Source organism: Typha latifolia, chromosome 15 (genome assembly GCF_019914945.1).
Source record: "Typha latifolia isolate L0001 chromosome 15, TyphaL0001v2, whole genome shotgun sequence".
Classification (NCBI taxonomy): Eukaryota; Viridiplantae; Streptophyta; class Magnoliopsida; order Poales; family Typhaceae; genus Typha; species Typha latifolia.
In genome coordinates, this window is record NC_133100.1 from 5,778,116 (window position 1) to 5,833,508 (window position 55,393).

General features: G+C 35.1%; 5 protein-coding genes across 7 annotated transcripts; 3 read left to right on the forward strand and 2 right to left on the reverse strand.

The window, feature by feature from the left end:
- The first annotated feature begins 2,605 nt into the window (after positions 1 to 2,605).
- LOC140801909 (uncharacterized) lies at positions 2,606 to 9,086 on the forward strand. The gene is made up of 5 exons (XM_073157277.1): positions 2,606 to 3,164; positions 6,051 to 6,087; positions 6,195 to 6,431; positions 6,526 to 6,573; positions 8,404 to 9,086. The coding sequence occupies exons 1-5, from the start codon at positions 2,863 to 2,865 to the stop codon at positions 8,881 to 8,883; spliced, it is 1,104 nt and encodes a 367-aa protein (XP_073013378.1). The 5' UTR covers positions 2,606 to 2,862; the 3' UTR covers positions 8,884 to 9,086.
- Positions 9,087 to 18,897: 9,811 nt separating this feature from the next.
- On the reverse strand, positions 18,898 to 29,623 carry LOC140802165 (pre-mRNA-splicing factor ATP-dependent RNA helicase DEAH10). Of its 3 annotated transcripts, XM_073157608.1 has the most exons (15): positions 29,465 to 29,549; positions 29,308 to 29,347; positions 29,122 to 29,207; positions 27,998 to 28,100; positions 27,876 to 27,922; positions 27,686 to 27,766; positions 26,691 to 26,907; positions 26,087 to 26,498; positions 25,451 to 25,654; positions 24,423 to 24,583; positions 22,964 to 23,149; positions 22,203 to 22,434; positions 20,689 to 20,891; positions 19,857 to 19,991; positions 18,898 to 19,358 (listed from the first exon to the last, which is right to left on the reverse strand). In XM_073157608.1, the coding sequence occupies exons 4-15, from the start codon at positions 28,096 to 28,098 to the stop codon at positions 19,175 to 19,177; spliced, it is 2,163 nt and encodes a 720-aa protein (XP_073013709.1). In that variant the 5' UTR covers positions 28,099 to 28,100; positions 29,122 to 29,207; positions 29,308 to 29,347; positions 29,465 to 29,549; the 3' UTR covers positions 18,898 to 19,174. The 3 variants fall into 3 exon arrangements, with proteins under 3 accessions (XP_073013709.1, XP_073013710.1, XP_073013708.1); XM_073157609.1 differs by lacking the exon at positions 29,308 to 29,347 and having other exon boundaries at positions 29,122 to 29,183; positions 29,465 to 29,579; XM_073157607.1 differs by lacking the exons at positions 29,122 to 29,207; positions 29,308 to 29,347 and having other exon boundaries at positions 29,465 to 29,623.
- A 595-nt stretch (positions 29,624 to 30,218) lies between these two features.
- LOC140802120 (autophagy-related protein 16) lies at positions 30,219 to 34,146 on the forward strand. Its single transcript, XM_073157556.1, has 5 exons — positions 30,219 to 30,340; positions 30,428 to 30,560; positions 31,709 to 31,890; positions 31,990 to 32,185; positions 32,867 to 34,146. Coding segments are annotated over exons 1-5 (1,539 nt in total). The 5' UTR covers positions 30,219 to 30,338; the 3' UTR covers positions 33,893 to 34,146.
- Positions 34,147 to 36,097: 1,951 nt separating this feature from the next.
- LOC140801993 (vacuolar protein sorting-associated protein 20 homolog 1-like) lies at positions 36,098 to 44,958 on the reverse strand. The gene is made up of 6 exons (XM_073157396.1): positions 44,607 to 44,958; positions 43,089 to 43,241; positions 42,814 to 42,966; positions 37,169 to 37,252; positions 36,450 to 36,615; positions 36,098 to 36,378 (listed from the first exon to the last, which is right to left on the reverse strand). The coding sequence occupies exons 1-6, from the start codon at positions 44,706 to 44,708 to the stop codon at positions 36,353 to 36,355; spliced, it is 684 nt and encodes a 227-aa protein (XP_073013497.1). The 5' UTR covers positions 44,709 to 44,958; the 3' UTR covers positions 36,098 to 36,352.
- On the forward strand, positions 44,784 to 53,924 carry LOC140802183 (thiol protease SEN102-like). Its single transcript, XM_073157623.1, has 5 exons — positions 44,784 to 44,874; positions 51,768 to 52,157; positions 52,278 to 52,519; positions 53,436 to 53,576; positions 53,673 to 53,924. Exons 1-5 carry the CDS (start codon positions 44,784 to 44,786, stop codon positions 53,922 to 53,924), a joined length of 1,116 nt encoding a protein of 371 aa, XP_073013724.1.
- The last annotated feature ends 1,469 nt before the right edge of the window (positions 53,925 to 55,393 follow it).

The window sequence follows — 55,393 nt, forward strand, 5'->3', positions numbered from 1 at the left end:
CCCTATATTTTATATATTTTATAATTCACACTCCGTCTTTAAAGATCTTGTAACTCGACTCCTTCTTTTCTCCTATAATTCTTATTTAATACTCTGAATTAACTTAGACAGTACAAAAAAATAAATATTCTATTATAATATACAAAATAATTTATAAATATCTAAATTATTCCTATCTTCTTCATCATATTTTTCTCTTCCCAAGGAAAAAGAAGAAAATAAGGAGGAGAAGAAAGGGGAGGGGAGAAGATAAGGAAATGTGGTGGCGACGACAACGACGATGACAGTGATGGTGGCGAAGGTAGGTAGGAAAGATAAGTGTAGGGATATTGAAAATAAAAAAAATGATGAGGATATTTTAGTAATTTATTTGATATTAGTTAGCTAAAATAATATCAGGTGTTAAATGAGAATTATAGAGGAAAACGAATAGTCGAATTATAAAATATTTAAAGATGGAATGTGAATCATAAAATAAATAAAATACAAGGTGCTATTCGTAAAAAGAATTTGGATTTTGGATAGAAGCTATCTAAGCATTATCTGTACATCTACTAAATCAGGTACCAACCAATCCACTTAGAAATTGACAATAAACGCGATTTCCGATATTTGCTAGCTTGCGAAGACAAACCTTAGCCACATAAAAATTCGTTCCTCTCCTCCCCACTTTTAATATAATCCAAAGAGGAGGTCAAGGCTCGAGGTCACCTCAAAATAAGTAAAATAAAAAGAAATTGGGGGGTTTTTTTGTTTAATCCTATAAAAGTCCTATAAAAGCAAGAAAAAAAAAGAAAAAAAAAAAGCTCCCATGGTGGGCCACCACAGCCCACATGCTGCGCTAGTGGTCCCAGATCCCGAGGCATCTCTCTCCCCCCACGTGGGGCCGTACACGTGTCCCTCCGCTCCTCGTCTCCTCCCCCTCTTGGCTCAGAAAGAAATAAAGCAGGAGCAGTGCACGTGCCATGGAAAGTGCTCAGAGGACAGAGAGCAATTGAGTACCGATGGTGTAATAATCCCCACAGGAAACACAAACACGCACACGCTAATCTTTAATCAGATGGTCATGATTAGATCAGATCATGACACCTTACCCTACACCTTTCAAATGGGTTTTTTTTTAATAATTTAATTATATATGAATATTTTGTTATTAGAAAGTAAAATACACAATTTATAAGTCTATTATGATAAATAATAAATTTAAATATAACTAAATTACAGAAAAAAAATCCATTTTAAATTATTTTTTATACGCTTAGCAAAATAGTTTGGATTAGATATTTGTGACCGACTATTTAATTTAATAAATAATTATCAATTCTAAATTTTATTTTTAAAACATCATACTCATTAATTTGTATTTAGGACACTACAAATAACAAAAGACTCATGCAATACTTAGAGTCGGGCCCCACTTGTTAAATGCTGGATTTCTTGACACGTGGCGAGCATCTTATTACACGTTTTCAATTTTTTTTTTCTCGAGGGTGTTAAGATGTTACAGCTGTAACGCAATGTAAAACTAAGTAAATTAATCTCTCATAAAACTAGTTCTCCGGTGGCTTGTGAGCTAAAAAATTAATGAATTTAATGGTGGAGTAGGTTAGAGTTGTTGGAAATTTGTTAAAAAATTCTCTTTTGAAGAATAGATTTGGCAATTAGAAAGGTTAGCTTTGAACTTTCAAATGTTGGGCCTGATCCTTTTTATATTAATGGTCATCACCTTTTTACTAAAATTATAGAGATTTTGATTGATTCCCAAGCAAAGTCTAACAATCACTTTGCACTTTTATGAAATTGACGTTATTTGATGGAGTCTCCCGAACTATTTCAATGTGGACAGATCTATCCGACTCCATCGAAATACATTTGTTTGCAGATCATATGCATACGATGATTATGATCACGTTAAATATGAAATGTATATGACCATAATCGTCAAATGTGTGTAAGATAGGAGCTCCGCTCACATTGAATCCCTAATTTCTTCTCACCGTTGCTTGTGAACTAAGATGTAGATATACTAGCATTCGATACAAAGAATAATTATATATTAATCTATGTCATGTCAAATATCTTATGACAAAAAATCTTACAAGAGTAGTTGCTTTCATATAGCAATTTGGTGCTAGCCTTGCGCGCCGTTCCAATTCGAAGACCTAGTTGTAGCAATAAAATTGTCCTTTTTGTAGACAGCTAACTTATTTGGGGGAGTCTGAATTTATAAGATGTTCGTTAATACATCGATTGCATATATCCGACAACTCTAATCAAGCTTAGAAAAGAGAATATAAAAAAACTATAATTGTATAAAAATTTAATGAATTGGCTTCTTCTTCTTAGGGCTTAGGGGCACATGAAAGCATACACCAGTTTAGGGCATCGAAGAGCTGAATCCCAAGTTCCCAAACTCAATTATTAACTTCTTTCTATTTGTATTTTTTAACTTCTAATCACCCAAGCACTCAACTCCCTTTTTCCTTTCCAAAGCTAAAGAAGAAAAAGAAAAAGAACAAACAAAATCTCCTAATAGAATATAAAGATGAGGGCATAATAGACAATTCCTTCTTTTCCTCCATCTCTCTATCTCCTCTTTTCCTTCGGAAAAATAAAAGTTCTGCATCAAAATTAAAGTACTCTACAGCAACAAGAGAGAGAGAGAGAGAGAGAGAGAGAGAGAAGAAGACGAAGAAGAAGCCACGAATCGATCCTCCATATCCATCTTCCCATTTCTAGTATCTGTCCGCCGTACTCTATCTCCCTCGCTCTCTCAAGCACTAAGAGAGTAGAGAGAGAAACTGGAGAGAGAGAGAGAGAGGGAGAGGAAGAGTTGAGGTGGGGAGGGAGGAGGAGGGGGAGATGGGAGGGGTGACGTCATCAATGGCGGCGAAGATGGCCTTCTTCCCGCCGAATCCCCCGTCGTACGAGCTCGTCACGGAGGAGGCGACGGGCCTCGTGACGCTCAGCCGCTTCCCGCACCGCGAGAACGTCGAGATTCTGCGGCTGCCGACGCGGCGGGGGACGGAGATCGTCGCCATGTACGTCCGAAACCCCATGGCGGCGTCGACCCTGCTTTACTCCCACGGCAACGCCGCCGATCTCGGCCAGATGTACGAGCTCTTCCTCGAGCTCAGCGTCCACCTCCGGGTCAACCTCTTGGGGTACTTGCTTCCTCTCCTTTCCCTCTCTTGTCTTTTTGGCTGTTCTTTCGGCGTTTTGAGTAGGAATTTGAGAATATTATAGTAGGAGAATCTTTTAGTTGGTAGAATTTGGTTGTTAAGCTGTCTGGTTTCTTCTATTTTGGGCGAATTTGGAGGTTTTGATGAAGTTTGATGTAATTCTTTGTTTCGACATTTGAATTTTGTTCAAAGTTGTTTCTTGCTGTACCTTGTCGTTTAATCTGTCGAGTTTCTCTGTTTTGGGCGAATTTGGAGCTCTGGGTGAAATTTGAGGTAATTCTTTGCTTTGACAATTGGGTTTTGCTGAAAAGGGTTGGTTTGGGAGAAGCTTCTGATTGCTCTAGTTCGTTGTTTTAGTTGTTTAATTTTCAGTTTTCCTGTCTTAGGGAATTTGGAGTTTTTGGGTGGAATCTCATGTTGGTCTTTATTTGAGCATTTAGGTGTTGTTAAAAAGCGTTTCTTGATCAGACAGTGGACTTACTTGCTGTGGATCTGCAGTCGGATTTCAGTGCTATGGAGTTCATATGCACATTTTGCTTTCTTTTTCATATCTCTACCTAAATGTGGATTATAGTATTCTAAGTGGGTAGTTGATGTTCGAATAATATCTCTGTATGTTTTGGATCTATAGCTGAAATGTTCTTAGAGTTTGCTTTTGCTGGAATTGGTTGGATAAAAAGTGGAGCTTTGGAGCTCATCAATGTAGATTTGTTATCCGTTAAGTCGTAATCTATTTGCTTCCATCTTTATCCCCTATGTGATTGCTTTCTTGTTCCTGTAAGGAGGAGTTGAATGCCTGCTGCATTTGGCTGTTCGCAATTGGTGTCTGCGGCTGTTAAACTGATTTGCAAGTTGGTTCTCTTAATTTCATTTGGTTGATTTCTTCATTACCGCCAGCTCTTGATGGTAATTAGTTATTTCTGTGAAGGTACTCTTAACTGTCAAATTGTTAGCTGTTTGTCAGTTTTGGGTTTTTTCTAGATCTTGGTGGATTTAGCAATGATCTTCCAATCATGAAAATACTGATTTAGAAGTACTCAAAAGTTGGCAATCATGAAGAAACTTACCGATGCTTAAGTTGCGTGTATATTAAGTTGCTTGAGAGTATTTGCATTGTTATGCACATGATGAGCTTTGTGCCAACTGGAACTAATGAGCCATTCAGAAATATAAAAAAATATCCTTTACAGTTATTTGATTTCAATTTTGTCATCCTCTTCTTGCAGCATTTGGTGCAGTTAGGTTCTAAGAAGGATTTGGAGGATCCAAAACATGTAGACTGTTTCACACTAACTTGCTTTGCATTTTTGTCATTTGAATTCACCAAAAACAATAAGCAGCAATAGGCTAGCTAGAATGCCATGAGTACCTAAGCTCTGGCAGGTATGTCTAAGTTTGGTCAATGAACAAATAGTCTCATAAAGCATTGTATTAATAATGAAAAGGCAGTAATAAACAAAATGGTAAGTCAGTTAATTATTTAAATCCAAAAAGTGGAGATTCATATTGAACCAGGGATTAGAAAAGCTGATATAAACTATAAAACTGGAAGCATGTAATACATATTTATGATGATACAGAAGTAGATGTACTTTGGTGGTTGCCATGGACATCTTTTGACTCGACTCGACTCAACTAACTAACTAAATTGACTTGACTCAACTTAACTCGACTTAACCCATATGGTTGAACCGTAACAAGCTTTGATTGAATAAAGACTCGGAAATTAATGACATCATGGAAAATCTATAATTAGTATGTTACTTATGATGTGTTTTGACAATTGGAAAGAAATGTTAAATTGATGGAGTCAATCTTATGCAAGACATGTCCTTTTGATAAGATGACAAACAATATAACTGACGAGGTTTTGTTCTTCAGGGCGAGGATAGAAAATCATATTGTGAGGGTGCAAGAGATAATCTTATACTTTGTTATAAGTAACGAACTGCAGTTGTTCTGGCATAAAATGTCATAGAAGGACTAAATTGCCTTGGACTCCTTGAGAAGGCCAATTAAGAGAACTACTTAACTTGGATGGATGTTTTGATAAATGAAAACCTTTGTCTGACAAGATGCATACTTGTTAATTGAATCTAAACTTTGTGGGTAGTATACTTAAGTTTAATCAATGCAAATCGATACGTCTTTAATGAATTAATTTGGATCACAAAGGAGAGCTTGAACTGTGAATAGTCTAAATTGAAGTCACATTATCCATGGTTCCATGCAAACTATAACTCTGTAAGTGATCTTGTCAGTTTACTAAAGATGATGATGCATGTAAGAATTAGAGTGCAATATGATTGTTTCATGGTGATGCTAATGGAGTGTTTGATCGTATATGCATCTTTGTAAGTGCTTGATCGTATATGCATCTTTGTAAGTGCTTGATCGTATAATGCTAATGTAGATCTGGGCGGTTGGTTGATGTTCACAATGTCATATGTTTTATTCTTGAGTGGCAAAGATCTTTGCTTTCAATTTTATCATATTTTCCATGTTTGATATTTGTTCATTTAACTGAAAAATCTCGCCTTGTTTTCTGTAAGGCACTGTGACATAGAGGATCTTATACAAAAAGCCATTTCTCTAGAGTCACATTTACTTGTGTAAACTTTATAGATGTTTTAACTGCGACATACCAGACTCTAATGCATCCAAGTATATATATATATATATATATATATATATATATTTATGAGGCATAATAAAAAATGAGTACTCTTCCTGCAAGAAATGTGGTGTGGACTAGATAAATTCTGCAATATGTGTTGCTTATCCTCTGTGGAGACACCATAATTTACATATTAAGGGTTAACTTTTGTTGTATGCTTGCAATTTGATGAACTCTTCATCCCCATGCAGGTATGACTATTCTGGATATGGCCAATCATCTGGAAAGGTTTGTTGAAGTTCTATCTGATCTATTTCTGGTGCCACTCTACAGTCATGTACTGGTTGAGCGTTACTTATATTGTAATAAACCAAATCTTCTCTTTCTACTTTCAGCCAACTGAACAGAACACATATTCTGATATTGAGGCTGCTTACAAGTGCCTCATAGAGAACTATGGTGCTAAGGAAGAAGAGATTATCCTATATGGTCAATCTGTTGGAAGTGGGCCAACTGTGGATCTGGCCACACGCTTGCCTCGCTTACGAGCAGTTGTTTTGCATAGTCCTATATTGTCAGGCTTAAGAGTCATGTATCCTGTGAAACGCACATACTGGTTTGACATCTACAAGGTTAAGACTTCTCTTTAACTTTGAGTCATATGTCTTCTACTTGTTGCATGTCCCATAGGGTTTTATTAAATTCTTGTTTCTATCCTTTTTCCAGAATATCGACAAAATCCCGCTAGTCAATTGTCCTGTTCTGATAATCCATGTAAGTATCTCCATCCTAGCATTCTATGTTCCTCTTGGTATAATACTAAGAAAAATAATAGAAGAGCGATATTACTTGAATATGTTATAACTATTAATGAGTGATAATTAAGCATTTTTTATAAGTTACTTATTGATGTTAGATTGTATTTGCTTGTTATGATCTCATGCTATAAGGCAAGCTTCTAGTTACTAAATAAAGTAGCATGATTTTGTGCCAATGTTCACGTTTTTGGTAAAGCAAAGTTGTTTTATAAGATCAATTTGTTGATAAATATGTATTCTTAATGATTTTCCTCCTTGTTTGACAAAATCTAGTGGCTTTGAAGTCTCAAACCCAATTTGTGTTTATGTTCAATAGTCTCCTCTCAAAATGTATTTGATTAAATCGGAGCTTCTTTGTTAATCTTTGCTGCTTTTAGATTCATGAAATGACCTTCATTTTCATTCCAATGTTCCAGATTGTCTAACTAAAAGTGTTTATGTAAGCTGCTGACTTTGCAACTTTATTTGTAGTCTCATTCATTTGCCTTATTGCCTAATATCTTTAAATTCCAAGTTTCCCTCCTGAAACCTGTGTGACCTCTTTGTCATAGAATTCACGTTTTCATTTCCAATGACCCAAATGTTATTTTTCTCTCTGAAAAAAGAGACTGTTATTTTCAGTATTATTACATAATCATTAGCTCTTGACTCTCTGTTGGAATAGTAACACCCCTTGCCTTTCAACTTGAAACATATAGCTTCAATCAGATGAAGCTCATTAAATATTTTGATATTATTCTGTTGCAGTTTCCTAAGAGAAAAATGGGTCTCTATAAGTCACAATTTGGTTGCTATAATCTGACACTTGAAAACAATTACCAGTAACCATCTTGATGGTTCTTAGCAGCATCAAGTTGTTAGGAACAGTTTGAGTTGTAAATCATGGGATGCATTGAATTTTACAAGATTGTGATTTGCATTTTCAATAGTACAAATTTTGCTAATTTCACTAAGATTAAAAGAATAGAATGTTGTAGAACGCAGTGTACATAACTAGTGATGTAAGAAACTATTGCATTTGGGAATAATCTACTAGCATCATTGATTATGTAGCAAGATTTAATGAAATATAAGATCTTAGTTTAATGATAATAGAATTTGCAGGAAAGATCATATGATAAACTAGAAGAAAGAGAGGACGGGAGATAAGTATGACTTAAGAATTGGCAAACATAAAATATTTATGGAACTTTTAGTTTATGCTTTATATGATTTTCTCCAATTGATGACCCATACCTTTCATTATCTTCTAAAGACACTTCCATACAAAAATCAAGTAACTTCGACAATCTGCAAACTGAATTGCAAAACAAGTACTGTACTACTGTTGTGTTATTTATCAATTTAGCACTTGACTGTTCAATGCATACATTTCTTGAGATTTGAGAGAATTTGTATACTTATGTAGTTGCAGAGTTGATAATTAGATCAGAGCGTATTATGTTCAGAATGCCTTTTTCATGTCCTACAATTAGTTTACCTTTACAAACATGTCGCTATTGCTTAGGGAACATTAAATTCATCTCCCATATATTTATAATGCATTTATCATGGTATCAACTTCAAAATTAAGGATTTCCAAATAGGTATATGATAAGACAATGCAATCTTAGATATTTTATTGGATTTAATTAGTAAATGTTAATGGAAAGTTGGAAACTCTTTGTGTCTGCACTTAAGGTTGATGCATTCTGGGTTCATATAGGCCATCTTCAGATTTCCTTGACACAAAAATGTTTTATGACTTGATACACTACTAATCATCCTTTTCTGTTTTTATCGACAGGGAACCTCAGATGAAGTTGTGAGTTGGTCGCATGGTAAGCAGCTTTGGGAACTTTGCAAGGAGAAATACGAACCACTGTGGCTTAAAGGAGGAAAGCATTGCGACTTGGAACTCTTTCCAGAATATATTAGACATCTTAAGAAGTTCATATCTACAGTCGAAAGATCACCATCCCACAGGAATGCTTGGAGGAAAAGCACAGACCGGTTTGAACCTTCTAGGAGGAGCACTGACTGTTTTGAACCATCGAGGAAGAGCACAGATCGGAGAGACAAATCAAGGCCTAGCATAGAGAAGTTCAGAAGTAATGATTACAGATACAGCAATGTGGAGAAGTTGGACAAACTAAAGTTCTCATTTGACCATATTGAGAAGTCTAGGAGGAGTGTAGATTGCATTGAGAAGTCCAGGAAGAACATGGATCAGCTAGACCGAGGTCGAAAGAGTGTTGACAGGTTGGAAAGACTATGGGCTGGGTAACTTTTGACCTTATACGTAGCTTGGTCATGTTTGGGTAATTGGTTTGTGCATTAATTTATCTTTGCTAATCATGTACTTTGTTTGTGGATGTTACATAAAAGTCTGTTGGCATCGCAAAAGGGGGGAAAGCTAATCGGCAACCAAATGTATTTCTTTGTTACAGTTCAATGGCATCTTTCATGAAAAATCGTTTGCATACTGAATTTTCTTTTATTCTTGAAGTCCAATTCTATTATCCTTAACAAATCTGCATTTTGTTTCTGGATGATATATTTTAGATTGATATCTTTCGACTACAGTGATGTTATGTTGTAATAATTTCTAAGACCTAGGGACTTGAATTTTAAATAGCTAACTCAGAACTTCAGAAATGTGAGATTTGTATACAATGAGAAATAAGGTCAGTGAGCAATATTGTGATAAGCTTTTCTTATTATCTAAAAATTTTTTCCTCTCTTTCCTTTTCAGCAGCAGCAGGAAGCTTTTTTAATTAAATTTTTTTTTTTGGGTGCTCTATTCTTTTGCTTTATAAGTGGCTATTCTTTTGTTGCAAATTAAGAGCTTGATGGATTTATAGGAAGTCTGAAATGGTTGATCAGGTGCTATTCCTAATCTACGTAACTGTAATCTCCATTTGCTATAAAAGAGTGGCATCTCTGTAGTGCTTAAGAACTAGCTAGAATATGAAAATTGTTGATCATTTTGTTGATTATAAATGAAAACATGGCTGAGCTCCACATCCTACAAATTGGACAAAGGGGCTTAAAGATAATTTTCATTTTGTATAGGTAGATAGATCATGGTAGGAAATCTTTCCCATGGCCTAACTTTCGTAAGAGTTTTCAATGGAGGGCTCTATATTTATTATTTAATTAGTATAATATATATATATATATATATATATATATATATATATATATATATATATATATATATATATATATATATATATATATATATATATTTTTAAATCACTTAATAAGTCATCTTAATGTTATTATTTTTTAATAAAAAATATATTATTAGAAAACTCTCATCGATATCTTTATAATAATTCTAATATTTAATAATCTCAGAAATAATTTTAAATTACTATTTTTTTAATTAAAAACATCAAAATTATATTACACAAAATTAAAATAAAATATTTAAAATAACTTAAATAATTTAATATTAGACTTATTTTAAAAATCTTGATGAGAGCATTCTAATAGTGCTATTTTTATTAAAAATTGATTAGCAAAACTAATTATATATTCAATTTAATTATATTATTTAATAAAGGATACAAATGAAATTTAAATTTTTGGATTTAAGCAAAATTGATATTTCTAAGAGTTAAATAGTATTAAAGCTGGGCTCTAAAATTTTAGATGGGGCTCCAAATTTGGAGCTCCACGGTAGCCGACTCCAAATTTGGAGCCCCACCAAGCTCCAAATTTAGAGTTTTGGAGCCCGATTAGAGATGTTTTAAGAACTTCTTGGACTTAGGAGGACAAGCAACTTACCAAATCCTTTTTCACCCACTCCAAGCTTGCCTTCTTGGGCCTTTGAGAAAGGCATAAAGGTTTTTCGTGTTTAAGCCATCGCTGACATGGACACCAGGCAACCTAAAAAGAGTCTTACAAATAAGTTACATAATGATTCTTTCAAGATCTGAATTTATCACATGAAGCAATCCGCACAACCGAGGAAAAATATTCTCCCGTAGTTAGAAAATTACGAAACCAAGTGGGATCGATCCGTAACTTCCTGATCTACGTTTCATATTTACGCCCTTTGCAGATTCGAACTACAACTATGACGAAAATACGATATAGTGCGAATTATAATGGTGGTGATGGGTGGAGTGGATGATAGGATTATGAATGATAATGAAGATGAGGATGAATTGTTGATATTGTTTAAGAGATAATGACAAAGGGGAAAAAGTGGTCAAGATCCCAAGAGGGAAGACTCGACAGACGAGGGAGATTAAAAGTTAGATGAGACATTGCCAACGAAAGAGTTGGCTAGTTGGTGAAGTGGGAGGAGGGAGATTAGGGTAGAGAGACTAGAGAGATGATAGAGGAGAAAAAAAACCAATACTCATTCAGCATAATAATTTTGGCTGCCATCCACACCTTTATAGAAGCTAGCCAACAAGCCAAAATAATAATTATTAACCCTAATTCTAGTGGACTTCCGCCGTTTGCGTTCGAATGCACCCGACCATATTCGAATGCACAAAAATCGTTCTCAATCGATGCAAACCTGATACAAACGTTCCAATCCAATACAAGAGGCAGAGAAGATCTCAACTCCCATTGGAAATGAAGGTGATAACCTCATAGTTAATAGAGATGCAGTCAAAGAAAAGACAAAAGGTAAATGATGATATAACTCATCCAAAGGATAGATAGAACCTTAATAAAGCGAAGCTCCAAATGAAGGTCATGGGCTGACATATTTACTACGCACCCCTCTAGCATCATGATCATTTAAGAATTTGTACACATTTTTAACAAAGTGTCCCATCTAACAAGGTGAAGGTTTAACTTGTCCACACTCTTCTCGCAAAGGAACGTATTAGGAGTCCTAAGATAGGATGAATGTTTCTAGCATGCAGTATTCTTATTGGCAGAGAAATAAATCAAAATGTCATCAGCATAGAGAGATGATTAAGGGACTCCTCTTGACTGTTAGAAAGAGGAAAACTCACAATTAACCTAGATCTAGACACAACATTAAGGAGGCAATATAGAACTTGAGAACAAAGAAAGAATAAATAAGGAGATAATGTGTCTCCTCAGCGAATCCAACAACTTGGGAATAATCCACTCGGTTTGTCATAAATTAAGACGAGTAACTGGGAGAAGAGATGCAGGTAAAAATCCACTCACACCGTTTGCTACGAAAACTCATATAGTTAAGAGTCTAAATGATAGCCTTCTAGCTAAGTCGGTCATAGACTTTTTCTCATTTTAGTTTTACTATTAGCATGAGGAGCTAAATCTACCAATACTAACCGAGTGAGCCAACTCTTGGTGACTAGAATATTATCACCAATATTTTTACCGTGTAATAACCCAAGTAAAGTAAAAAAAAAAATTATGGGCACGACGAGATCAGCCACACTGTGGCCGGCCTCATGCCCATGCAAGCTGCTCACGAGCTTGCATGGTGGGGCGCCACGCGCCCGCGGCCGTTGGCCCCAGCGGGCCCCGACACCGCCGCTACCCCTCCTCCACCGCTTTCTCTCTCTCTCTCTCTCACTCTCGACCACCCTCTCACTCTACTCTCTCTCTATACCGACATCTTCCTTAGAGCCGCCGCCGCCGGTGAGATCTCTCTCTCTCTCTCTCTCTCTCTCTCTCTCTCTTTGCCCGAGGTCGGGTTCGTCGGAGCCGAGCCGCCGGAGAGAGGCCAGCCGCTGGCTAGCTAGCAGCGGCCGGTGCCCTCCCCGCCAGCCCGGGTCTGTACCTCCCTCCTCTTCTTCTCTTCTCTTCTCCTTTTCTTCTTCCTTCTTCTGCTTCCTTTTTCTTCCTTCTTCCTTTCTTCTTCTTCTTCCTCAGATGCTTCTTCTCTTCTTATTTTCTGCAACAGTGCTGGGCCGGCCAAGCCCAGCACTAGTACTAGTGATCCCTTATTTTTTTATTAATTTTTATTATTTATTATTTTAGTTAGGTATTTCTGTCTTAATTAATACAAATATATTTAGACATTATTTATGTTAATACATATTCATCATTATGATTATTGTTAATTATACTTAATTAATAATTAATTAGGTTATAAACTATTACACATAAATATAGGTAATACTTATATTTATTTAGTTAGTTATTTACTTATATGTATATTAGATTAATAGATAGATTTGTAAATTATAATTATTAGATTTATATTCTAATATTCTTATGATATACATTTTAAGTAATTCTCTTAATTTATTATATATTATTATTTTTGTAACAAATAAAATACTAGGCTTATGTATTTATTTATTATTTTATAAAGTAATTTCTAATTAATCAAGATATAATTATAGTTAGGTTTTCATCTATATTTATATTTTTATTTTTATTTGTAATTAAAAATCTAACTAGTTATAAAGATAAGCAGAAATTCTAAAACCTTCTAAATTATTATTTATTACATGAACGAATTTTAATCAGATAAACAGCTAACATTGTACTACTTAAATAATTTCAGATTCCGACCCCCCTGTTCAAGACCCCATGGACTTAGCTATCGAGGCTTGATCGTTGTCGTAGCAACGTGAATGAGTGGTTGTTTGGTAATTATAGTGATGGTGAGTTATCTTATCCCTAGACGTCTTTCTCAAATTATGTTATATTATATATTATGTACATGCATGTTTTGGCCTCCAACATTATTGTATAATTTTATCTAGAGATGATTACAGTCGAGCATATTTTATCATGCATTTGATTATGCAGATCTGGAATATGAGTACATTGGTAATATATATAGAGATGATTAGAGATGATTATACTATTATGATTGTATACCGAGTTGATTTGTAGCATGAGTATGCATGTGATAGATTAGCATGAGTATGTATATGTTGACGATATAGTTGGAGACTATATTGCATCATTTTCTCTTGATTCCTATTCCACCTAAATTTCTGTTATACATTGACTTATTATCATACTGGATATATGCATATGATCTGACATTTAGAAGGAAAACATGAAATGTGATTGATAGGATAGTTGATAAAAAGCGTGAGGATACCCGAGTGGGCGCGAGGGTTAGGACGCGCTTGGTGGATGATTGATCACTTGACATAGTCGCGGTCTTGTTGGCCTTACGTCCGAGGTTGTTAGTTTGTGTGCGCAGCAGACATTTGGACACATGTCATTCGCTAGGGGATATGTGGCGAGTTATCCTTACGAGATTTCTATCAGCTAGAAGGGTGCCTGGTCTGGATGGATGTTGATACCCTTAGTAGATGGCAGGGTATGGTTATATTTGAGATACTCCTTGCGAATGACAGAGTATGCTCAGAGCCTTCGGGCATGATGTTGAGACCAGGTACTGGGTGTTGACTGTGCACAGTGGTCTAATATGATGATATTATATCGAGGTGTCGGTAATGATTGTGATGTTGAGAAATGCATATGATTTCATTATCATTTGGTTACCTAATTATCGAGTGATCAAGATGCATCATATATGGTTGTATTTAATATCATAGCATGGCCATGATCGGCATGCATCTTGTGTCATATTTGAGAGAGAGAGAGTTATGATGATGATATAACATGGAGATTTATTTATACATTATCGAGGATTACATATTTTATTAGTTATGACGTGACATGTTATCTACTGTTCATTTATATTATTGATGATACATTCACATATTCATTCATGGCATGATGCTCTTTTGGCTTCACCGATTCGGGGTAAGGTCTATTCACTAAGCCTTTAGCTCATGACTCTCTTTGTTTTCTCCTTTCCAACAACCCAGGGGAACGAGTGGAGTAGGATACTCCCTTAAAGGCCTTACCAGTGAGTGAGGAGTAGAGTGTGGTTAGTGTTATATGCTAGATGAGTTATCTTATCTGATGTATTAGTGGACATCCTCCAAAATGTGTATGTATTCTTGTCTTACATTTTAGCAGGTGACTTTGTACTTGTATAATTATGTATATACCACTATTGTGTATATGTGGTTGTGAAAAACTCTTGAAGATATGTTGTGGCCTATGTGGGGCCCAAATAGAGTTATCTGTATACTGTTGATAGTTAAACTTGAGTTATTCTTAGTTTAGATATTGTGGATAAAATTATGAGGTTGATATAGGTTTATTTGATTGTTAGTAACCGATCAAATGGTCAGGTGCCATACATGTGCCATGTAGACTCGTGCCATGCACGTATTTAGGGTTTGGGTGTTACATACCGGCCACAAAAAGAGCTTGCTCTGACCTAATTAACCCACTCAAAAAGGTTTCAATATATTAACCAAGATTTTAATTAAGCAAAATCACAAATTTTTTAAGATTATCCTTCTTAGCGATTAGAGTGACATATTTAGACTCATTTTAGAGTTAACAAGAACTCATTTTTTTATCATTCATGAGTCCGAAGAATATAGGCTAAACAAATTGTCAACCCTCTTTAAATACAGAGGCATTCAAACTCCATCAAATTTTAACTAAGATAGTAAGATGGTATAGTCTAGGCTTCACAATATGTGCGTCACCGAATAATTATTCCAAACTAAATACTATTGAGAACTGTTTCAAGCCGTCGCGCTGTTGAGCTGCTCATCTAAGCTAACCGCACTGCAGAGTCATCAATCAAGTCGAACCGTTGAGCCAAGCCATCAAACTACTAAACAATTTTCTCTATAATAATTATTTGAAATTGGAGTCGATTCCTTAATCACAAAGAAGGGTACCTATAACTCAATAAAGCCAAATCATTAAAAGAAACCACAAAATGATTTGCGATAGGTGGAAGCCCGAAGCAGTCCAATGAGCCCTCTATACTTACAACCTATAAACCATCAGGCCTAATAGTTTTACCACAGGGCATACTCCAGAAGCATTCTTGATCTTAACAAAAATCACAAGCTGCACAAGACACACTCAGCTCCATTCAAGGTAGGGAGCATAGGCCAATTCATAGTGGATACGTCAGATTTAAGCTTAGCACCCCACAAATCATTATAAAAGCCTAAAAATTCTCCAGCAACCAGAGCAGGATCATCCACAACATTACCATGCATAGAATGAATAGTAGTAATAGCATTATGTCTCCTCCTTCAAGTAGACACAGATAAAAGAATTCTGAGTTTAAATCACCATTAACGACCCATCTATGCCTAGATTTCTACACCATTTAATATAGATTAAACGACTAACGAAAGCATACTGATCATAAAATGCATTTAGTAAATTAAAATAAGAATCAAAAGCCTTATCCATAGCCTCTGCATTTTCCAAGTGAGTGAAGAGTGAATGGAAGAGAAGTAATGAAACTTCCAGGCTCTGAGATGGCTTCTTGCTGCCTTATCCTCTCCATTGATAATATTTTTATCCTTCTCTCTCATACACCCACCTATTTCCTCCCTCTTCTCTCTATTAATTTCTGAATATGTCAACCACCTAAAAATTAAGTGATTACTTTAGAAACAATTCCTAGTTTAATCACTTGGACGATGACCCAAATTATGTGGTTTTTAGATACTTCAGATGTTAATTTCAAAGCATCCAAACGCACTAAAGAAAGACTTATTTACATTAGTCTCTCATTTGACACTGCCAATGAGAAAAACTAATACTTAACTATCATACCTCTTGCATCTTCTCAAATTGCCCCTTATCTACCAACATCATTATACGTCACATCAGGCTCCTCCTTTACATACCGTCACCACTGTAGCACTTGGGATGAATTCTTTCGGTGGCAAAGGAATCTGAATTGATACTTATTTCTATCAACCCTATTGAAAAAAAAGGAGAGAATTAGACAAAGCTTTCATAGACAACCAAGGCCGAAAACTTCCGCGAGCTTGTCTTGTAATTCTAGGTTTGCATGATAAAAATGCTGAAACAAGTAATCCTTTTTTGACTAATTGTGAAGGATTTTCTACCTCAATGAACATGTCCTTGATGTGAACAATTCTAAATTTTAGAACTGTTGCATTTGGCTTCAGGTAGAAAATAAATTGAGCAGTAAACTTCATCCATAAATGTCATAGAAGGACAGTGAGCAATTTCCAAACGACTGATTTGAAGGTAGTGAAATTAAGATAAGCAGCATTCTTCAATATTAGGAGGAGAAATTAGTGAAATATTAAATTTTTACATAAATCGCTGAACTGAAAAAACGACTTATCTTTTGAAGTAATTGTCTAGTTCAACAATTTTTAACTCACCTAGTTTTATGTTTGTTTTGAAGTGTTAAATACATGAAAATGATTGATGGCAGACTTAAAATAGTAAAAAGAAACTCTCCACTGTTCTGCCTAACTAACAAGAAATGCATAAAGAAAAAAAAAAGGTTAATAGTAACCATATTGTTAAATGTCTCATGAACAAGATGAGATCTTCAAAAAGATGCAATAATAACTCTATTTCTGCACAATCGGCAGATAAGTTGAGGGGGCATTTTCCTAGGCTTGATTTATGCTACAACTTTTTATTATAATATAGAATTGGGAACAACAACATAAAAAAAAAAAGAAGAGGAAAGCACGGAAGATCAATCTTTGTGAAAAGTTAGCAACAAATAACCAATGGAACATATTATTTTGGTCTTCAAAATGCAGCATGCATACCAATTGGTTGGCATTAGGACCTTTTAATATCTCTTCATGCATCAAATCCATCAAGCTGATTGACAATTTCGAGCATAGATGGTTGAACTTCATTCTCACTGCCAACTCTATCAAAAAATGCACCACCAGTGGCATCAAATTCATCAAAGAAGATCGATGCATGCTTTCTTTGAGCAGGCCATGTACAATGGTAGAACCGGGCATTTAGACTAAATTCTCAGAATATTCCAAGGCTAATTTCTGGGATATAATACCCTCCACAAATCTCAACAAACTTAACAACCTGGAAAAGTTCACGGACCATCCGAGCACCCTCTCCAACGTACTTCTGAATCAGCTCACTTCCAATGATGTGAATAAAGCAAACGTCAATTCTACAGCTCTAGCAAGGAGTGCTTTACCTGTTCCAGGAGGACCATAAAAAAGGAGCCATTTAGGAGGATCATTCCCAAGCTTAATATAATTCTCTGGATGAAGCATAGGAAGCTCCAAAACCAAGAGTAAAATGACAATCAGAAACTCAAATATTGGTGCAATTGAAAATCAAATACTCAAGGATGTTTGCCTAAAATAGGTGATTCATTCATCATGACTACCAACCCTGATAGCCCAAATGAGAAAAACTAATAGTGAATTATCATACCTGTCGCATCTTCTCAATTTGCCCATTGTATCCACCAACATCATTATATGATACATCAGGCTTCTCCTCTACCGTCAGCATTGTAACATTCAGGATCAATATTTGGTAGCAAAGGAATCTGAATTTGATACCTATTTCTATTAACCCTGATGAAAAAGGAAGATATTTAGTCAAAGTTTACATACACAACCAGGGCAGAAAACTTCCGCGTGCCTGTCTTGTCATTCTAGGTTTGCATGATAAAAACACTGAAACAATTAATCCTTTTTTAACTAACTGTGATCGAATTTCTACCTCAATACACGTGTCCTTGATGTGGACAATTCTAGATTTTTAGAACTGTTGCATTTGGTTTATATTATAAAATACATTGAGCAGTAAACTTCATGCATAAATAGTCACTGAAGGATAGTGAGCAATTTCCAAAAGACTAATTTGAAGGTAGTGAAATTAAGATAAGCAGCCTTCTTCAATATCAGCTAGAGAAACTATCATTAAGTCAAAAGAAGAAATAGAATGTCAAGGAAGAAATCTAAAGAATTCTAAATTTAGAAGATGCACCTGTGCAATTTATTTTACATTTATCACCTTCTGTGTTTGGGTTAACAATATTTGTGCATCTAGCAGCATTTCATACAGAGAAATAGTTTGCCTGTGATTTGAAAATTGAACAGGAAAAATCATGCATGAAAGCACACTTAAATAGGCTAGATGAATGGATTAGAGTAAATTTACCTAAGAGGTTGCTCCTCTTGCATCATCTGCTTGATGGAAACTAAATCCCGTCAGCTTGGTGCAGCTAACCCAGTATCAGATTTCAATTCTTGTTGTTCAAGAGAGGGCATATATCAAGTAACAACAACACATGCAACTATCTAAGAATATTATTGTAAATGTGGACAGATCAATTTGAATCACTCTTACATCCAAGAAAAAAGTTACTTCTAATCTTCCTGCACTCTTGCCAAGAATTGACTGCAGGCATCAAAACTCCCTAATGCAGATGTCTTATAAGATTTAACATCTTATACTTTATGGGTCAATCTTTGGAAAATTAACATTCACAAAGTCAAGAAAATCTGATGTTTTTTTTAACATAAACAGCTCAATGCTTAGTCTGAGACAGCCTAAGCTTATAAGCACAAAATACTTTATCCGGGCAGCATATCCAGATTCAACTAACTGGAGAAACTATATGATAAAATACAAATTCTTTCCTAATTGATAGCATGTTACACAGAATACAAGGTACAATTAAGCTTTCTCCAACAAAAATAAACGCATAATTAAGACTTGGATCGACACCATAGAATCCACAACAAAAAGGGGGTAATAGAATAAGAAGATTAACTTTCTGTAGCATAAAATTGAGGTGCTAGTTCAGGCAACCACAGAGGATCTACTCTTGTCAAGTTCCTAACATAATTTTGACTTGTTCGAACTAACTCATTGAAGATGATGCAATCCGGCTTCGTCCGGAAAAGCACCGAAGAAGGGTGAATCTGCACACTCTGACCAGTTGCCATAGCCCTGTCGAACATTTTAGAATGAGAAAAGATGTATCAGCAACCAAGAGTATTTATCAAGCAACAAGTATAAAATCAAGTATCAGCAATTGGGCTAGATATCTGTTGTTAATGCAAAGGCTTTCAAAATGCGACTAGATAAATAGATTAGTACATTAAGGTAAATCATATACTTTAGTCTTTATCCTTTGCAGGCATTAGACATGAACTCAATAGATCTGCTCCTTGTTGTAATAAAGGACACTATGATAATAGGCTCTTTCAAGAGATTCAGATAGACTTATGCAGTCATCAGATATTACAAATTAGCTCACAGATTTATGATTTATCAGTTGATTAGGCAGAGTTGGGCCAAACAAAGTTCTCAGGTTAAGCAGGTCCAGACATTTGGATCGGGACAAATTTGAGAACTTTGAAACCAAAACCTCATTTCTTAGATTACCATCCTCCTATTTCCTTGAAAATATTTTCGATTACTAGAATGTATATTATAAATGAAAACCTATATGATCCATCTGGTTGCTTCAGTGCTGCATTAAGGAAGAATGAGGCAGTAAGGCATCTGCGGAATTGGAGCATGTCATCCCCACATGATGACAGAATTAAGCCCATCTGCTCTACATGCCCTTGAATTTGGCTGCAATAGCAAATAATGGCAAGTTAGCGGAAGGCATGATACAATATAAAAAAGAATTCTTAATTTTGAATTTTAGTTTCATGAACTTCCTATGATGATAATAGAAGAATGATTGTAAACTTTATCTAAACATTTTGGGAGAATAGCAATGAAATAAAAAGTGAAACATGAGTGATAATAAAGTTATTGTATTTTTGAATTAATTGTACTATTTTTATATTTTTTGAAAGCTATAAAAAAGAAAAAATCAAAGTGCACGAGGTTCCCAGTCTCCCAGCAATGGAGGGTATAGAGAGGGCAAGATATATGTAGCTTTACCCCATTATTTAGAAACTATTTCTATAGCAAGGAACCATGACCAATTGGTTCATGAGGGAAGCCTCACCATCCCACCAAGTCATAACCTCTTTCTGAAATTTATCTACAAATTCTGATAAAAAAGACAAATATCTCTATCTTCAGTCATTCCTTGCTCTCCAAGACAAGGAAACAAATGGATAGTGCCTTGAAGAAAAATAGAAACATGACTGTGTAGATTAACTTGAGTATAGACAGGACAAATTGCCTTTTCCATATATGCTTCTCAAAACACGCAATGGAAGCAAATCCATGTTTGGTAAAACTGATACTGATGCAAGTAGCTTCATAAAGGACAATTTTCATGATTAACTGGTCAACAAGATGAGTAGGCACTAACCTGTGAACATCTCTTGCATGTCTTAAAGACCGGTAGTTGATGAAATTATCTCTGCACCATTTATTTAGAGCCTTTTCCATTGTCCTTTCTTTAGCGTTTGCATTTTTGCTCTTCTCCAAGCATTCTCCAGAGGCCCGATATACATTCACTAAAGTTATATGGTCCCCTTCCGAGCTTGAAAAACCCTTCATTGCAGCTCTTGCCTAAGCATAAACAATAAATACAGGTACAATAAATAAGAAATTTATCTTACTGATGTTTAATTGAACATTATCTTTTTTGTAAATATGATACATGCTTGATGTAAATAAAAGTAGTAAGAGGTTCTAGGTCTGTGGATTATTTGAAAGTTGCAAACTTGTGTCTATAAATAAAAACTATTAGGTACCACAACCAAGAAATTTAGTTTACTGTAAGTTCAGTTGGATGGTATATCTTTCATTCCTAACAGAAAACTAGGCATGTTCTTAAGGTAAAAGAAAGTGGTGAGAGATTTTATCAGTCATTTTTAAGGCCATAGTAATTTGCAACTTCTTGCAAATAAGTCACAATAAAGCATAAAGTTTGAGAAGATTATACATCAATTAGAACTACCTATTAGAAACTTCGAGCCCAATATGTTGTTGTATTGCTGCAGATATTCATCTTCCTAACCACACAATTACTAGTACTCCTATTATGATTCCCAAAACTCAATTTATAAGCCAATGGGTATGATCCATATTAGATAGGCTTCTTTTAAAATTTCCATTGCATAAAAGGAATTGATAGTTTGTATTTCTGTGAAATATTTGAGGCGTATATGATTTACTACCAATTTTAATATATATGCATATATATAAACTAAGGAATGGCAAGGAAGTACCACATTGAGTAACACATTCTTATTTACTTTTCAACAAATTATTGCAATGAGACAAGGATGTTGAGGCAGATGACTAATTATATGAGAATATATAAGGTATGGATTTCATTCATGGCAAGTTTGAAGAGATTCTAAGAGGTAACTCATGGTTTGCAACTTTCCATGTCTCATGGAGGCCAACTAAGGACTAGTGGCTGATAGAAAGTATTGCTTCATGGCCCAAAGAAGACTAAAAGTTGCTGCAAAACAAAGCTGGAAAACATGACTTGCTTACTCCCAGGTTTACAAAAGAGTTGACCTAAAATACAGCTGCATGATGGATAAGGATTTACAGAGATAATGAGCCAGCCTAAGAAAGTTACTTAAGCCAATGCGTTTTGTCTGTATTATGAGCTAAAAGAATAGATATAAATATATAGAAGTTTACTCAAACCTCCTGTTATCTATCTATCTATGCAGCAATTTCCAATTTATATATCTTCATATTCAAGATTTGTAGTGTCTAAACTGAAAAAAAAAAGCGCAAAAATGAATATCAGCAGGTTTCCAATATATACAGTAGGTAACAACATGCACAATATCATCCACTGCAGATCTGATTTTTAAGAAACAGTGCAAAAACCTAGAAATTAAAATTTTGGGTGCATACCTCTTCCAACTTTTCACGAGGAAAGTAAAAGATAGATTCAACTGAAAGCATCGAAACCACTATCAACATTTCCTTCAAGCACTTGAACTCACTGGCCAAAATTAGTGCCTTGGAATACACTGGGTCCAAGGGCAGCCTGGCCATTTGATGCCCAACTGGATTGGACAGCTTGTAGTCATCAGTTAGAGCTCCTAGCAAGAATAACTGCTCCAGAGATTTAACTATAGACATCCTGTCAATAGGCATCAAAACCATATATAGAGAAACAAATAAGTTCAAATAATAAAAACAAAGAATAGGATTTCTGACACCAAATTACGTTCACTGGAACATGTCAATAAAAAAAAATTACTCTCGGTTCTTCCTGTAGAATAGATATTTAAAAACAGATCTATCATTATAAGGCCATCTCTCTGATTGCATATTAGTGTTTCAGACTTGTTAGGTTACTGCTCAATAAATATGAAAAAGAAGTATACCTTTGGACTTGGTCCCTTATCAAGTACCAACAGAAAACTGTAAGAGGACATGAAGATACAGTTTTATTTATTGCAGATACCAATCATTTGATTTAGAAAGAAAAGCATCCAAAAGATTGCAAGTGTTATATGACTAACGCTCAGAAGCTGAAGCTCGTTGATCTTCAGTGTGCAGATGTCATTAGGTGTACATTAAGCCTATTATCATTCAATCTTTTGCTTTTCAATAAACCATGCTGCCAACAATATATACCTTCAAACAAAAAAAATACCAAAATTCACCTTGCAGGCTTTTCCATGAAATCAAACCCAATGATATCATCAATTCCGAGGGCTTTGAGTTGTAGCACAACGTTTGAAAGGTTGCATCTTTTGATTTCTGGAACAGTCGAATCCATAAGTTTGCCAAACTCAGTTTCTGGATATAGCCGAAAACATTTTCCAGGCCCTTCCCGTCCAGCACGGCCACTGTAGGTAACATGAATAAACTGTCATAAGAGAAACTATATCTTATGTTTAGACATAAATATTGATGTTTAGTTCAAGATTTCACAAACACATAAAAAGTGATTAAACACAACCATGCAATACATGAAAATGATAGGGATACTAGTAAATAGTTAATTAATGAACATGAAACATCAGTTGTTTCACACTACAAGTACTCTAAGCCTGTGTTTGGATTGGATTTAAGTTTTTTCACGAATTAGTTTAAGTGAATAATAAATTATTATAGTAACCAAATATTGTATTAAAGTAAAATGGGTTTAGGAGAAACCTACTTAAAATCATTCTCCTCTCTTCTCATGCATGAACTATTTTACATTTATCAGTAAAATCCAATCACCATTTTGCCCTTAAAAGGCATCACTTCAATCGACTATCATTTCAATCATTATCTCTCCCTCTCCTTTGTTCTCTCTCCTCTCCTCATTCATTCATCTACTATAAAGGGTATTTTGGTTATTTAATATAAAATATCTTCTAAATCCACTATTTTTTATGTCACTATATTTTGTGTTAATATCCTAGTTTACAATTAAACACCCAATTTTCTAAAACCCGTTTAAAGGTACCTTATTCAAGGTTAAGAAATAAGAATACCTAACCAAGTTTTGGAGTTAAACCACATCCAAACGCCACCTAAATGTTCTTAAGAAGATAAAAGGTTTACTAATGCAGCAGGATAAGAATTGTTACATTCACTTGCCTCATAAGCATCCACTGTTGGGGCAAACAATTAAGTAGAGATATTGTAATACCTTGTATCCATATTAGAAATGCTGAACTATTTACTGAATCAGGAATCAAGTCTGAGAAAAGGTTTTGTTAGTTAACCCAAAAAAAGAAAAAAAGATTATCATGGAAAGAATATTACATACAGCTATTACAAACAAATTTTCCCAAAAAGAAAGAAATATAATTTCAATATACCTTCAAGCACAAGTTAGAGTTGGTATCTAATTGATGATCTCTTTCATACACAATGGTACAAAATATTTTGGATACTAGTAATTACAAGTTATAATCAACAGGTTGATAAAGAACTTGCTCTAGCTTATTGACATAGTTACTTCATGAGATACAATAATAAACAAATATTTATTCGGAAAACTATTAATAACAGTAGTAAAAGAAGTTATAGTTTCACCTATAGGTTATGCCCAGAGAACAAAAGGAGATACTTAGGTATCTCTTCATGAACCTGAAGAGTGAACAAAAACATGCCTGATGTCCTTACCTCCTTTGAATAGCCTGTGCTTTTGAGGTTGGGATGATGATCAATGACTCCATCCCAGTCACTGGGTTGTAAGAACGTGCTTTCACCAGTCCAGGATCTATGACATACTTTATACCAGGTATTGTTACAGAAGTCTCCGCAATATTTGTGGCTAGAATAACCTATTCAATGAACAAATCATGGAATATCATCGCCATAAATTGTAAAACATAAACGAGTGAAAAAAAAACTGATAAGAGATAACTAACAAATAAAAGAAGCACAAGAGTTAAAGACAACGCCAGAAAAGATGGTGTGCATTCAGTTAAAACTTAGCATATGGAAAAATGTCAACATAGACTTGGGACATAACAGTTGGAGATGTCCAAAAAGAATAAATGTTTATAATTTTCTAAAATTAAGTGCAGTATCCCAGTTTTATTAGACTCATATACTGCCTTAAGTCTAGACAATACAATGCTTTACATTCAAATATTTTTTGTTTTTCATTTTGCACTCTACATTATCAAAATATTGTAGTTTACACCTCTACCTTTTCAATACTTGTAATTCAACCCAGCAAAAACGTGCTGGGTGTCTAAATGGTGGAGACACCAGATCAAAAACGACCTTCCTCCTTAGAGGATGTTCCACCAACAAATACCTAGGTTAATGTACATGATAGAGAACTTTTCAAACATATAGAAAGAAATGTTGAGGATAACAATCCATCTGAAGGTCTGATAGCTTAGCAAAACCTTCTTCCTTGGATGAAGAAGTCAGAAGGCAAAGATATTTGGATTAATTATAAATTGGCCTTAGAAATACCAAGTAATCAATGTTCTTGCAAATGATGGTCGATCAATATATGCAAGAAAAGTAGAGAAATAAGTCATTATAATTCTATAATTACACAACAGAATAAACAAAGGAGACCAGCTCAGTATGCCAGTTTGACTACAACATCTACAAGTTAGAGAAACAAACAAATGTTACAATGTTATTAAAAAAATAATCCAAATCTTTTTGGAAATGATGGTTAGACTTACTTTGCGGAAACCGGAAGGAGCTGGCTTAAAAACATTCATTTGCTGCTCCGAGGGAAGAGATGAATAAATAGGAACAATTGTTAGTTTGTTACTGCCTTGTGGGAGTTGACGAAGTCGCTCATGAATAAGTCTCTCCATTGATTCAATCTCCTCTTGGCCAGTTAAAAATGCAAGAATATCGCCAGGTCCCTCTTCCATGTGGACCTAAAAAATAAAAGAAAAATTTTGAGACAGAAATTGCGGAGTCAAAGCCAATACTTGTACATAAAGCACATCCACCTTGGAGATGACATATCAAAGGTCACTCTATCATTTCTATTCTTAAATGTGATATTGAGTGAACTATAGATTAGTGTAAGCACATTTCCTACTCTTCTTCACTGTTGTGTTTTTAATTTTTTATTAAGGTGGATTGGAGGTGTCTCAAGATGGGTGATTGCTTTCTTATGGACCGACATGGACAAATCTATCAAAAGTTCACCTGAATCCAGTCATAAGGAGAAAACCTAATCTTGCAAAAGCTAAACAGTAAACTTCAAAAAATAAGTTGGCAACTTAAAGACTTAATCAGATGTAAGACAAAGATGACAAACAAACAAAAAAGAAACGATGGTTGTATAGTAAAAATCAAATTACCTGAAAGATAGAGATAAGTGTTGCATCCAGATAATCTGGTTCTGGTTGATATGTATATAGTATCTCCACAGGGTATTGCCGCCCTTGGATGTGTACAGCTTTAGCACCACCAAAATACTCTGAAAATCCTCTAGCATCCAAACTAGCAGACATTATAATCAACTTTAGAGGATTACATTTAGCAACCTGACATGAATTCATAACGGAGCTTTGCAGGTGATCTTGTCTATAAGACACAGTTTTATCATTATTGTCTTTTCCAATATTACGTTGCTTAATTGTAGAACTTGACCTAGTAATTTGTACATTTCTCAACAAGCCTAATAAGACATCCGTGTGCACTGTTCTTTCATGAGCTTCATCAACAATAATGATGCTGTATCTAGATAGGAGTGGGTCCAACAGTGCTTCCCTGTAGTTTATAAAAAATAAAAATAAAAAACTTCTATTAGTTAACATAGACATCTCAAGTTCTCAACAAATGAGGAAAAAAAATGACCACCAAATCTTAAGTTAATGAAACAACAAATCGAACTACTTACACACTAATCATAAAGAAAGAGTATGCAAGTCACAATATAATTGATCATTAAAAAGGAATTACCTTAGCAGCAAACCATCTGTCATGTACTTAATCCTTGTCGAGCTGCATGTTACATCTTCAAATCTAATTGAATAACCAACCTTCTGGCCCAATTCAACATTACATTCTTCAGCCACACGCTTTGCAACAGTAACAGCTGCAACTCGCCTAGGCTGAGTGACGCCAATAACTTTTCCATCTTGAGAAAATCCAGCATTGCATAAATATTGTGGCAACTCTGAAAGAAAACTAAGTGAGCATGTACAATTACAGTATAACATCTTAAGTATAAACTACAGGTAACAAATTAGGATGCAAAAGTAGTTCTCTAGAAAAACTTTATACCTAAACAAGAAAAAGTACAAAGAAAAGATAGTTTAAAATAAATCTGAAAACATGTGTTAAGTTAAATATTATCATGAAATAGTACATTTCCTGGTACCATTGCAAAAGAAAAGCGATCTGCAATTTGCCTCTTTTCCAGGATAACTGTTGACAAGTCCATTCAGAGAATAACAAGTAAATGGCAATAGTGGCACAAGAAACATTGTTATCATACATTAGAACAGGAGAACAGCTAAATTAAAATGACTATATTCACCTTCATACGCACTGAGAATATAACATTATTAAACAAAGCTATGACGCAGTATATGCCATATATAGTCCCACGTCCCAACTAAAACTTTTAATATCTGATAAGGAAACTGTAAAAACGGTTGATGTTCCATTGATGGAAGCAAATAAAACTGTAAAAGATCATGGCCAATTATATGTTTACGTCAACATCAAACAGGGAGATTGGTGTGCTTTCATAAGGTGACAACAATAAGGTTCACAAGATTAGAAACAATGAGAAGATTGTGGATCTAATTTTTGCCAAGTAAGAGTAAAACAAACAGATATATGATCAATAAAAAGTTTCTGCTTTCGTATGAATAATTACAATATAAATGGATTCTTCAAGGATTTGATAATCAAATGAAATCAACAAGAAAAGTTCATAACAAACTCACGCGTTGTCTTCCCACTTCCTGTTTCTCCGACAATAATCAAGATATCATTTTTCCTCACTTCCTCCACAATCCTCTTCTCAACTGAAAAAAGTACACCAATTACATTGTATGGCACCAAAGAAGCCGCATATTTTTCTCAAAAAATATGTCAGCAAAATACAATATTTGAAATTCATTAAGGTGGGTAAACCTGATGCGATCGGTAACGATTTCCTCTGTTGTATAATGCACTGCCTCCTAAAGATGAAATCCAAACATGAAATCAAATCCATACAAATAACATTGAGATTAAGAGTTAGGTGAAGTTGGTACCGGGCGATAAATTGTGGGATTCGGTGATCAGCCAGAGATTGCTTGTCAGCACTGCCCTTCTCCTGGCTTTGAGTGAAAGCCCGATTTGGAATATATGGCATTTCTATCACAAGAATCTAAGAGATTAAGATCTATTCATAGGATCAAAATATAATATAAGCCTAATAGAAGAGAGTAAAGGGCTTAATTGAAGCTAAGAAATGGATTGAGACTAGTATTTTAGCCTTTTAGGGTATAGACTGAAGTCCTAATATGGCACAGAGTCAATCCAAGGAAGAGGAGGTCAAGAGTATGTCTTTTAATTCCATTGTCAACTTTGAAGCATGAATATGGGTACAATAACAATACAAGGATATGCCAATTCCTAAAAAAAAAGGATACAATGGATACGGGAATTAATCAAATGTATAAAAACATATATTAATATTCTAATACAATCATACATGTATATTTGCAGAAAATGAAAGATACATATATATGTAGAATATAAAAAAAATAATAACATTGCATATATACATTCAACATGAGCAATTCATAGCATCAAAGTTTATATCAACATTTTAACATCAAACTTTCTACTAAGTAACATAGCATTCTCTAGTCTCTACACATTTATTTATAACAGCAATTCAACATACTAACATAACAAACTAATGGGAAAAGGGAAAGCATAAATTATGCCTCAAGGAAGCTAGAAATGCTTTAAATCCACAAAAAAGAACAAAAATGACAATTGTGGAGAATACTGCATTGATAAGTGCATATTCATAGATATAAGCATCTATCTAGAAGTAGAAGAAAGCAAGACAGAGGAAAACATAGCAGAAGATAAAATTGGTGCAATATCTCCTACTTATTATGTTGCAGAATTGTAGCCCGTCCTGCCTCCAATCAGAATAATTCTAAATCCAAAACTGATGAACATTAGAAGAAAAATGCAACCTCTCATCACTATAATTACCTTCGAAAACTAAACATATACAGAGTCAAATTTAAAGAGGGAGAGGGATGAGAAATTAGGGTTTAGGTTTTAGATAGAGATGAGATAGAAAGGGAAAAGAGAGAAAGAGATGAAGAGGATGAGGGAAAGAACAGAGGGAGGGAGGGAGGGAGGAGAAACTAACCTGCACGAGAGATGAAGCCCGTCCTACACTAATCCCGTCGGCGTCAAGAGAGCAAAAAGAAGCTGGGACACGCGCAGGAAAGAGGTCTATTATTTGGTTAAAAAATTTCTTGGTTATCTATCGGACCTTTCTCTCAATGCAGTGTATGAAATCGAAAAGCAAAGATTTTATATTCTGGCATAGTACCATTTTTTCTCCAACTTTGGGCAAACAATACCTAGTTTTTCTGAAAGCATTGGATTAAAAGGATTTCAAATGCAATGTCATAAAAATGTGATTGCTGAGATCTTAATCTAGTAAGTGGAAAAGAGGAGAGATCGAAGAAGAGGGAAGAAGGAGACACCGGAGAAGTAGGCGATGGAAGCCTGAGGCCGGCGAGATGGGCGATAGCAATGGCTTAGAGCCCGGACTGCTGGGGTTTACAACAATGACGACGGCTTTGCATGTCTCAGCACATAGATAAGTTATAAGTATTAAGTCCCCTGAGATCATTCAAAGGAGGCGACGACTGCTTTGGTCAATCTTTCTTTAAAATTAGGGATGTTTACAAATGTCACTTCTATCTTACTTATTTTATAATTTGCATTTCTGTCTTTAAAAATTTTATAATCCAACTCCCTCTTTTTCTCTAATAAATTTTATTTAACATTCTGAATTAACTTAGACCATTTATAAATACTTAAATTATTCGTATATTTTTTTTATCCTCTTTTTCTCTCTAACAAAAAAAAAAAAAAAAAAAGAGACGAGAGAAGGGAGAAGATGGGCAACCGCGAAGGAGGTGAGTGAGAAAGATAGTGGAGACATAAAAAATGAGAGGGGATGTTGGGATTATTTTAGTAATTTAATCTATATTAATTAGTTAAAATAATATTTTAATATTAATAAAAATTATAAGGACAAATAAAAGGTTGGATTATAAGATTACAGTGTGCGAATAACAAAATAAGTAAAATATTATGTGTGATGTGTAAACATCCCTTAAGGTTAATACTAAAATATTATAGAGTCCAATAACCAAATCGCGTAAACGGTTCGGACCCAACAAGATCCGATCCGATTACTGCCATAATAGAGATTGCTTCCCGTATGCATACGAAGTCTTCGTCCTCTCCTCGTCTTCTTGATCCATCGATCGACCAAGAACACGAAATCGTAGAAGACGAGGAAAACCTAATTGAGATTTAGGGTAATGGTGGCTTGCAATTCCTCCAAGCATGTAAGAATCCCTCCCTTTGGGGCCAGCCAACTTGTTCTTTAATCTCTTCGTAGGAGTAAATTTCTTCTTACCTCTTCGGAATCCCAGGACATTAGACGAGATTGAGATTGGAAAGGCGGCGATAAAGCGCGCAATTAGAGATCTCAGGAAGCGGCATTTGCTCGAGGAAGGAGCCCACGCCCCAGCAATTGATGCGCTCACAAGACCTTTCGCTGCCCAGGTAACGATTTGGGAGAGCAAGGTTGCTCTTTTTTTCTTCCTTTTTTTCTAGAGCAAATTAATAGAACTGGTGTTATTTATGATTTGTCATTTTGTGGCTTTGTTTCATGGCCAAGGATAAATTTGTTCTTCAGGAAAGTGAAAGAAAGGAATGTTGAGAAATATGAATAGAATAGGAAGAAGAGAAAAGAAAACTAGGGTTTGAGATAGAGTCTTTGATAAAATTACCTTTTTGAGTTTAATGACGTGATGAGGAACCATGCTACTTCCCTATTTTCGAATTAAAGCTGCCTTTGGGATTGTGTAGTAAACTATTCTGGGATTTATTCTCCATAGATAATTGATGGGACTGTTAAACACTAAATTAAAGAGGTGCTTTGGCAACTGTAGCTGAATTTGCTTTTGCTCTGAAAGATGCACTTCCCAAGTAATGCCAGTATGCTTATTGAGGCATGAACACTGTCAGAAACCTGCCCATAATGCTCCTACCCTAATCAACTACTTGGCATTGTTTTTCACTCATCACATGCTGCTCCTTTGAGGTTCAGAAAAGTATTGTCTTTTTTAATTCCTCTGCAGCTTATAATGACTGAACTTAATTTACTCAATTACATTAGGTCCTGAGTCTTTAACTGTAAGTGAAGATAGTTGATGTGCGTCTTTAGATGGTATTGAGAGACAAGATCCTTGTAGTTAGTAGATTTATACCACCACTCTGTACAAGGAAGCAGGCAAATCCCATTTTATCTTGTTTTCAACTTACCGGCAGGAGTTATGTTGTTTATAAAGGAAATACACAATATTTATTTATTCAGGCAGGCATGGTTTAGGACTTTGCTCTCTCTTTTGTTTGGGAAGTTTTCTCATTTGCGACCCATGATATATATATATATATATATATGTGTGTGTGTGTGTGTGTGTGTGTGTGTGTGCCTAGCAGCTAGACTTATCCAGTATAGTATTTTTAGTTTTAAAATATGGAATAATCGTAACAGTAACATCATTGCAGGTTGGGGTTTTTCCTTCTCTTTTACTGGTTAAGTTCTATTGCCAGTTTGAGAACCTTAATTTTTATGATGATCTATGATAAGTGTTCATATGTTTAAAACTTTTAATATTCTGATCCATCTTTACTATGTTCTTTTCCAGGGGTTAGAGTGGAAAGAAAAGGCTGAAAAGCTCGAATTTGAACTGCAGCAATGTTACAAGGCTCAGTCACGCCTGTCTGAGCAGCTAGTGGTAGAAGTGTCGGAGGGCAGAACCTCAAAAACTCTTCTTCAAGAGAAGGAATTGTCAGTTACAACTTTGCAGAATGAAATCCTGCAAGCAAGGTTTAGTTTAATAACTGGTTTCATATATTTATGGAAGAGAACATTTTACTGTCATGGGGAATAAATGTTTCGTTTGATTTGACATACAAACCTTTTCAGGGAAGAAATCTCACAACTTGAGGAGAGTTTAGATGAGAAAACAAAAGCTTTAGATCTTCTAATAAATGAACACCACCTACTTAAAACACAACTAGAAGATGTGCTACTGCAACTAAAAGAAGCTAAGGCTGAAAACAAAAGTTTGATTGATCGCTGGATGTTGGAGAAGATGAAGGATGCAGAAAAGCTTAATGAGGTGCTTTGTCCTTCAAAATTCTTTTTTTTTTTTTGTATTTGCTGGAAATTAGTACTTATGCTGCTAGGATGTCTGGTAAAATTTTCAGACTGCTCAACATATTGAGCACCAAAACTTTATTTGCTTTCTTGGTATAGAAAGAGTGAAGTGTGCATAAAAAGCTAAATTTTAGTTGTTGATATTATTTTTAAATACGTAATTCTTCATGATAATTGTGTTTAGTTGATATCTTGAACTGAATGGGGATATAATTGGTATGATTTACCTGTTAGATTGTTTTGAGAATAAATTTGGAAATACATAGCGATCAAATTATAATTATCAAGAAGGTGGGGTGTGAATCGTAAATTCATGAAAGCGTAGGATGTGAAATGTAATTCTCCTAAGTAAATATTGCACCTTACCTATTATGCCATTTACTTCTTGTAGCTTATATTTCTTTGAAAAGTTGAGCTAAATATGATGCTTAATCATCTATAACTCAGCAGAAGTTGTTTGAAACTTTGAATAGATAAATATGGTGCTTTATTTCTATCTGTAGCAGCATCATATTTTTTTTAATCATTTTTCAGCTCACAATTTGCCTGTATTCCAATTTGTCTGTTTGTTTTCACAAAATATAGACATACTTTGGTGTACTATTTGGCCTGAGGAATTGTTTGCTCTTATGTTATTGCACAGGCTAATGCAATGTATGAAGAAATGGTCCAAAAGCTAAAAGCTAGTGGTATAGGTGGTATACAACATCATGCACAACAAGAAGCTGATGGTGTCATCCGCCGAATTGAAGCAGGATATGTAGAGGTTACGGAAGCAGCAATTCCATCTACATGCAAGCTTACTATCCATGCTCATGAAGGTGGGTGCGGATCAATAGTATTTCAGCACAACTCAGATAAGCTGATCAGTGGTGGACAGGATCGAACAGTCAAGATATGGGACACACAAACAGGGGCGCTGAACTCCACTCTCCATGGTTGCCTTGGGTCTGTACTTGATCTTTCTGTTACCAGTGATAACAAATATATAATTGCTGCCTGCAGCTCTAATAACTTGTATGTGTGGGAAACAAGTGGTGGTCGAATACGTCACACTCTAACTGGTCACGTCAACAAGGTATGTTCTGTCGACACAAGCAGGACATCCAGTTGCCTTGTGGCAAGTGCATCCCTTGACCATACAATAAAAATCTGGGATCTCCACACAGGCTACTGCACTAACACCATCATGTCATCAAGCAATTGCAGTGCCCTTTCTTTCATGGATAAAGATACCATTTGCTCAGGTCATGTCGATGGCAACCTCCGGCTATGGGATATCCGAAATGGGAAATGCAGTAGTCAGGTAGCTGCTCATCCACAGGTTACATCAGTGTGCATATCTCGGACCGGTAATTTTGTTCTAACCAGTGGTAAGGATAATGTGCATAATCTGTTTGACGTAAGAACACTCGAAGTGTGTGGAACGTTCAGAGCCGGTGGAAACAAGGTGGTATCCACCTGGGGAAGATCGTGTATCAGCGCCGATGAGAGTTGCGTTGCAGCTGGGTCAGCTGATGGGCTCGTCTATGTGTGGTCAAGGCGAAAGAATGATATTCCCAGCCTTTTGGAGGGACACTCTGCCAGTGTGCTTTCATGCACCTGGAGTGATCTTGGGGAGCCTCTTGCATCATCCGATAGAAATGGAAATGTTTTTATATGGACCTGATGGATGTTCTTATTAAAATCAGATATAGATGTTTGGTTCTGTAAATGCGTTTGTGCTCTTTGCATATGCTTATATTTTCTTAGGTATGTAACGTATTATTCCCCTTAGGGCTGTTTTGGAATTCCTTGTATAGTGGTTTCACTATCGCAGAAAACAAACCGTTTTATCTTTTGGGGTATTAGAGTGGAGTATTCTTTGATCCGCTACTTTGCTACACTTGGAATTTCAATATAGCAGGAATCATATGCTTCTCATATCAGTCGTAACTTCCTATCTTTTAACATTGGTTTAAATGTTAGAAATGTGGTTTAAATGTTAGAAATGTGGTACCTCTTTGCCTCTTAAGTTGTGAACTGAGGCAGTTGGATTGTTTTTAGGCAAAATTATATTTCACCGATTATGTGGTTAGACTTAAATTAGTTTCACCTTAATATACTTTTATTTATATCAATTTGCCCATTTGTAGTTTAAACTAAAATGTAATCGTTATTTTTAATTATTATTATATTTGATTAACTTATAAGTCGAATTTAAAGATACTTATTAGATACAAATTATAGAGAATTGAATAAGCTTTCTAATATCACATTTTTATTATTTAAAACTTAGACAGTATTATTTTAGAGACATTGAAAAGCTTATTTAATATTTATAATTTCTTTCTAATGAATGTCTTTAAATTTAATATATAGTTTAATCAAGTAGGATAAAAAACGTAATAATTTTAGGTTAGATATAGTTATAAAAGAATAAAGTGACACAAACAATATGGAGGTGAATAAATTTAGGTTTAACAACACGTGGGTAAAATATAATTTCCCTTTTGTTTTTGACCAAATTAGACCTCTTTTTTATTTATTTTTGTTGAAATAGACTATCTATTAAACTTATTACCAAATGAGATCTAATTCATTATAGTCCTGACAAAAATATTAAATTAATCAGTATTTTTAAAAACGTTAATCAGTTCAATTTTTTATCACCAAACAATTTTTATCCTTAACTGCTGAAAGATTAAGCTAAAAATATTTTATATACATAAAATATTGATAAGTGTTTTACGACTAGACAAAAACGTCGAACTGATTAGTATTTTGTTTAGAGATAAAATGCTAATTAATTTAGTATTTTTATTAAGACTACAGTAAATTAGACTCTATTTAGTAATAAATTTAAAGAGTAATCTACTTTGGTAAAAATAAATTGAAAGAAGCTGGTTTTGTCAAAAACTCGAGTACATAGATATACTATCACTGGCGTATTACATGTTAAAAGCAGATATGGGTGAGCTTCCTATAATAATATTGTAGAACTCCAATGTTAGAAAGCAATATCAATTCACTAAACATAATATAAGAGAACTTGTTTCATGGCCACGATCCATACTTTTCTTACCCACAGTATACTAATTTTCAGACTGGATCTGCTAGAGCTTTGTTGATTGGAAAAATCTATAAACCCATCTATCTATAAGCATGGTATCTTTTCAGGAATTTTGCGTCTATGGAACAATTTCCTTTGTTATTCTGCAGTTTACTCACCCAATTCTATTCATTAAGGAATTAAAGCTCCAGGAGAAATGATAAAAAAAGAAAAGAGAGGTGTTTACCACATATTAGCATTCCACAAATTCGATTGAAAAAAAATAGTTCAGATTGCAAGCTAGTTACTTTACAAGCTTGTAAGTATGATAGTCAAAAATAAATTAAAAAGTGACTCGCAAGCATATGATGAACTCGTTAATGGTTTATAAGTGATAAATAATCAGGATCATAAACAAATCAAGCTGTAAAGAAGTTTCATCTAGCTAACTTGATTAAAGGAGCAAAGCAAGCTTGTTCCAACACAAATAAGCTACGCACTCAACCTGAATCAAGCTCTTCAGAGCTCGAGCTCGAGTAAATCACAGCCTATTGACAACCAACTCGGTGAAAGAGTCAACACTTAATTGATAACTAGATAGATGTGCCTCTCTATTACAGAGGTCATTCAGCAATACTTGTATATGTGCAAATTACCAAACATGGAAAATATATATATATATATATATATATATATATATATATATATATATATATATATGTATGTATGAATTGGACCTTTAATATCAAAGTACAAAAGAAAAGTTATAAGGTGTATACATTAAATATATATTACGAAAGAAATAATTTGGAAACAGTGCAAACCATGACAAACAGGGATACATAGCCCAATGGTGGTCCAAAACCATAAGCACCTAGATTTATGATATATCAGCTATCTTTTGTACACATTTAAAGTTGAAGTTCCCCAAAGTCCAAGTAAAAAAATTGGATTACTAGAATGGAAGAATAAAACCAACTGTATGAATATATAGAGAAATATGAAGAACGAAAAACATCTCCACTAACTTTATGCATCAAGAGATAGTCATGTGAACCAAGCAGTCGATTTCTGGATCAGTTCCCTTCATTCCATTGATCAAGCAGGTAGTGGTTCCTCCAGTACTGCCATTTCAATCAAACAATTTAGTAATAGTTTGATACCAGTATCTGATAGCTTTATGAACAAGGGAGACCTTTTGTTTTTCTGGGGGCATCAGCTTGCACAGGCACAAGTGGCGCAGTCGTGGGTACATCAGGAAGCTCGAGAACCTCATCCTCTTCACCTTCAGCTTCTAATTTAGCTTCTTCTGCAGTTGGCACTGATGGAGCAGGGACTGTTGGCAAAGATTGAAGAGTCATCTGCAAAGATAAAAGGCAAAAATCTTATTATTGTATATTCATATAGCCAAGTGTTCCTCCTTGTGTACTAAATGTGGACAAAGAAAACTGAATTGCCTTTTAGCCTTTGACATCATAGTAAGAATTAATTCATTTTGTGTCTAAGTGTGTGCACGTGCACATCGTATTTGTTTGACTTGGTGTGCATTCATGTGTTTCAGTGGTAGAAACTGAGAGGTTGATTGTAAAAACTTAAGTCAAAGTTTGATGCACTCTATGCACAGTTTCAACGAGTTGCTTTCCTATAGATGCTACTCTTATCTTGTCTCAGGCTCTCACTAATGGAGCATCTGGGCCAAATCTATGACCACTTAAATTGAAGAGGTAAATCTTACCTGTCACACTACAGACACCCTGTACTTCTATATTACAGTGTGATAAGTAAGATAGAAAAAACTTATATATTATCTACTATGCCCAGCTAAAAGTCCGATGGGCATCAAGTCTGAGATTTTGGTACATAAAAAATTTGCGTGCAAAGTATCAATGGCTTTGAAAGAAACAGTCAACAAACCTCAGTTTCCAAGTTCTCAAATTCTGCCAGAACAGCTTCCTCGTCTTCAGCAGAGAGTTGCTCGCCTAAAATAGCATTTATTTCCTTCAAAGAGCAAAGAGTAGGTTGTAACATTCATATAGTTGAATATACAATCAGGAACATAATGATAAAACAGAAGATGGAATCATATACTAGATTAAACAAGACAAGTTAGTTCTACTGATAAAACAATAATATCTCACTCCATGTTCCAATCACTCCATCTTCCAACTTAATGGACCCTGCATGTGGAATTCATTAGGTAAAGGCAAATGGATGACAAATCTTTCTCAGGAGGGAACTAAAGTAAAAAAGAAAATAAAAACATTTTCCAGAGATTTATAGTGGAAGCATGGTTCTTGCAGTGCATCATATGATTTCATTTTAAAAAGTAAAACAGATAGATGATGCAGCTTATATATTATAGAAATCTAAATAAGCATAAGCACCACCCAAAATTGCTTCTATCCAAAGGAGGGTAATCTTTTCTTTAGAATCTTCTACCAAGTCTGACTTATCTAGTGATTTTTTTGTTTGTTCCCTGATATAAGAATATGCTGAATGCTGTACTGGGACAAGGTCTTAGACAGCATAGATAGCACAACAGAAAGAACAAAGAGCTGGAAACAGAATGGTTAGGTTTGGTAAGTAGTTACATCAAAGATGTTTTAAGATATGCTGCTTCCTAGCTTTAGGGAAGAAAGATATGATTGGATAGGGACAAGGTCCAACTTTCATGAAAGTATGCACAGATGCTGTGGTTTCCCTGGATACAAGGAGGAGGTGATGGAACACAATCAAACCCTCAGCAAAGTTTTCTGAGGAAGGGATCAGTTCAACTGCTGACAATATGACCTGATGCTTCAATGAAGAAAGAGAAGATCTGAAATCCATCTGTCCTTTGTTGAAATGAATGAGTAGATGCTTTTAACTAAAGGAACTACATCACAACTTAGAAGAGACCAAGAGATTAAAACAATTGACCTTGTGAGTACAGATATTGATGCGGACATCACTGATAGGATGCGATGGCATGTGTACCAGCGCAGGAGGTGCCGACAGTTGATGATCCCTCCTATAGGGATCTGGTTCTGATTTTTATTTATTTATGGTGTCTTTTGTTTATTTCCTATGTAGGGTGTTTTTGCTTAATTCCATTGTAGGCCTATATATAGACCCGTTATATTTTCTTTGGAACTTAATGAAAGTTTATGTGATTTATTTTTTAGAGGATTTTGGTGTGAAACCACTTCTTAAGGTGGAGGTGTGAAACACCATTCCTTCCCTTCTTATTTTCCTATTTCATCTTTCTCCACCACCACGTTTTGCATCATTTTGGTATCAGAGCGAAGAATTCTAGTTTATGGACGTCCTTCCTCCCGGGTTCTACGCCGCTCCACATTTATTCTTCGCACGACCAATCGCTCCACGAACACTGGAACGTCAAGAAATCCGGCGTACGACGAGCAAGGAAATTACCATCGACGAGGAACAAAAAGAATCTATTGTCATCGCGGAATCACCACCGCGTAAGATCCCAAATCCTTCAAAAAGTAATTATTGTTGCATTATTTAGTGATCTACTATTTCATCTTTATCTTTATATTTTTAGATTGAAAAAAAAGAAGAAGAAGAAGAGAGAGAAAACAGCACGTCTTTTTTGCTGTAAAAAAAAAAGAGAAAAAAAAAAAATTTCAGTGTTTCAAATTTTCGAAAATTTTCATTTTTGGCTCTTAATTTCTATTAAATCCCAACCAATTCCTTTTTTTCCTAAACTTCCTACCAAATTTCCTATTTCTTCTCAACATCCTAACAAATCCTATCTTTCCTAAACTTCCTACCAAATTTCCTATTTCTTCTCAACATCCTAACAAATCCTATATTTCCTAAACTTCCTGCCAAATTTCCTATTTCTTCTCAACATCCCAACAAATCCTATCTTTCCTAATTCTTCTCCGTCCAATATTTCTAATTTTCAAATTCCCTTCCTAACTTGAAACCAACCCTTTCAAATCAGCTCCAAATCCTTTTAGTCTAAAACTCAAACCCTGTTAGACTAAACCCACAACCCGTTACCCAACTTCATCCCTAACCTCCCCCTCACCTCACACCAAGCCCTAGCCCTTTCCCGTCGCTGCTGCCCCAACACCGCCCCGATTCTGCCCTGCCTCGGACTTTGCTGCCGACGTCATTGATATTGCTGCTGACCACTTCCTGGTGCTGACGGGAAGGACTTGTACAACAACACACTGTGGACGAAGAGGGGAGGAAGAAGGGTGAAAACAAATTAATTAATTTCAATTCTTTTTTCCTCAGATGGTCAGGTGCATGCTCTTTTCAATGTATTAAATATTTTTGGGCCATTCTTTTTTAGTATCATCTCTAAACTTTTATCAATTCCTGCCCTCCACATATAGTGAGGGAGAGACTACATAGAAACCTTATATGCTTTAGTCCTGATATTAATAGAACTGTGCCAAATAGAATATTAGTATTATGTCAATTTTTAGAAAGAAATTTAAAGGGTTTGGCATTTATTAAATGCAACTTTTGTTTAAAAACCATTAGTCTTTGAATCTCCTGAACATAAAATCTAAATTCAAGTAAGTATTCATTTTTAAGATTTTCTTGATTGCATAGCATATCATCTCATATCATTTAGATTAAGACATTTGTATTTGGATTAAATATAGGAGACGTCTGCATTCCATTAGGTTAGAACATTATTTAATTTTATTTAAATTAGCAAGCATAAAATTAAAAAGATAAAAAAAAAATTAATTTTATTTAATTTTATGCTTGCTAATTTAAATAAAATTAAATAATGTTCTAACCTAATGGAATGCAGACGTCTCCTATATTTAATCCAAATACAAATGTCTTAATCTAAATGATATGAGATGATATGCTATGCAATCAAGAAAATCTTAAAAATGAATACTTACTTGAATCTAGATTTTCTGTTCAAGAGATTCAAAGACTAATGTCAAGACTTGATGGTTTTTAAACAAAAGTCGCATTTAATAAATGCCAAACCCTTTAAATTTCTTTCCAAAAATTGACATAATACTAATATTCTATTTGGCACAGTTCATCTCTTAATATCAGGACTAAAGCATATAAGGTTTCTATGTAGTCTCTCCCTCACTATATGTGAATAGCAGAAATTGATAAAATTTTAGATGATGAAATTATTTCAACTAGAGAAAGTGGATCCCAACGGTATCTAGTACGTTGGAAAGGACGACCTACATCTGACGACATGTGGCTTGATCGTCATGATTTGGAGGTGCATCACCCTGATACCTTAGAACAGTATGAGAGCAGCAGAGCAGCACACTCGATGGAGTCGACTTCTCTCACTGATAGGACGCGATGGCGTGTGTACCAGCGCAGGAGGTGTCGATAGTTGATGATCCCTCCTATAGGGATCTGGTTCTGATTTTTATTTATTTATGGTGTCTTTTGTTTATTTCCTATGTAGGGTGTTTTTGCTTAATTCCATTGTAGGTCTTAATGAAAGTTTATGATCCCTCCTATAGTTGATGCTCCCTCCTATATATAGACTCGTTATATTTTCTTTGGAACTTAATGAAAGTTTATGTGATTTATTTTTTAGAGGATTTTGGTGTGAAACCACTTCTTAGGGTGGAGGTGTGAAACCCTATTCCTTCCCTTCTTATTTTCCTATTTTATTTTTCTCCACCACGTTTCGCATCAGATATTATACATGTTGAATAGAAAGAAAAAGGATTAGTGTAAAATAAAGAAAATTAGCGTCTCCTATAATTAGCAATTTAGCACACCTACATGCCCACATGAAACTGCAGCTAATGGTTAAGACTCTTGGCTGATCTTCAAATCAGTTGGTCTATGCCATGCTATAGATGGATAGAATATCCATGTCCAGAAAAAAAAGGATTCATTTTCCGTAAGAAGCATTACATGAGCAGTAAAGCACTCCATCTTTTCCCTTGAACGTACAATTGTGTCTGGGAACAATTAAGGTCCTTAAACTTTTTCTTTTTCTGGTTTATTATCTGTCAACATCAAGCCCATGTTTAGTTTGAGTTCAAGAGGGTTTTGTCTAGGACCCCCTAGCCACGTTTAGTAACCAAACAATATTTTATTTTTAACCAAGTTCACTTCCCAATAAATAGAGAAAATAATAAAAAAAAGTCAACTCGAATTCAAATAGATTCCAAATTTACCCTTGAATATATATCTACAATTTTCATGTCTTGTCAATGTTTTCTCTCATTTCTTTCCCTCCCCTCTCTCACCTCTCTTCTCCAAAAAATGCATGTTTTTTATTATAAAAGAGCTCACCTTTCACCACGGTTGAGGGAAAAAATACCCTAGAAAAAATTATCCTTAGTTAAAAAATTTTAAAATGTATTATTTAATATAATTTACTATAAGTTTAGCATGGTTTAAAATGGCTAACTTGCATTTATATTTTATAAATTTAATAATAATTTTTTGGTACTATTTGGAGGACACATACCCAATTTTTCTAAATAAATATTTTTCACTTTTCATGTCACATCAAAATAAAAAGTACACTCTTATTTGACATCATCTCTCATATATCTTCAATTTTCCTCTAAAATAATTTTTTTTCTCCAAAAAAAATTTAAAACTTACTAGAGTGGTTGCCAACTTGTGAGTTTTTAAGCCTGCAAGAGCTTCAAAGTCCGCAATAACTTATTTTCTTTTTTTTAATAAAGTTAGTAAAACTAAGAACTTCTTAAAAAAATAATATAGCATTACATGCAGGCTTATAACCAAAAAAACTAAAATTAAGAAACAATAAACTCACATTATTATTAAAAAAACAAAAGTAACCTTTCTTATTATTTTAAAATATATATATATGCAAGCCTGCTTGCAGGCTTACATTCTTATAAGTCCACAAGCCCACAATTAAAAGATTTTTATTGATAAAAAGATTATATTTGTAAAACTTTCTCATCAAAGTCAAAGGGCATTTAGTAAATTAATTTTATATATCATTTATTTTTCTCCAAACTAACACATGTTGTACTTTTTCACATCACATTAAAGTTAATAATTATACTTTAGCTTAATTCACAATTAAATACCATATTTTCTTAGCTTAGTTCAAGATATCTAAATTATGACTAAGAAATTAAGTCAGCTAACCACATTTAGGACTCCATCTTTTCCTTTGAACATACAATTGTGTCTGGGACCAAATTAAGGTCCTTAAACATTTTTTTTTGGGTTTATTATCTGTAAACATCAACGGATTCCTCTTAGATAAAAATAGAAATGATATTGATCTTTGTCAAGCCATAAAGAAGCATCAAGTGTAAACAAGCAAGCATCAAAGCTTTGTCATGCAAACATCCAGAAGTGACTAGTAAGGATGAAATTTAATCACCATTTCTAGAGGAAGATGTAATATATAACTATGTAACGAAAACTTTGTGCATCGGCTTCTGTTGCAGTTCATGAAACAAAAAGCACAGATTTTACTTCTGTATAGACAGATATATTAATTTACGCAGATTATCTAAATATATCCCAAGGTGAGTGCAAAACTCAACAAGATCCAACTTAATATGATAGTACAACAAAAGGATATAGAAGAAACTTACATCTTGATAGGCCTTTGCCTCAGCTGTATCGTCCATCAACTTTTGAACATCTTCCAAATTGATCTCACTTTGTATAGCTTTAATGGCATTATTTCCTGCCTTCATACTTTCAAATACAGCCTTCTGTTTGCTTGCCAGTTCAATATCTCCCAACTGAAACAAGCAAAGAGAAGAAAGATAACACATACTATAGTACAATTCATATCAAACAGTGAGCACCATACAGGATTTTTCTCTTAGCCATGATCCTTTAAACATAAGAATAAGCTGCATACTTGTTGCTCAACATTAATTAGCCAAGTATCAACTTGTTTAAGTAGCTCTTCCTGGGCTTTCTTCTTCTTTAATGCAAGCAAAGCCCTGTCTTTCCTCTTTTCTCGAATCAGGTCCTTTGCAGCTTGTTTTTCAGCTTCAATCACAGATTCAAGCTAGAAATACAGGGAAAAAGGGAAGATGATATTAATAAACTGAAAAGGATGCTTTGCTTTTACATATAAGTGATACAATAAAATAGCACATTTAATCACAAAACAACTGCAACACCTATGGACTCTATGAAGTATGAACAGCAAGTATCTCAGTGGATGGATCATCTAATCATCTATCAAACTGGTGGAACAGAATATGCAGAAAAGCAACAAAACTTAAAGAAACAGTTTTCAGTATTAGCTGTCCTTAACCATAATAACAATAATAGCAGATCAGAAATGACTGAAATTGCATGAAGTCTGCCAAGAGTTCCTTTGTCCCGCATTTGTTTGAAGCTTGAAGCCAAAAACCTGGTTCCATATGATCAGTAGGAAAAAAATGGGACAAGTTCCCAATTCCCATAAAAAAGTATATAAATATTAATAATGGAGAGTTCTTCCTATCACAGACAAGGAATGAGCTCTGAGTCAAACTAATCCAACTATCAGTAGGTTTATAAGGTCAAAGGCACAAAATGTGTCATTAGCCTTAAGTACTTGCTGAGGAAGATCAAAATTTTACCGGCAATTATATTAGGCCGGATAGCATGCTTGACAACTCTTATCCTATATGCCCAGAAGCAACAGTAGAAATAAAGGTCAACACCACTTAGCACAAGAATTCAAGAAGCACCATAGATAATTCCATGGAGATGATGAATCACCCAGTTTCCGTGGATGGTAAAACATGGGTTATACTACCCCTGAACTAACATTTAAGAGTGAATCATACCACAATGCAAAGGATTTCAGAGATAGGTTTGCTAGGGATAGCTGACAACATTTCATGATAGTGCTAAGAACTCTAATATTTTGTATTCTGTTGAAAAGTTTAGGCTGAAGCTCCAATGATGTCCGTGCTGTCTGTTGAGTGTTGTATGTTGTGTGTTGTGTGCATGTGTTGTGTGCCCGTGCCCGTGCGTGTCTGACATGCGTGAGTAAGACTGCTAACTTTATATTAAAACTTTGGAAAGAATTTTAATAGTTCTCTCTAACCATTACTCAGGCTTCCGGATTGTAAACGCTCATCAATGAGCGTTCTCTGTAACTCTCGTAAGGCATTTTTTCTCTCTTAAAATTATTCACATAATTCCTAACATCAACATACAATTCCACAACTGATCATCTACTCATCGTTCCACGAGCGCGTTAAAAATACGAAATACCCCGAATGATCTCAACCTACATCAGATACTGGAACCCTCATACCATATAAGCAAAGACACCGAAAAGTTCGAATTTTAGTCGTCTCAAGAAAGAAAAGGAGGCAATCCAAGATTTACAACATGCAAGGAATTGTGGGGATTTGAGAAGCGGAAATCGAACCTGCTGCTGGTACTGCGCAAGTTTGCGGCGCTGCGTCCTGAGAGAGAGGATGGCCCGATCGACGTCGGTGATCTTGGGTTTCTTCGCGAATATATTCCCCATCTCCTCCTCCTATTCCTCTTCCTCCCAAGAGAAGATTTCGAACCGCTACTAACCAAGGGTTAGATCATGGTGGGAATGGAAAAATCGAGAAGTGGACGAAGAGAAGGGATTTGGGGAAATTGGGGTGGTGTCGAGGGAGAAAAAGAGATCGAGGGGAACCCCGCTGGTCTGTCCAAGAAAGCTCTACGACGGTGTCCAAGGAGTATTTGACCAAACTAGCCTCCTCACAAACTTTTATCTCTCTCTCTCTATATATATATATATATATATATATATATATATATATAAAATTTCATAATATGTTTTTGTTATGAAAAAGGCAATTAATATTTGCTGCAAAAGTATACAAAAATACAATAAGCATCAAAGCTGATACCTTGTGTGTTCCTCCCTATATATGATATATAGCAACACCACAAAATGGAGTTTTTGACTAAACAACACCTGGTTTCAAATTATTTTTTACCAAAATAGCTTACACCTCAAGCTTGATATAAAAAAAAGGGTCTATTTCACTGTAATTCTAAATAAAATGCTAAAATATTAAACATTTCGTCCGGTCTGAAGTAAAATGCTGAATCTAATTAGCGTTTTTATTATAAAAAAAATACTGAACATTTTAACGATTTACTAGAAAAAAAAGGATATACATAAAACATTGAAAAGTTAAGTGTCCAGTTAAAAACACTACACTAGAAATATATAGATAAAAATATTAAAAAAAAGTTTATAATATTATAACTTTGTGCTCGATTATCTATTTTAGTCATAAAAAAAAGGTTGTGAAGATATGGAAGACTTCTATAAGTTGGAATGAAATGGTTATTCTCTAAAGCCTACTGTACTCGGAATCGCAAAAAAAAAAAAAAGACTATAGCTCCTCCAAATTTACTTTGAATATTTTTTTCAATTCTTTCAAATAAAATGCTTATCTCTTCAGCCTTTTCTAAACATCTAAACATAAAACACTGAAAAGTTGAGTATTTTATAAAATAAAGTTTTTGACAATTTTATTTAAAAGTAAAACGTTAAACTTATAAACATTTTATCTAGGGCTATAATATCCAAGACTCATTCTAGTATTAAATTTGAGGGGTAGTCTATTTAAGTAAATAAAATATAAAAAATGGCTAGTCCGGTCAAAAACACCCACAAAAAGAACGTTAGATGCCCAAATAAAGTACTAACCGCTCTCAAAATTGACTAACTAGCCCGCGGTCCTAATTAGCCTCCCTAAAATAGTGAGAAAGGGTGGTCACAATTAAAGAAGAAAGGAGAAATAAAATGCTAGCAAAAATTGGCTTGAACTTCTACGGGATAGCAAGAGAATGGTTGAGAGTTTTATTTAAAGCAATTAAATCATATTAGATTACTAAGTTGTTGAAGCCATGGGCGCAAGCAGAAAGAATTGCCTAATAGAGAGCCTTAGCTTCAACTTAGAAGAGGTACTCATAATGGGTGGGAAAAATTTCTATCAAGATAGACCTACCAAGATAATCATAAGCAATAAAGCCTAGCCCAATGTAGGTGTCGGAGTTAGAGAATGGTCTATCATAATTAGTTTTGGTTAGCTCATCAGTGGGCCTAGCTCAAGTTGCTACAGGACAAGGTCAGTGTAGGCCCAACCCAAGCCTCTGAAGATTCGTCATATTTTCCAAGGACTGAGCGAGGGTGCGATAGAGAAATTTGGTTGGTAGAGATTTGTTTGTAAGAAAAGACTCGTTTGTTACAAGTCTTCCACAGCTACCATAAGCCACTAGCAATAAAACTACAAAAGTTGGGGGCAATCTCTTTGCCTAGATTGGCTACCAAAGGCTTTTAATGTTATGGTCTGGACTGAGTCTAAGTTAACCCAAGCTTGTGAGCCGCTTGAGTCAATTTTTTTAACTTATTGTATTCAATTTAGTCATTTGCTTATTATATTAGCTTGAGTCCATATATGATTCAGTCTCAACTAGTTTATTATTTGCTTTGAATGGGTTCTAGCCAAATCAACTAGACAGTCAAGTCAAGCTAGCCTCCTATAAATATTGTGGAGTATAGCCTAGTTGAGTCATGTAGGGAAATGAATCTACTCTCTCTCTCTCTCTCTCTCTCAACCAAACCCTAACCTTAGTTGCTAACCTTCATTACCACAGCCACTACCTAGCTAAGCACCACCACCACCCATCACATGCTCTCCTTCCCTCAACCAACACCACCATTCATACTCACCCCTATCCAACTCATCACTACAACCCACCACCCTTTCCACAACCCTAGCCATTAGCCCAAGATGTCTCACACCCTTGCACTTGCATGCGATCACCTTTCTAACGCATATGCCAAACTCTAGGACTCTTGGTCTCCCCTTCCATATCTAGACCCTCCAGCCCCTAGATGCCTCCCTCTATATTCCTCAAATGCTAGGGCTTTCTCTCAACAAGTCTATCCACTCCCTAAAGTTGTGCATACCTTGAAATCCATGCATGGCTAGACACTACACACCTCTTGGCTGTCGTGAGCATCTACTTTGTCTAAACCTTAGTTTTCTCTACCCTTGAGTTATGTGCTACCCTAACACTACCTAAGTTGATCTGCTTTTAGTTTGCCATCTACAATCTCTAGATGCAGCTCCACAAGCCCGAGATGCGCCACTTACCATATTGGGTCTAGCCCTTGTGATGCACCTAAGCAAGCTGAGAACATAACCTTAAACTTGTTTAGTAGGTGTGTGGATACTTTCTTAACTTAGGGCATAAAATTTTAGCCTAAGACTAATTAAGTAGGATATAAGTGATAGATTAATACAAATCTAAGTAAATTCAGCATCTGTCGCTATGGGCTAGAAAGAAATTATGGAGATAGGCATTATAAAGGAGCCCCATTGATACCTCTAGACCCCATTAAATCTTCCACATTAATATTTTAATTTTAAGAGCTATCAACAAACCCTATGGACCAACCATCCTTGGTAGTCCCATTAATTTCTCTAGACTCAACTAAGAATTAAGTAGTCGAAGTAGTAGCAAGCCGACCTATGGGACTAGAGACCCAAACCACTCATCTTTCATAGAGAATTGAGAAAGTCTAATGAAACAAATACAATCAGCAAGGGCAGCACCAAAATTAGTGCACACATGGGGCTCCCTCCAAGTCTAATTTAAAATTACCAATCCATATTCCTATGAACCACATTATTATTGACTTTAATAAATGTGGATTTAGATGCAATTGGATGTCAAATTTTAGGGTTCATCAATTAGGTTGGTATTAACACCATCACTAATAAGCTTGGATAAGCTTAATCTAACAGATTAAAGAGAATCATAAAGTGTTTAAACAAAAAGACTTATTGGCCTTACCCCTCAGTTTCTGCCAAGACCTACACGACCCATACAGTTGAGCATAAACCTGACCCATAATTTAATAGAACAATGAAGCAAATCCAAAAGTCTACTGACCTACCAATCTAATCTAATAGTCTTAGCCGTTGGAGATGCCAGGCTCACTAGAGATCGGCAGCCTATTATATAATTGGCTCAATTAACTAGGTGAAACCAACATGAGAAATCCTATTTACCCAAAAAAAAAAATTTGCCTGAGAGGATAGAAACAAGGACAAAAGAAGAATGCAAAACTTAGGTTGGCAAAGCTGAAAGAATGAACTTAATCAAGGTAGCATGTCAACTTAGGTTGGAGACTTTTTCCAACCTTTCAACTTGCTTTTTGACTTGTGAAAGAATGTGGTTGTGATACAAAATTTTGGGTTCGGAAGGTCGATGGCGGCATACCTCTTGGATGGGCAAGGATGGAGCTTGGAAAGGCTGATCAAAAATCGAAGAAAGGCGCTTGCCTTCAATATTTATGTTTCTCTTATTGGGTGATGCCACCATCGCCAACTCTTAGATCTAATGACTACATCAAATGGGAGAACCACAAGCTAAGTTTATCATGCACCCACTATCGTGTCAGGTTCACATGTTATTCCCAAGCCCTATCTCTTTCTATCTTTGAACCACCCCATGGCCTAACTCTATCTAAGGGTGTCCCACCTCTCATCAATCACCTACAACCCACGAATGCCACCCTATGACCCAAGATGCACCCACTAGCTGATCATCCCAAATCATGTGCCACTACCACCTACCTGAGTGGCCACCTCGGTGTCTCAATCTCTTCCACCATCCAACTCGAGCCGAGCCCCTTTCACACCTACACGCATCCATCTACACCAAATCGGCCTCCCTTGCTCGAGCATGCCACCTAGCTAGCTACGGCTACAGATCCTAATTTATCGATTTAAATCTAGTTGTAACCACTTTACAGTAGGACATAACTAAGGGGGCTAAGCAAGTGGAGCAGGGGGGAAAAGCATAGGGAAATGAAAGATGATAAAGGGAGGGATGCAAGTAAAACACTTAAGAGAAAAATGACTCTAAAGAGAGGAGGAAGACTTGTAGAAGAGAAATAATCCAATGGATATTCATGAGTAGTACGTGAAGAACTGATTTTGTCCTATGGGAAATTTATGTCGTGGCTCACATAGGTTAGCTATGATTTAACTCAAACTCTATTTGTGCCAATTAGATAGCCTAATCGATTGTGAAACCAAGCCAGTTCATAAACCTAGACTCATTCATCCTAATTGGCTTGGGCTGAACCAAATAAAATTCAAATCTATTAAAGTGAATTTGATTGGAAGAGAAAGAAGAGAACGAGAAGAAAAGAAAGAGAAAAAGAGATACATCGCTAACCTCATGTTCTACCTTGAGCATCTCTATGTTGGATAGAAAATTAGATTTAGCATGAGAGGTAGGGTCTTGGTCTCTATTTCAAGGTTAAATTCTTAGATAACAAATTAATTAGATCCATAATATCATTATGTGATATTAAATCCGTAAACTAGTGAAGCATGTTCCAAGAGTCTCATAAGATAAAGTCTAAACCTCATATTACCATATCAAATAATAATCACACATTTTCATAAATCTTGCTTAAGAATTATATGCCTAGAATCAGAATTTAAACGTGTCGAAAACAAAGGATTAATACCAAAATAATTCAAAAATATATGAAACTGTTATGAACCAAATCTGGAACGATCCATCCATAGGATAATCCTGAGATTTTGAGAGGTAGTAGTCTCAGAAGTTAGGGTTCTAATGGATTTAGAATAAAACCAATCAAAGATTCGGATTGAAAGTTATGGTTAAAGTAGTGGAGCAAGATTAAATAGGGCAGAACGGTAATTAACTGACGCTGCGGCGTTAAGGCGATCTAACGGATACGATAAAAGATAAGGATGAAAATAATAATTTGGCTAAACTCAGATTTCTTCAATGATAATTATCAACATATGTCCACTCTTATTTATATGAGTAAAAATTCCTAGCGGATCGGATCCACATGCAGATTATCCGATTCATTTGAAATTCAAACAATAAGATAAAACTATCTAACTAATGTGACTCGACTCGACTTGACTCAACTTAATCAATGTGGTCGGGTCGTAACAGTAATCCATATTGGAGCATATATCTGGAAAATGATCAAACTTGAACATGTGTTCAAGTCTAGTTCAGATCTGGATATATTTAGTTTTGATCAGAAATAATTGAGGAGAATTAGAAATTGATTCAAATATGAAATCCATTCAGTTTTGAAACAATAGGAGATTAATTCTGCTCTGAGAAGATTGAAACCTGAACCAACTTGAAAATTTAACCAGACCCATTTTGACGTAAGATTCAGTTATATTTTCCTCAGTTTCATATTCTTATAGGAAAACATGTATGTTATTATGGCGTAATTCTTGTAATCTTTGCATAGTTATTCTCTTTAATGTAAATGTAATTTAAGAGTATGTTCTTTGTGCAAAATTTAAGCATATTCTTCGTGATTATTTAGTGTAACTCACTTTATAGAAAGGTATGACTAGCTAGAGATTAGTCCTAGTATAAACCACTTTGTGACTTTTCATGGTGACTCAATTCTAGATTGAAGTCTAAGGAACATACCTATATTAGATTATTACGATGACTTCTTAAGTGACTCTGGCAAGGTAAGGATATAATCCTAGACTAGATAGAAAAAACAAAGTGTGTTTATCACCTATTGATACCTCTTGCGATCCTAATCAGATTGATTAAGAAAAAAAAGACCCAAATGCCATCTCAAGGGTGATCTCGAGTCGATATGGGTCCATGGTTAAATATCTAAGAAAAAGAAGTGTAGCATGAGTTGAAATTGAGTGGTTCCTTATATTGATATGCCGGTATCATAGATCATTACTCATACGAATATTATCTTTGTTTTTACTATTCATGCGCAAGTAATGATAAGATCATGTTTATAGTTCTTATATCATATGTAAATTCCACATTACAAACCTCTGAACATTTGGTTTATATATATATAATCATGCATTATTTGTTATGATAGATCTTAATTAATTACATGATTTTATTTCAAAATTACTATTGTGCTTATATAGAGCGGGTCCATGCAAGATGAGGTTAAAAATAGTCGATCAATATTTTTTGTCTAAGGTGTCAGAGGTACAAGAGATATAAGATAATTGAAGGGGTATATGAAAATGAGCCATCTTCAAAGAGTCCTGGTGTGCTTAACTTTAACCCTCTCTTTTAAGGTGGTATTAACAATTAGTTCCAATAAGGCAATAATAATTTGTTTTTGTTGATCCTCCACACTCCTGGCAACAATAATTCCCAAGTTGGAAGCCTTTTATAACTAACCTTTTGTCATACACTCTTACTTCATCCACTAGGCCTTATTTGTTTGGAGAAAGGACAGAGATCGTTATATAAAAGCTGCATGGCTTTGCTATCCTCTACTTCGTCACGTAAAACTTTATTCGATCATATCTAAATTACTAAACAGAATAACCAATACATCAAACGCAAAGCAACTCCCTCCCTCTCTTTTTTTCTTCCTCTTATATATACCTTGTCACTGCTGCTGCATCTCTACCATCACTTCTTCTCTTAATTAATTTCTTCAAAATGGTGAATGCCTTCTTCTTCTTCTTCTTCTTCGCCTTCACCATCGCCACCGTAGCCCTCGGGCCGGCCCACGGGATTCCGTTCACCGAGGAGGACCTCGCGACGGAGGAGAACCTCTGGGGCCTCTACGAGAGGTGGCAGAGCCGGCATGGGGTGTCGAGGGGCGCCGTGGAGAAGCTCACGCGGTTCGAGGTGTTCAAGAGGAATGCCAGGTATATCCATGAGTCTAACAAGGAGGAGAAGAAGCCCTACAGGCTTGAGCTGAACAAGTTTGGAGACATGACGAAGGAGGAGTTCGTCGGGATGGGCTACGCCGGATCGAGGACTCACCGGCACCGGGAAAACTCGCAGGCGTTCATGTATGAGGGTGTGAGGGATCTGCCTGCCTCTGTGGACTGGAGGCAGAAGGGGGCAGTCACTGGTGTCAAGAACCAAGGCCGCTGTGGTAATCAAGACTAATTAATTCATCTGATATTTTTGAAAGCTTTTTAATGGCAATTTCTCCTTCATGAACTGCTCTTCTGATTAATTAAATTGCAGTATCTTGGTAACGTTTAATTTGCAGGGTGCTGCTGGGCTTTCTCAGCGATTGCAGCAGTGGAGGGCATAAACCAGATCAAGACTGGGAGTCTCCTCTCCTTATCAGAGCAAGAACTGGTGGACTGTGACAACGATGACAACAACCAAGGCTGCAATGGAGGTCAAATGGAGTATGCATTCGAGTTCATCAAGAACAATGGGGGGATAACCACTGAGTCCAACTATCCCTACGTAGCTCAAGAAAGGAAGTGCAATGCCTCAAAGGTAGTTCAAATCCAAGTAGATTTTTTTCATTTATACAAATGCTCAATTGCTTCTCTAAGGTTGGTATAGTTATTCTAATTTCTTATATTATTATAAGAAAGTCTATTTGGTTATATATTAGCGTAGTGTAATATTTATATTTGATGTGATATAAAGTTAAAATAATAGTTTGATAAATGAATAAAATACTTTTATAATGAATGGATAAGGAGATGATAGAGAATGAGAGAGAGAAATTGAAGTATTATTTTTTCAGGGGTAAAAAAGTAATTAATTAGTATAAAAATATTAGATAGAAGAGGACAAAGAAAAAGACATTATTATGTAAGTATAAGCTTAAGTAGTTGTAGTTGTTTAGAATAAGGAGGCTTATACCATAATAAGTGTATTATTATTTTATAAGTGAATAGATAAAATATACTTGACATCAAAGCAATTACTGCACTTTGACCATCATACTCCTATATGTGTTGACTATTCTCACTCATCTTTTTAAGTTTTTTCTCTTTTTATTTAGCCTTTAAATTTAAGTTAAGGTGGTCTTGAGGTGATAAAAGCAAAAAAAAACTGAGCTCATGGTAAACATCCATATGTAGAGTGTTAAAAATAACAACAATTAAAGGTAGGTTATAAATTATAAATTCTCCCTACAAGTTGAGACTTGCTCCTATAGTTTGCATGATCTAAATTATTGCCAACATATTATCTAGCAACTTATCTTATGATTTTTAAGGCTTCTTCTTACAGATAAAGATTTACTTAATTATATATATCTAGCAAAGAGGTGATAAACATTTTGTGATTCTTTCAAAACCTTCTCATCTAAAAGTATCAGAAGATGATCAAATGAATATATATATATATATATATATATATATATATATATATATATGAACTCTAATCTCTGCTTGTCTTACAGGTGAATCCTCTCGTCGTCACGATCGACGGCCATGAGAACGTTCCTGCCAACAGTGAGGACTCCTTGCTGAAAGCAGTAGCAAACCAACCAGTATCCATTGGCATAGAAGCAAGTGGTTCAGACTTCCAATTCTATTCTCAGGTATAAACAACTATATGAATGAAGCTTTCTCTTCTTCATCTTTTTCGCAACCTTGAAACACTACCAACTCTTCGTCGTCAATTGCTCCGATGATAGGGTATATTCACCGGCGCCTGCGGCATGAACCTCGATCACGGGGTCACGATCGTAGGATACGGCGAGAACCGGAACGGAACTAAGTATTGGATAGTGAAGAACTCATGGGGCGAGGACTGGGGGGAGAAAGGATACGTGAGGATGCAACGTGGGATCTCAGCTAAGGAGGGGTTATGTGGCCTTGCAATGGAGGCATCTTATCCTATCAAAACTACATTCAAGGGTTTTACAAGGAAGCATCTCCATGGCTGATGGAGCTCTAAGATATCAAGATAGTTTTAGTCTTCCTAATTAATGGAAAGTTGCATGATGAATCTCTTTCCATTTTATCAATGTTGGAGCTTCTCTACTAAATAAGGTGAATAAAAGTAGTATTATTGCATGCCTATATGGCATTAATTACTTCGATGTGGTAATTAAATATATATGTGAGAGGTCTCAGAAATAGAAGCTTGTATGTTCTTCCAATTTTCAGGTATCTCCTATGTAAACGAGGAGATGAGTTAGAAGAGTTGCATAAGAGAAAGCTAATCAATGACTGTAAACGAGTCATTGTTTACAACATGGGATAAAAAAAAAAAAGACTCATCCAAATGAAATTGTAAATAATACATGAACTTGTTTACATCTTGTATCTTAGCTCAAGACCTGAATTCGAAAGCATGCCCCGCACACCAATCCATCAATTTTATCTCTATTCAATCGTAATTAAAATTAAATAGATTATAAATGCGTTAGCACACATCTGATAATATTCGTTGGTTAATCGAGATAGAATCATCCTTCACTGAAATACAATATAAGATAATTTTATATGGTTTAACCCGATCAATCTCTTTCAAAAGCATTAATCAGACCAAGCCATTTTTATTTTATTTTAAATTTTTGGAGAGAGATTCCGGGCCAATCAATCAACTACTAATTTTTTTGACTAAACTAATGCTCCCAAAAAATACTATGGGTCATAGTACACTTCAAACTTATATAAAATACTAAATGCATTTTAAAATTACTGTCCTATTCAGCAATTTTTAGATATATAAAATGGCTTATGAGAATTTCAAAATCACTGAAAAAAATTTGCCAAGTTTAAAGAAATTTTTTCCATATAAATAGGTTTCCTAATCAGAATTTATATAAAAATCGCTGAACCGGAAAGTGATGTTTCATAAGAAAAACAAGATTTCCCCAAACTTACAATTTTCTCAATAATTTTAAAAATTTTAATTAGCGACTTATATTACAGCGATTTTAAAAACATACTTAGATTTAAAATTGAGATAGACTTCAATTAGTAGAAAACTCAGCAGTTTCCTACCTACTTTATTGGCTTTTGAAACATGAAGGACCATTGAGTAACGAAGGGGCACGGAAAGCATCGAAGAGGGGGGTGAAATTAGTGGGTGGGCAGTGGGCAATTGGGCAATTGCCTCGTGCAGTGAGATTGACTTCTTTTAATTTACTCCCTACCGCGAAAGTTTAATAAAACTCACGCAGTACGGAGCAAGACCAGATTAGTTCCTCCAACTCCGAGGGATGCTGTCGACCCTAACAAATCTACGATCTTGAAATTGCTCTCCTTGATGGGATTCTATTATTATTATTATTGACAATCTCAAACATGGATGTGTGACACATGTAAAGGTATAATAAAATTTCTTAATGGTCTTCCAGGAGTATATTACGTGTGTAAAATATGAGTAATGCTATGCTTACAAACA

Coding starts and splice junctions, on each gene's coding strand:
- LOC140801909 (XM_073157277.1), top strand. CDS start 2,863: ATGGGAGGGGTGACGTCATCAATGGCGGCGAAGATGGCCTTCTTCCCG. Junction 3,165..6,050: donor CTCCGGGTCAACCTCTTGGG/GTACTTGCTTCC, acceptor ATCCCCATGCAG/GTATGACTATTCTGGATATG. Junction 6,088..6,194: donor ATGGCCAATCATCTGGAAAG/GTTTGTTGAAGT, acceptor TTCTACTTTCAG/CCAACTGAACAGAACACATA.
- LOC140802165 (XM_073157607.1), bottom strand. CDS start 28,098: ATGCCATATATTCCAAATCGGGCTTTCACTCAAAGCCAGGAGAAGGGC. Junction 27,767..27,875: donor ATCGTTACCGATCGCATCAG/GTTTACCCACCT, acceptor TACTTTTTTCAG/TTGAGAAGAGGATTGTGGAG. Junction 19,992..20,688: donor CATGCAAGAGATGTTCACAG/GTTAGTGCCTAC, acceptor TTGCTATTGCAG/CCAAATTCAAGGGCATGTAG.
- LOC140802120 (XM_073157556.1), top strand. Junction 31,891..31,989: donor AATGAAATCCTGCAAGCAAG/GTTTAGTTTAAT, acceptor AAACCTTTTCAG/GGAAGAAATCTCACAACTTG. Junction 32,186..32,866: donor ATGCAGAAAAGCTTAATGAG/GTGCTTTGTCCT, acceptor GTTATTGCACAG/GCTAATGCAATGTATGAAGA.
- LOC140801993 (XM_073157396.1), bottom strand. CDS start 44,708: ATGGGGAATATATTCGCGAAGAAACCCAAGATCACCGACGTCGATCGG. Junction 43,242..44,606: donor TTGCGCAGTACCAGCAGCAG/GTTCGATTTCCG, acceptor CTGTATTTCTAG/CTTGAATCTGTGATTGAAGC. Junction 36,379..36,449: donor TGCCCCCAGAAAAACAAAAG/GTCTCCCTTGTT, acceptor TTGAAATGGCAG/TACTGGAGGAACCACTACCT.
- LOC140802183 (XM_073157623.1), top strand. CDS start 44,784: ATGGAAAAATCGAGAAGTGGACGAAGAGAAGGGATTTGGGGAAATTGG. Junction 44,875..51,767: donor GATCGAGGGGAACCCCGCTG/GTCTGTCCAAGA, acceptor TCGCCACCGTAG/CCCTCGGGCCGGCCCACGGG. Junction 53,577..53,672: donor ACTTCCAATTCTATTCTCAG/GTATAAACAACT, acceptor CTCCGATGATAG/GGTATATTCACCGGCGCCTG.